The 72,089-nt window shown below is 41.5% G+C and overlaps 2 protein-coding genes across 4 annotated transcripts in view; both read right to left on the bottom strand.

Moving 5' to 3' along the window:
* cica (capicua transcriptional repressor a) overlaps window positions 1-18,731 on the bottom strand; it is a 37,547-nt gene extending 18,816 nt beyond the window's left edge. For 2 of the 3 annotated variants that reach the window (XM_023394820.2, XM_023394823.2), the window contains exons 1-5: window positions 18,548-18,731; window positions 11,316-15,016; window positions 10,243-10,510; window positions 3,418-3,549; window positions 2,101-2,254 (exon numbers count right to left, since the gene is read on the bottom strand). In XM_023394820.2, the coding sequence (XP_023250588.1) occupies window positions 2,101-2,254; window positions 3,418-3,549; window positions 10,243-10,510; window positions 11,316-14,813 (4,052 nt within the window). In that variant the 5' untranslated portion in view covers window positions 14,814-15,016; window positions 18,548-18,731. Of the gene's footprint in view, window positions 1-2,100; window positions 2,255-3,417; window positions 3,550-10,242; window positions 10,511-11,315; window positions 15,017-18,320; window positions 18,392-18,547 lie in introns of those variants that run through there. The other variant, XM_023394822.2, reaches the window with a different exon arrangement.
* Window positions 18,732-28,775: 10,044 nt separating this feature from the next.
* erf (Ets2 repressor factor) lies at window positions 28,776-68,614 on the bottom strand. Its single transcript, XM_023394830.2, has 5 exons — window positions 67,887-68,614; window positions 45,687-45,921; window positions 38,986-39,098; window positions 34,696-35,603; window positions 28,776-34,593 (listed from the first exon to the last, which is right to left on the bottom strand). The coding sequence occupies exons 1-5, from the start codon at window positions 67,906-67,908 to the stop codon at window positions 33,946-33,948; spliced, it is 1,926 nt and encodes a 641-aa protein (XP_023250598.1). The 5' UTR covers window positions 67,909-68,614; the 3' UTR covers window positions 28,776-33,945.
* Between the last annotated feature and the right edge of the window lie 3,475 nt (window positions 68,615-72,089).

The following is a 72,089-nucleotide window of genomic DNA, read 5'->3' as shown; positions in this document are numbered from 1 at the left end:
TGGCAGATTGTCTTTGTGCCATATGTCTTGGCTTTCCATCGCTCTGTTCTCCGCTTTGTTTCAATCCTGATCGTCTTTTGGACCTTGTCTGTGTTTTTTGGATTTTGCCTCAGCCCTTTCCCACTTTGTTTGCTTGCTTGGATTTTTGTATCCTTGTTTTATTTTTCTCTCTAAGTAAAGACTCTTTACTTATATATCTTCCTCCTGAGTCATGCTCTCGGGTCCCTTTTCTGAAAACCGTGACAAAAAGTCTTTTGAAACTGTGAGCCGGCAGACACAGAGTCTGAACCTCTCTGCTGTTGGAGACTGACCTCAGTGTCAAGCTGTGACTACATGAATATCGCGTTTTTTTTTTTTTTTTGCTTTACTGTCTAGTTCTGCTAAAGATTTTTTTATTATATACAGCAAACACATGACAAAGAAAAGATTTAATTAAAAAAAGGGCAAAGGAGTAACACACACATGCACGTACACATACACATACACATACACACACACACACACACACACACACACACACACACACACACACACACACACACACAGCGTCCATGAAGATGGAAATTAAGACAAGAGAAAAGAGACTATAGCGTCACAATCACCAGACGAGCAGAAGTTGTCAGGGAGACTGGAGCTACGTGAGGGTTTGGTTGGGGTAAGATCAGATGTGCTATTTGTGCACATGTTTATAGGCGTATGTGTGAACGTGGTCGTTTCAGTTTGTCAGGTTGTGTGTGTCAAAGAAGTGACACAGACTGAGAACGGACAGATGAGAGTGGGCAGATAAAAAACTCAAATTTAAAAATGTTTATATTATACTTCTTTTTTTTTTACATTTATATGTGTCTGTTTGCAGGCGTACACTGGGGGTGCACAGACGGGGGGGGGGGGCAGAGATAATAAATAAGGCTGAAATCTTGTTAAATTCGTGGACTTTGTTTCTAACACCATTAGTCTGTCCATTGAGATGCAGGCAGATAACAGGTGTTACCACTGCAACATTAAGAGACTGCTGAAGCATTTCTCTCGGCGATGGCGGCCTTTGTGAGCACAGTGACCCTGAAACATTCAAAACCACACTACAAGCCAGACAGCCACGCAGCCCGTCTGAGTCACTCTGAAAGAGCAATAACCCAGCCAGACGCAGAGACACAGCCTGAGACTGAGAGTGGAATGAGCAAGCACAGACTGTACAACTCTTGCCAGACTCACACACACACACACACACACACACACACACACACACACACACACACACACACACACAGATGCAGCTAGTAGAAAAGTTGTTTGTTTTTGTTTGTTTCTTGTGAATTTCTATTGTCAGCGGTGGATGGGAACCTGCTCTAAGTGTTTGTGTCCTTGACAGTTTTAAAGCTGGTGATTTTAATTACAGCAACAAACTGTGTCTAATATCTGCAGTTACTATCTGCTTTCTACTGACTCACACAGAGAGTTGCAGAAAGGAAACAAACACAAATGTATGAGGAGTTTGAGTAAAAGTGGCACCAAAACAAGTTACTGTTACAAGTGGATACTTTTCAAAGCACAGAAGGTTATCTGACAATACGTTTGTTTTATTGCTTCTTCATATTCATCTTAGAGATTATTTTCCAAAAAGGATGCATATCATTTTGGAGGAAAACAAGTCTTTAGAATAAAATACCACAAGCAGTAAATGAGGAGAAAGCAAAGAACAAATCAGGAATAACCGAGTGACATCTCACTCCAATAAGTCACTGAGTTTATATGTGAATAATAGAAATATATAAATTACCACCTTTTGTGTCAATAAAACCTAAACTACATCCTGTGCCACATCATCTGAATTTGAATTCAATCTTTTGTTTGAGCTTCTTCTTCTCTTTATTCCATTTGCCATCTGTAACCACAGCTGGACTTTGACAACCATCACAGAAAACTATTGCTGAGCAACTCACTGTTCTGCTCTGCTATATTAATTAAAATCTTTGATGAGCCAGAAATTAAATTGTCAGAAAACATCTCACAATTCAAAACATAAAGCTCTGCGGCCTTGACAAGGACCAGGAGAACGGGAAAGAAATGCAGCTCAAAAATAAAAAACACATTTGTACTTACGGGTCATCTGTATCGCTCTCTGTCTCGCTGTCAGCCCCGCCCCTATCTGTAGGAGGATTGTCATTGGTCGGGGGAGGGCATGATGGCGAGCCCCTTTCTAGGTCTGGAGGGCCAGTGCGACCGTCACTCACCAGGGCCACGCCGCAGCGAGGCTCTGAAAAAAAAAAAAAATGTGCCACTTAGTGAAAAGCTTTATGAAATGAAGTAACAGCACCATGTGTGTAAACGCAGGGCTGCCCTGCATGCAGCTTTCTGATGAGTAGGTCTGGCCAACTCACTGTGGGAGGTGTGACGAGCTCTGATTACATCTACTATATGTTATAACATGTTGCAGAAGTGAAACAAAAGCACTTCACATATACAGGAAATGTTCCCTCAGCGGTTTAGTCACTACATCTGCACATTACAGAAGTATTTTGCCATTAAATCTAGTAACTACAGGACTGAGTTGACACTGTTTTGTTTTTTTATACTGCAGTTGCCGTTTAGTGAGTTTGCTTCCTTTCACTGGGTTTATCCTCATCCTTATAACTTACAGGTTTTTTTTTTAAGCATTTATGCCGATGGGAAAATACTTAAAGGACTTTATACACACTGTGGTGTTTGATACAGCAATGAATGGGATCCTATCTGGCATCTATTTTGATAATCTCCATCTCCATTTATCCTTTCAGTCATTTTAAAAGCAAAGATGTCAACAATTCACTGTTTCTTTTGACTGTTGGCTGGGCAACACAAGCAATTTGAAAATATGATCTTAAACAATTAACCTTACAACAGTCTACACCTTGCAAAAATAAAGGAAAAATTACTTAAAGACCTAAAATAAGGCGTTGTGAAGGTCTACGGGAAAGAAACTGCAGTCCTCAGATTAGCTTTTAGATTACTGACTGTTCCCACCAGTCAAAATTAGTCCATGAATAAAATTTAGCACTTGAGTCAATAAACAGTGTTATCAACAATGTTACTGGAACTATATTGGTGTAAACACCAACTGTGCTGAATTGCAATTCAGTCGCAACTGTTTTGGGAAACACTGACTTGGCTGCTGGTTTGTCCAACCAACATTTGTACTTGAGTGTTTTGGCAGAGAAACACAGCTCTATGATTATTTTATCTATTCCGATTCACTTGAAAGGGAAAGTGGTCTCAGACTTTTGGACCCCACTATGTGTGTGTGTGTATATGTATATGTATACGTGTATGTATACGTATACATTCAGTTATATAAGCTGTAAAATCAGACTTCTGTGACTGTATTCTCGGTAAAAAGTCATGATGTCATGTCCAGAGAAAAGGAATGGGGTCATTTGCTACCTTTGCTCTGATTGACAAGCTGTTGGCCATCAGCAGGCTGGGCAGCCACTCCTGATTGGCTGGGCTCCAGGAAAGGGACGAGCGAATGCCAAGGGAACACTGGCACCGACCGAGGCTCCACGTTGGTCCAAACTGTGGGAACAAGCAGGGAGAGAGAAGAGAGGAGGGGAGGGGGAGAGAAAAAGTGAAATGTCATCATGTTTATCCATTTCAGCATCATGGATTGTAGACAGAAGGTAGCGCTCTGCCCTCTGGCACCATGTGAAATCCTATGTGATCGTCAGCCAGCGATGAGCTCAAGAGCTACTAAAAACTACACTTTCATAGAAACTGCCAGAGACCCAAGACCATGAATGGAGTTGTGTATTCAGTCGCCTACTCTGCCCCCCCTTTCCACCACCACCACACACACACAGAGACCATCCCCCAGGATAATGAGAGTTGAGGGGTCATGTGGTGTGTGATGTGATGAAGGAACCTGTTATTTTATCCACATAGATTCCAGACTCCAGACTTACTCGCCGTCTAGACTGCTGCCACACTGCTGCCTAGCTTCACACTCTGAACCCAACTGTCTCTGCAGTGAGAACATTTTAAGCCAAGAAAGAAAGACTACACAGTTCATATTCAATCTGTGCACAAATCTCTATCACTGCAGCTTAGGTATGAGTGTTATGGTTAAAAGAAATTATTTTTCCTGATACAGACGTATATCACAATATCATATTTAAAAGAGTTTAAGTGATTTTATCAGACAAAACTGTTGGTCAGCTGACCCACCACTGAAATATACACACAACACTGACACAACACCGAAACAGCTATCAGGTGGATTACCATGAAACTTTGTACAGACATTTATATCGCAGAGCATGAATCCCAGTGACTTTGGTGATCACTGGTTCATGGTCACCTCAGGATTACTGTAAAATAACTGGTGATCCCTTAACTTTTCATTCAGCATCATTATCAATCAATCAATCAATCAATCAATCAATCAATCAATCAATCAATCAATCAATCAATCAATCAATCAATCAAACTTTAATTATATAGCACTTTTTTTATACAGGTTAGTGCATTTCAAAAAGCTTCACAGACTGATGAGCTAAAAAGAAAAGGACAAATCAAGTGAGAAAGCTGACGACGAGATACAATAATAGATTTAAAAAGCTATAATAACATTAAAAAAATAACCCTAACATAAAATAGAATAGGATGCAGTAATAAAATAATAGGTAAAATAGAATAAAATACAGATAAATACAATTTAGATCATAATTATAATAAAATAGGTTAATAAAATAAAGTGACTAATGACTAAAAAAAAAAAATATATATATATATAAATATTTGATCCTCTTGTTAATATCATTGGGGGTTCAGGAAGTAACCAGCTAACCTTGTGAGCACTTTTTTACAAGCAGAAATCAAAATACCAAACATATATTTATCCAATCACCTTGTCTTGAAATCATTAAAAAAAATAGCCTAAAAAATAGCTTGGAAAATTGCAGATCAGTGTCAAATATGCTTTTTTTTGTACTTTGTGATTCTGTTAAGCTCTAATTAAAAATTCCACAGAATCATTAAAATATAATGATTCTATATTACATACATTTTACATTACGTAAAATGTTCATATCATCACAATACAATTACACTGAAAGCTCTATTACTGCTAACATTAATATGACAACCACAAATACTCATACTATTACAACTTCAACAAACACCAAAAGTGGTCAAACAACTTTAACCACAGCTGTTACTACCGATTCAATTGCTCCTGAATTTTTTTTAAATATTTTTTCTACTTTGGGAATCAGTGAAGGACTTCATGGTTTTATGTTACTTCAGCAGTGATTATTCGTTTCTGAGAGTGGACTAAACTAAAAACAGTTTCACCCTCCTCTCAGGCCTGGTGGAAATAAATTGGCTGTGAACTCTATGCTGCAGCACTGCAATGTCCAGTTTCCGTTTCCATGAATAATTTTATAATAAAGTATTAAAATGGTCTATATATAGCGAACCATTCACTTACTGTGGCTAATTTGAAACAGAGATCCAGATCCTGCTGAGTTAGACAACGAGGAAAATGTAAAAACATCCAGGACACTCTGCTGATGCTGTTGGTTGGTTACACCTACAACAAGTTCTCTTTTAAATGCTGATTCTGGTGTCACATGACTATGATCACTGCACTGTAACCTTTGCACTCCTCACTACTCACTGGCGGTTTATGCTGCTGTCTGCATGAGGAACTTCAGCAGAGGAAGTGAGGATTTTTCACGTTTTACACACTACAGGTCTTTAAGTGGGAAAGACCAGAAATAGTACTGGCATTTATTACTGTAAAACATATGTGTATATCTTCTTGCTGTCCTTCTTATTTTCAGGTAGGTCAGGGGTCAAATTCAGCTACACAGCAGCACCTCGTAAGGTTGTAGGGATTCAATGGTTTGCTCAAAAACACATCAGCAGTAAAGCTCAATAGATCCTGGATTTTTAAAGCTGTTTTTTTTTTTTTTTAAAGTTAACAATATATGAGATGAAAGTAATTCCCTTTTTTTTAATATAAATACATAACATAAACAAATAACCCTGATATTTTTTTTTTTTTTTTTGAAAGAATTGTGACTGAGATACAAACTGAGAATTGGAACAATCGACTTGTCAGTGCTCTCTGGTGAACAAATGATGCACCCAGAATTTCTTATTTATTTTGATGCAATTTCTTGTTCCTTATTGGCCAAATGTTGTAAATGTTGCAAAAGAAATGGCGATGATATGACTTAAAGTCACTCTGGTTAATCTTTAAATTGAGAAAACATGGTGGAATTATTAATAATAAAGCTTAACCGTATAAATATATATGTTTTCTCTTTTCTGATCTTTCTATTCAACAGTTTTTCATCTAATGAATAATGATTAATGTCTAATGGAAGGGAACCATGTAACTTAACTGTCCATTTAAATTGCTGAACCTTCCAAAATAAAAGGAGAAAAAGGAAAACTGGTTTGTCATTGAGTGGAACGGTTAATATCAACCAGTTTATAGGTGTAGGTTTAATCAGCAGTGTGAATACCAGCCAACTTCAGGGACTGAGCCCAGGTTGTTTAAAGTAATGTCTCCATTCTCATTAAACCTGAATGTTATCAGGAGGGTACATCAAACTCTGATGTAAACATTTTAATTAGTCTGTGTGGCCACATGTAATCAGAAGCAGGTTATCAGGAGATTTAAGACAAATTTAATACTTTTTTCAGACCTTCAGTCAATCTTGATTTGTATTTGAGACCAAATTAGTAATCTAAATAATGAAACTGGCAGCTGACAGAAACAGACTGTTTCCATCTGAATGTAGCTTATGACAGTTGTGGTACTAATCTGAATGAACAGTGCAACAGGAAATGTTTATATTGTCAATACTGTATTAACCCTGTCATGCAGCGTCAGAATGTGACCCACTGAAAGCGCGAAATCAACACTCTGCACTTCTTCCACCCACTGATGTGGTCAAATTTGATCTGCTTAACTTTCCAACTCAGTCTCAACTAAATGTCACTGTGTATGTAGGGGTTAAAACTAAGGAATTCAATTAAACCTGTAGTAGGTGATATTTTAGCAGCACCTCCAAAAGGATAAAGCTGCTGATCTTGTCTATTTTTCTTGTTGTCAACAAATCCCATGAACTTACTCCACTTAATCCTACTAACAAGTGTGTGTTTTGTGTAACCGAAACCGATGCATCTTTTTCCACACAAAAACACTCTTGCACTGAGTGACATTTTTCTTATCTGCGATGAACATGTTAATCCAACCTTATCACTCCTGTAGTTACCCACAGAAGTACCAAATGTGTATTAATGCACTGCTGAAAATAGTCAACATATGCACTTTTTACTCCTGTTTGAGTAATGTTTGCTAAACACTACAGTGCCCAGCTGGGCCTGGATATTACTGAGCCTGAGATTTTAAGAATGAAACTTTTCACTGGTGACAAAGTTTTGAAAAATGTACTTATGGGCTTGTGCACCAAAGACTGGGGGAAGTTGAAAAGAGAGATGCACTAACACACTGTTGGTTTTGGGCTTTTTATGGGATTTGCGGACTGTGAGAAAAATACAGAATAGCACCACCTCACCCTTTAAAGTGTTAAATAATAGGACTTTGAGATTCTTCAGACTTTTAAAAGGACCTGCTGACACCCAAAAGAGGCGAGGCATGAATATCCCAGCAACAGTGGTGAGTTGTGAAAAAATATCCAAAACAGAAACACTGCTCGGATATCCATCTGTCTCTATTGGTTTCCTTGAAGTGCTGACAGCGATGACATGACTAGCAAGTGCCAGCAGTGAAAAAGAAATACATCTGATGGAGTGAACAGCTGTCTTCGTGCTTTAAGGTGGGAAAATTATGCACCTGTCCTCTGACTACACATCACTACCACTGAGGAATTTTCCAAATAATTCCTCCTGCGGGTGCAAAAGCAATAATATAGTTCCTCAGCTGTGTAACAGTATGGAACCTCAGCACTTCTTCTTCACTGAAGGCTGCAGATGTACTCGAAGAGAACAGTAATGAAACTTGTGATGCTAATGCAGCTGCACTTGAGCTGGGCTATATTTAGGAGAGATCTCAGCCGTGGGGCCTCCACTGCCTTCTGCCTGTGTTTGTTTCTGGGCCCGCTGTGGCTCTAGGTGTTTTTAAAAATGTATGGCGGAGGAAACGTTACGCTACAGAGGCAGGTGGCTGTTAGCGGCAGTGCGAGGGATGTGAGAGGGAGAGGGAGAAATAAAAAAAGTGCACTTCGGTAATCAGCTCAGGCCTCAACGCTTTACTGCACTAATTCTACCGGTGGAAACAGTGTATCCATGACAACATGCCGGCAATACGATTACTCCTTTCTCTGTGATGAAACACATTCACATCACGCTGGACTTGCCCTTGATGCCCTGTCTGAGGTTGTTGATTGTCTGGAACACTGAGATGAGTGTGTGTGAGTGTGTGTGAGTGAGTGTGAGTGAGTGAGTGAGTGTGTGTGAGTGTGTGTGAGTGTGTGCGTGTGTGTGTGCGCGTGTACGTGTGTGCGTGTGTGTGTGTGTGTGTGTGTGGGGAGGAGGGGGTGTGAATCTCCTCGTTGCTCTCTGCACTCTCTGCTCTCAGTCTTACATGCCTAGACATGTTAATATTCTCAGTCTCCTTTCAAAGTTTCAGTAAAACACCCCCTTATCTCTGTCTCACACGCACACACATACATATATATAAAGAGGGTGACACCCCATGCATACGCACACACACTCAGCAACTACACACAATGAGTCACACATTACACACAATGAGCAGCAGATCTGGGTGGCTGCCTGAGCGACTCATATATTAAAGCTTTTCAGATCTTTCTAAAAAAAAAAATGGTTTCACTGAAGTCATCTTCATCATTTGAACTAAGTCCAGAAATTATCATTTAATCAGACGAGTTATGAAATATTAAATATTAAAATTAAGAAAGAAAAGATCCTCATGGTGTAAATATCTCACTTGTATTCAATGATAAAAACAAATCTTCTGCAGCTGCAACTATGCCAGTTTCCTGATGGCATATTAAGTGAAAGATGCACTGTATAGTTATTATCAAATATACTTTTTACATGACTACGTGTCAATATGAACTGTATATTGCTAATATTTCTCTGCACTAAGACAAATCCCTGTAAATTTATTACACTTTCAGTTTTCAGATTTAGAAAGTGATGCATCATAATGATACAAAATGAGACGTCAAGCCTTTTAAATGGAAACCATCTTCATATTCATATATTCAAAGTAACATTTCTCGAGTTTTGCCATACTGTAATATCGCAAGGTTGGCATGGAAACAAGCATACAGTATATGATGAATTTAAACACCTCTATTTCTCAGCGGCCAATTTTCTTACATCCAACAGTGTGCACACAAAGCTGACAAAATATTTTCACAACAGATTTTTTTTGCCTGAATAGATGCTTTAAAAGCAGATACACTGTGCTGATGATGGAAACATCACAGCTTTTCATCCTCTCTCAAACAACAGTGTGCTGCTTCTGTCTCTTCTCTATTTCAGAGAGTTAGCTGATGGTATGATTCAAGACGGCAATGATAACCAGGAAGCGATAAATATATTAAACAGTACAAAATCGACATGAAATGGACCAAAGCTTGGCTCACAATGCTCCTGAATGTTCATAAAAAAGTGCCAAAAAAGTAATCCACTGTATACTTTGTTTACCTGTAGCTTTTAATTGTCTTTTGCCAGTCGGTATAACATGCATGAATGCTATTACTTTCCCCCTGTGTCCACTGTGGCTGATTTTATGGGAGCCTTGGTAATTGTTTACTGTGGGCTACTGGCAAAAAATGCAGTATGCAGCCCAAAGCAGCAGAACATTGTACTTTATCTATCATGGCGTATTATAATTTAAAAATAAAAATAAATCTGATAAATATTAATTTATAACTCAATAAAAAGGGGTAAAAATGCCCTAAAATTGCAGATCAAGGGAGAAAAATGTCCTTTGGTTACTTTTCTCACACTGCAAGCAAACAATAGTACAATGTACATGAGTCATAACCATAGTACTCTGATGACACTCCTGGAACCTGAGAGAAATAATGAAAGCAAGACGCACAAGACCTGATACAGAGATACAGCCTGTACATCCCTTCCTGTTTTACAGTATGGCAGATGTACGGCTCGGCACTCACTTTGTATCTGACGGGAACAATGGTCAAGGCCACAAGGCCTTGATGATCTCCCAACCCATCTCCCCCCGTCCTTCCTTACCAGTCCCCGGGCGTCCCATGATGATTTGCTTGCGTGGGGCAGGGTGAGGTGACTCAGCTGGCAGTATGAGTGGCAGCAGGGCGGTCGGCGTCGGGTGACAGGCTACCGGCTGTGGCAGTGCGCCTCCAGAGGCGTCCTGGTGTCCCTCAGGTTTCCTCTCCCTCTCCCTGCCTCCAGAGCCAGAGGAGGACAGGACTGAGGTGGACATCGACCCGGGGGTGGAGGGGCTGGACAGGGATGTGTGGCTCATCGTGGTTGGGGTCAAGGACTGGGAGGAGATGTCAAAAATGTATGTTTTATATTTGCAGAGAAACTTACTTACAGCAATAATAACTAGATGTATATTTTCTATAACTAAAATGTTCTTTTAATCACACACAACATAGTTAATCATTCTACTTCAATGTCACCCTATTAACTTCAATGCAGGAGTGGTTTCAGGGCTCTCACTCCAGGTCTCCACTGGACTCCACTGCTAGTATTTCGTACTCAAAATCAAAATCGAGGTTTTCTCTGAAGTATTTTTGAACTCACTTTCATGGTGGAGTCAGTTTCTAAGTCTGTGACAAAAATATAGAATTTATACATTGACCAAAAACATTCTGAATCAGTAAGATGAACCTTTGATCAACAGCAAATGACCCCCCTTCCCATGAAAATGCATCATTCATAGACAAATGTCTTGATCTTGATCAGAAACAGAGTTGGTGAGTTAAAATGTGCCAAACAACTTCTATGTCACAATAATAAACAGGAAATCTATTTTCTTAATTTCTCAAATGCAGAGAGCAGAACTGATAACGTCAGTGCTTATCGATACTAGCTGCGGGGGCCCGTTTAATACTGGGTTTCGGGACCCATCCCTATACATGCCTCATATTCATGACATGAATATGTAATATCTTGTAATGCATGTTTTAAATTTTTTAGGGCCTAAGGTTCATGGAGGCCACTGGCTTGGAACAAAATGTGCTAAGGTTGGGTGATATGACGATATATACCATGAGCTAATAGATACTATATTCTGTACTGTACCATATATCATATAAAATAAGAAATTGTGTCTTTCTTACCGAGCTGGAGGTGACCAGGACAAGTGTTGATGTGGGGTTGCGCAGAAGAACTGCACCATTGGTGGTGGCCCCATTGATAGGGACGGGGGCCTGAAGGCCGGGGGGAGCAGTGTGTTGGGGCTGGCTGTGCTCCCTGGACCTGCTTCTCTCTCTCCTTCCTAATGGGCCATCAGAGAACTTGGCCAAGGGGACATCCGGGTTGCGTACGATGACCGGGGAATCACGGAGGGGCACGATGCGCCGTGGTGAGGGTTCCTGGGGTAGAGGGGAGGGAGGGGTGGGAGAGACCAGCATTGGTGGAGGCGTGGAAGCGGCTGATGATGGTGGCCTGCTGGTGGCGCTACGGGGCCGGGGAAAAGAGAGTGAGGAGGGAGTTGTCGGCTGACTCTGGGGGGAGAGGACTCTGAAGGCGGCAGGGCTGTGGCCCAGGGATGGCTCTCCCACCAACCCCCCACCTACACCCACAAGCTGTTGCTGCTCAGGTTTGGTCTGGTAGTCCTGAACTGTCGGCAGTGGAGGGGGTGGGTGGGTGTCGAGCTTCCTCTTGCTGGGGCTCATGGGAACAGTAAAAGTGAGGTTGGTCTGAAAAGTGGGCACAATCCCCGACAGGTGGCGTTCTCGCTCAGCACCTGGTGTGCCCATCTTAGTGCCGCTGAGCTGGCGATGGCGGCGTGGTGTAAGTGAGGCAGGAGCAGTGATGGGGCTGAAGTTGGCAGGGCGAAAGCCAAAGAGTGGAGAGGGTGAAGGCGACGGGGTGGGGGAGAAGGGCGACTGGTTGGAGATGGGGGAGAATGATGGCGTGCCTGAGCGGGAGCCCCCCAGGGAGACCAACATTGTTGCTGCCTCACACTCATCAAAGTCGAAACGAGAGAGGTCCTGGGGGAGCAGAGAGGGAAGGACAAGGCGGGGACGGGAGTCTCCTCCGCGGCTGCTGGCCTCACTGCTTTCCCGTGACGTCTCATCCCAGTCGAACTCTGAGCTGGCTCTCCCACCTCCCAGTCGGAGGTCAGAGGGCGTTAGGGTCCCTGTACTGCTGGCTCCGCCCCGCTCCCGGCCGCCTCCACTGGCCTCCATCTCCTTGGTCCTCATTGAGAGGTGTCTGGAGCAGTATCCCCGGCGCTGGGACTCTTTGGAGCAGCCCTCCCGAGAGCACAGTCTCCTCCACTGCTTCCCGTTGAACTTCTTCCGGATGCCTGTTGGCGTACACACCACATCTCCCTTCTTGTACTTCTGCTGGGCAGCTGTCAGCGGGGTGCGGGAACGTGAGGAAGAGGAGGAGGTCGAACCTGATCCGGATCCACCGCCACCTGCTCCTCCGCTGGAAGAACCTCCTCCTGAGGCCTTCTCTACTCTGGAGGAGGACGCAGTGGATGATGAGATGGGAGGGAGAGGAGGGAGCTGGGGGGTGGTGAGGACAGCACCAGCTGCTGCAGCTGCTGCGGTTGCTGGGTCAAGGCCTAACAGGACAGGTGAAGGAGGGGGATGGGGGTTCAAAGCCAAGTGGGCGGAGGGGATCCCGATGCCCCGCACCACAGACAGGTGGGGACTGAGGTAGCCAGGCGGGGGCTTAGAGACGATGTGGCGGTGTTGGGGAACTGCCATTGGTTTGGCCCCAGGTATGATCGCCCCCATTGGGACCATGTTAAAGTGGGACACCTCCATGTCTTCTTCAGGGGTAAGTGGCATGTACGGGTGGTGTTGCTGCTGCTGCTGATGTTTTACACTGTTCTCCCTTTCTCGCTCTCGTTCCCTCTCTCTTTCCTGTTTCCTCTGGAGGTCTCTCTCCCTCTCCAAGTCTTTCTCAATTTCCCACTCTCGGCCTGGAGCCAGGCTGAGGACTGACGCCGGAGTTACTGGGGAGGTAATACTGTGGCCCAATGTGGACGAAACAGGGACCATGCCTGGGTAGGGCATCCCTCTCCCCACTGAGCCCACTCCTGGAGCCATCCCCCGGCTCAGACGACACACCTCCTGCTCAACGTCCATCTCCTCCCTGTCCTCCCGCTCCCTCTCCTTTTCTCTGACCCCGTCTTCCCCTTCTCGTCCTCCTCCAGTCGGCAAATCCAGATCCCAAGGTGGCACCAGAAGCCGGAGTGTTTGTCGGGAGACCCACACCGCCTGAGTAGCACCAGCTGCCCCTCTGCCGTCTTCTTCCTCGTCCACAGAGTGAGCCCTCTCCTCAGACAGCAGGACACGGTAGCGGTTGGCCACTGCAGGGTGAGTGTCTACCTGAGTCACCACACCCTCTCGGTACCACTGCCACTGGCCCTCGCTGCACTCCTCATTGCCAAACGGTACACAGACACGGGTGCCAATAGGTATTGGATGGACACCAGGCGGCGGGGCATCTAGAATAATGTCCACCACCCCTGGGGGGCTGTCATGGCGATACGGATAACGACACAGCGTCTTCTCCCCATTCAGTTGCACCTCCAGGCTTCCATATTCGCCGCTGACCTTACGGACCACCCCAGCCCGGAACACCAGGTCTGAAATCCCTCCTTCATCCCTCCTTTCGCCTCCTCCTTCCTCGTCAATTCTCCTCCTGAGCTGGCGGGCGAGGACACGCTGATTCTTCAGCCCTTTGGCGAGGGCGTCTGACAGTGCGTCAGGGAGACTGGATGGTGCGTGTGCAGACATCTGTGTGAGGGCACGCGTGTCGCCAACTACCTCCAGATCAGCTGAGTGCTCGCTGGCGGTGTCGGTCGAGGAGCAGCGGGGGAGGGGGCTGGGCGACACTCGCTCTGCGTCTCTCACCCCTTCCCCTCCTCCAGGCCTTTCCCTCTCCACTCCCAGCGACAGGGTGGGGGGTCCTGGGGAGCTGTCCTGAGTCCCCTCCCTGCCAGTAGTCCTGACCTGGAAGTCGTCCATCAGGCTCCGACTCTGACCACCGCCATCAGGGTGTGAGATGCTGATGTCACTTCCTGAACCTGTTGACCCGTGGTTGAGGACCCCACTGCTCAGAGGAAGAGGAGGGGGCGTGCTGGAGGCAGGGTTGCTATGGTTACCAGCAGTGTTAGACAAGCAGTGTTCAGAGGTGTACTTCTTCTTGGGGACACGGGCCTTGAAGGTGGCGGTTTTTCGGCTGGAGGCGGGGTTCGGGCTGTTGTTGGCGCTCGGTGTACTGCTGTTACTACAGCTGCTGCCTCCGCTGTCACTGTGGCTCCCGCTGCTCACAGCTGACCTCCCTGATCTGTCATCCGAGGATGTCAACAACTTCTCAGAATCCATCACAAGCGACACCGTCGTCTCTGATAGCCCCTCCCTGTCTGAAGTGTCCCGCGCTCTGATTGGGTCGGCCTGGGAGGACTCTGAGTGTGAATTAGAGGAAAAAGAAGAGGAGGAAGTTTGGTTTTGTGGTGATCTGCTTCTGTCTCTGTTCTCATCTGAGTCTCTCTTCTCTCCTCCCTCTGGGGCGTCCCCCACTCCACGACGCTTTCCCCCTTTGGCCCGAGTGGAAGGAGGAGAGCGCCGGCCCTGCTTTTTAATCGGCTTCATCTTTTCATCTAGCTTGCCTTTTCTCCAAACAAGTCTTTTTATTTATTTATCCCAGAGATTCTCCTTGGCGTTCCCCTCTTGCTCTGCCTAGTTTTTTCTTCTTTCCCCTCCTTTTCCTCTTGCACTATTTTCCTCCTGTCTCTCTCATCCTGTCTTGTCTTCGTTGCGCGACTTCGGCACTTGCCCACCTTATTCCAGAGACTCTGAAAGAAAAGGAACAGGGAGTGTGGGTTACTCATGTGGCAAACATATTCAGACATGCACAAAGCCTATTCACCACACAGGATAGCTACTAGCTGCATGGCTTTGAAAGGAAAAGTGACTGACTGAATCAAAATCAAACATCTGTGAAAAGATTCGAGTGGCATCAAAGTAATTCAAAATAAAAGCACAGCAAAGTGGGACCTTGTGATTACAGGCGTCATACAAAACAACCGTAATAAACAGTTAAACGTTAATTTTAAGAAATGTATTCCCTGCTAAATGATGCACCATCGTACTAGAGTAGTAATGAACATGACTCATCTACAAATTCATTACACATTAATTCATTACATAACAGGTTCTACTCACATTACACAAGGCCTGCAGACATACCAGGTACATAATGAAAACAGGAGGCCATATTGTACGGTAAACACAATGTAAGCTTACAACACTGTATGGAAATAGTGAGGAGCACTTTGCAATTTGCCCAGACAAGCCTTTCTGCATGCACTCCTCTCACACACACACACTACTTCTTGGCCGGGGCAGTAGAGGCGGGGGAATTCCTTCTTCACTCGCATACTGAAACCCTCCCTTTTTCTCTCTCTCTCTCTCTCTTGCTCCCTCTCTCTCTTGGTGGCGACCTTTATCTATGTATTTCAAAGCAGAGTCAATCCGCCCCTACAAACTCCATTTCCTGTGGAAGACCATTACCTAACTTCCCGTTACTTTATTCCTCCCTCTCTCTCTTTGCTAGTATCACACGTTCATTCTTATCCCCTGCCTGCGTTCTCTCTCTCTCTCAAATATCGATTTTTACCTCTCATCTTTCTTTTTCTCTCCTCTCCTTCCACTTAGTCTCTATCCTCATTTTGTGCTGCAGTCATCCAGAAAAGCAAGAGTTGTTCCCAATAATTGTTATTCCACACCAGAGTCATTCAGTATCACTCTTCCTAGCCACGCCAGAGTCATTCAGAATATCTCCTATTCCACACCGGACTCATTCACACTTCTGCCTCAGTTTAGAAAAGTAAAACAGATTGATTTTGCTGACTTGTTGAACGGGGGGTGGGGGACTGTTGTCATTTAACTGGTTTGTTTGCTGTGCGGCTGATTCGCGTGGGACTCGCCTCAGGTCCTAACTGCTGTGTGCTCTGCCTCATTTCTTCCAATACAAGAGTCTCCACAGAGATACGATGTTAATAACAAGTGTATAAGAGGGAGAATCACCACCACCACCAATATGCCCCATCTTCTTTTTTGAAATTTCTCACTGCAGCTGTGATATCCACTGCCAAAGTGTTCCTGGACTGATGACTATCAACCACCACTAGGCTCGTCTACTTGTCAGAGACTGTTTCACTGACTGTTAACGCACATGTCTGTCCCTGTTTCTACATTCGTCCTCCCACCAGTCTTTTTCTCTCTGTCTGCCTGTCTCTTCTCCCTTTTGCTGCCTCCCCGCTCGTCTGTGAAAGCTTACATTCATTCAAGTCCTTTTAATATCTGCCACATCATATCGGCTGGAGAGAAATCCATTTTCAGAGATGAGTGCCGCCTGTCTCAAGGCCACACACACACAGCAAACATCTATGTGATGATAGTTGATAGTGCACACAGAGAGCTGGAGAGCTCACAGCCATCACTGTGTCCTATGTAAATCCCTATTTAGGACAGACGGCCGTAGAGCAGCCACCATAAAATAATTTGGCAGCCTGCCTTACTTGGTCACGATAGTGGTATGCTACGTGTGTTTACTCAGTAGTGCACTGTGTACAACAGCTGGTGTCAGAGTCATGGGCCTAATGATAACAGCTTAAAGACAAACTGATGCAACTCGCACACCCCTCCGTGAAATATGGAGCAAAGAAGCCCATATGGGAGCTATAGTGGGCCTGAGCCTCCTATGTTTCATGCTCAGTGATCAAAGCCGGGCGCTTTCTGCTTATTGGGTGTACAAACAGAGCAAGGTAATAAGTTCAGTCATATTTCAGCTGCAGAACAGTGTTTACCCTCTTCTATACACTGACATGAATACATAGTAAACATGACCGTAGGCAGCATCAAGCTGATTTAAGTCATGTGAGGTGAGCAAAAACATGAACTGCTGCATAATTTTGTTTAACTGAGCGATTGTCCAAGTTTAGGTCACACTTTAAATCCCTTTATCAACCACAACTGGGCTAAAACAAACTAATTATAACTTCAGTGACATGCAACTGATTATTATACCAAGTTTAGAGTGAGTTAACTTGATAATGTTTTACCTATGAACATACAGGCCTTGTGCATACAAAACTGTATAGGAGTTATACAAATGTTTGTCAACCGTGCCATAAATTCACTATAATAATCCCACAGTGGTTAACTTTTACAGTTCATTATGTCCTTACCTGCTAAATAATTTTTAGTTGTAGGCCTTTATTTCTGACCCACAGCAAACTGCTTTATATATAAAAGTTTTGCAGGGTTACTACGGTGCTTTATTATCTACAGGCCTGGGTGTATAAATATACTGACATAATCATAATCCAGAGTAGATAACAGCTGTTAACTTCATCTTGACCAGGTCTGAAGCACAAAATGCAAACTACAAGAGCTGATGTCGTCACCTCTGGTTTAGCTGGATAGTACCGTGTATGTGTCAAGCCCTCGTAGTACCGCGATTACTACCAGTTTTACTCCACAACACAGCAGCAGGCCGTGGCGTGCAGCGACCAGGCCTCAACTACTACACACAAGGCCGCTTGGAGATCTCCCTCTCGCTGTCACCGGGAAAATAACCGGTTTAACGGGCATATTGATCCTTAATACCATGTAATACGACCCATATTCCCCGTTGCTGCATGACAGGGTACAATGTCCCGCACAGATGAACACGTTAACTTTGTCAACCACACACACAGACACACACAGCAGACAAAAAGTCAGTCGTTTTGGCCCATCCGAAAGTGACAGTCGTCCTAACGCACACATAAAGCTGTCCGGACAACTTTGTATTGACCACCCGTCGTCATTTGCATTAGTGCAACCGACGATACAAGAGGGAGAAAAGTGTCAGTATGTTGCCACAAACTAGGCCCTAAAGACACATTAATTCAAAGAGCCACGTTGATTCATGAAAAAGAGGAAGAAAATGTCAATGTGAGAGACGGAGAGAGAGAGAGAGGAGGAGGAGGAATGACAAGCGAGGAGTTTCCGAGGTTTTTGTACAACGCAGGAAAAATAACAGTTGTTCTCGGAAGTCCAGCGGCAGTTATGGCGTTGAATTTATTTCTAGTGGAAAAGTTTCAAGCTCACTATGTCTAGCCGCACCGCTCCCTTTTTTTTCGCAGAAGACACCCAATCCGCCCTCTGCTCCTCTCCGTAGGCCGCCCAGATATATCGGAAAATATGCTGATCAGCTCAACTGCTTACACTGTTTATAGCCACGGTGAACGTGAACAACGTTAGCAGCTCGAGAAAAAGCACAACAAGCCTCCACTGCAGTGCTGCAGGAGAAAGATTTGTGGGCAGCTTATACTCACCACAGCTAATATATAGTACCCCGGTGTGTTTCTCTGTTGAGTCCGCCGGGTAAAATAGGGCAGGGTGGCCAGTCGTCCGCAGCTGCCAATTAGCGGCCGTTCATGTTTCTCCGGCAAAGCAACTTAAAAGGAGGAAAAACTACTGCCCTGTATATTCTACACTACAGTCGCAAAATGGTGAATGAAGCCCCAAAGCCTTGACAACCAGCCCGGGCGGCCAATCGCGGAACACGAACGGGTACAGTAGCCAATAGGATGCGGAAGAAGGAGAGCAGGGGCGGAGCCACGCGTCAAAGTAAATTTGATCGACGGCGCACCGTGGCCAATCACAGTGTGGGAAAACACAGAACAGCTGTTGGGAGAGCGAGGCTGCGGCGGCCAATCGGGCTCCGCTGTGGGTATGTCCGTGACTTATACAGGCACGCAGGACAGCAATGAAACCTCTCTTTCTATCTTCTTCTTTTGCTTCTTGTCATCCCTCGTTCATTTGTCTACAAACCTGAAAACGGGAGAGATTGAGGAGGGGAGGACTGTGTTTTCAGAACACGTTAGACTTCCTTTGCTGGACTAAAAAGCTCTGACATGACATTATCAAATTTAATAGAGATCAAGATGTCACATCCCGAGCTGTCTCATGTTTTACACCAGCAACTCACACTTATAAATCAGCTTTAATCGCACTAGTTAACTTTCTATGTGATATTCATGCATCTATACTGTATGTATTCTACACTCTGATCCATACAAGCCACAGGTTGAGTGTAGTTTCAACAGGAGCCACAAAGAACACCAACTCCCAAATACGTATGCTTTTTCTCTCTCTCTCATCCCAGCTAATCAGAGGTGCTCTAACCAGCAGAGCATCCCTTAGTCCCGCCTCCCCGGCCAATCAGGACAGCTGCTGGAGACTATACGTCACCAGAGCAGCGCACGATTGGCTGAGAGGCTTGGGGTCTGCAGGCCAATGACCGAGTGCTGTGGTGAGGTCATTATGCTTGTTGCCATCAGCTTGGCCAAACAGGAAGAGTGAAACCCCAGTGAGTAAGTTGAGTCCAAACTGTGGGATTATGGTTCCTAAGAGAGTGACCCATATACACAGTGGGCCTCCCTGCACACACACAGACACAAACACACGCGAATGTGTAAGAGCAGGTACAGGCTGTAATAAACGGCAGAGTGCAAGCCAACATGCAAACAGGCTAAAAAAAAAACACACACACACAGTTTAACATGCGTGAGTGCACAAACACACATACACTGACAGATAGAGGCGTGTACATCACACACACACACACACACACACACACACACACACACAACACAGTGGCATCCTGCTGCGATTTCATAAGACACAAATGGTGTGCGGATTGCTGTGTAGCAGTGCGACACGCTGTTTCTATAGCTTACAGGCACAGATGGCGAGTTTGGTCAATGATGATACAGAGCTAGCTGGTTGCGGCATTGCAGTCTGTCTGGCACACACACACACACACACACACACACACATGCACACAGGCAAACGGGTACACTAACCACAGCTACACACAACTGGGCGCACACATACAAGCAAGCACCTACACACACACACACAGCAGGCACAGTGGAGTTATAACATGCCTGTGCGTTACATAAGATGTGCTGGAGCACACATATACTGTGCCCAGACACACACATATATACACTTTTGTGTACACTGTGCAGACTCTACAGGCAACCCCTCCACACACACACACACACACACACACACACACACACACGCATGCAAAAATCTATGTATTTAGCGTACACATTTTATCAGGCATAACATGTACAACTTGTGAGTCATAAATCTGTAAAAATGCACCATACACACTCACACGTTAAGTGCAGAGTGAGTGGGATCTCCAGACATCTTCCACATCCCTGATAGTGAAGCACTGCAGTCTCTGTCTCTCCCTAACTGACTGCTCATTCACCACAGACGAGTGTGTATTCAGAAATGTAGGGCGAGTAGAGAGAGAAGGCAACTTTGAGGGGCGGCTGGTTTCATAAGGCGCCGTCGAGAGACATTAGAGAGAGGGAGGGAAATGAGACCCCAGATTTAAGAAAAGCTTTAGAATGAAGCTGGAAATGATGATGTGAAGGAGACTTTTAAGAGTGAGATAGACAGTGAAGTGAATTGTGAAAGACAGGTTGTTGCACTGAGAGAAATCGAGACATGAATCGTGAAAACGACAGAGGCGGCGAGGAAGAGGGAGATAAAGACGGAGAGAAATGGCCAGAGAGGTAGTGTCAGAAACTGAGAGTGACTCTTTGCCGCAGAAGAAGTCGAGCTGTTCGTGAATGAGCACCATAAATCCGGCTGGTATTAGCACCTCTGAGCACTTTCTAAGAATGAGGCGGAGAGCTGCGGCTAAGCCCCCCAATCCCAGTCACTTTACACTAAATGCATTACGGCCACTTAACTGCTAAACAGCTCCAGGGACCCTGCACTGTGCCTGACCCAACACTCTAACACTCTCTAATTCAAGTGTGTGTGTGTTTTTAAAAAAAGAACAAAGCGAGAGCGAGAGATGGACCAGATGAGACCAGCTCCACTCCACTCCATCCCGGCCAACGTTTTGAGGTTGAGTAGATGTACAGTAGATTTAACAGCCTACACCTGCTGTGAATGATGAAACCTGAGATGAGTGTGCAGCCGCTGTCTGTGTAATTATCTCTCTAACACCTAAGCCAAAGGAAGTGGACTAATTTAATTATTATTGTTTATTATTTATTATTAACTATTATTATTATTATTACTACTAATGAGCTTTTGGACACCTGAATTTCCCCTAGGGGATAAATAAAGTAAGTCTATATCTATACAAGGTCAGTAAATTAACTGTCAAGTTCAACTGTCAAGTCAAGGTTCTAAAGGTGCTCAGAATCATGGGAAATTTCATGGTGACTGAGCAAACTCAATCTGCAGATGAAGACTGTGGTGGTGAAGAGCTCCAGCAGATCTGAGCAGTGGTGGAAGAAGAACTAAGATTGATTAACAGTAGTAATAAGACACTGCAAATTAAATTTACTTACAGCATCAAAAATCAAAGTGCTCATAATGCAGGATGACCCCGCCCCCTTCAGAGGGTTATGATATAAAGATTTCATCAACTTCATAACTATATGTCACAAGGACTTTGTGATTCAGTCAAAAGCAACAGAAAAATCGAATAAGTGGACCTTGAGTTTAGATTGCGTTGCTGTTTCAAAGGTCAGGAATGAACTGTCAAGTTCAACTATTAGGTCAAGGTCTTAGAGGTGCTCAGAATCATGAGAAATTTCATGGTAACTCAGTCTGTTGATGAAGACTGTGTGATGTGGTCGAGAGCTCCAGAACAACTGAGCAGAAGTGGAAGAAAAACTAAGATTAACAGTAGTAATAAAACACTGTAAAAATATTATATTACAAGTACAGTATTAAATTTACTTACAGCATCAAAAGTCAAAGTGCTAATTATGCAGAATGACCCTGTCCCTTCAGAGGGTTATAATATTATACTGTATGTGTTATATCCATTCTGTTACATTATTGTATTAATATTAGAGGTGTTCCAACGACTAAGAAACATTTTTTTCCAAAGTATGTTTATTGAGTTTTGTTTTTTTAAAAATCAAAATGGTGAAGAAGTGATGAAAAAAAATAGCAATAATGTAAAAACATTGATACAACACAAAAAAACACAAACACAAAAAAAGATCAAGTGACAAATTCAGCATTATAAACAGCATGCAACAAGTGGGGTCCATAATTAGTCTAGAAAGCGTTGAGGCCACTGTAAAGTTCGAAAAATTCAGATATGGAGTCCATCATAAGTAGCATTTTATATGAAGCTGGTTAATGTGGAGTTAATTCTGATTAGTTTATATACAACTGAGTAGTTTAATTTGTAAATATGTATTTATGGGTCATTTGTTTTCTGTGTTAAATCTTACTCTGCAAAGTAAGTAGTGCCTGTTCCTGTCAGATAAATGCAGTGGAGTAAAACTGAACTGTATTGAAGCAGATGAAATAGCATAAAATGGAAACACTCAAACTTGTACTTAAATGCTGTACTTGTCTTGTTTAATTTCATGCTCATGGTGAGTAAAGGCAAGCTTTCCGTTTGGATTATTTATTTGAAGACAAAGACGTCTGGATTCAGGTCTAAACTACTGAATCACACTCTGCTCTACATCTGAACTGAAAATTATGCCACTCAAAGTAATTATACAAGGACCTCATGTAATAACAACAATATAGTTACAAAGACATCATTTAGCTCCAATAAAAGGCTAGATGATGCTCTAAAGAAGGAGTGTGATCTCAAATCTAGTCTACAATACAAGAATTCGCTCCAGCCACAGAACTGTGGGTAAAAAGGTGGATTAATTGGAGAATCTGTATCGTCAATGTAAATTGATCTTTGAAGGAATTCCTGAATCTGGCCGAGAGACGTGGTCTGACTCGTCTGACCCTGAGAGAAAGATGGAGTCCAGTAAAGGAGAAAAACAACGGCCAATAGTAATAAAACTCCTTGCTTGCTGTTCTGGAGAGAGTAATGAACCTTAATGGCACCAAGAGTTTTCTAATGAGATGTGATAACATATATGATGGATTAGTTTGTTTTTGGTTTCTCATCACTGCTTTGCTCCGAAGAAGGAGATTAGAGATTAGAGATTTTTCTTCCACTTGTTGCGTTAGGGTCCGTCTACAAACTAAGAGACCAGGTAATGGATTCTGATTTTGAAGATACAAAACACTCAATGCTATAGTTAGAAATAATTTGTTTTTCCATGTATCTATTGGTAATCACCTGCAAAAAAAACCAAACCAATGCTTACTTCCTGTGCAGCAGTGAACCGAGCGAAAAAAAAGAACAACCTGATATTATCTTTCTACTGTAGCTAGCTTTCAAATCAAGTGATAAGATCAAAGTTTTTACTTCTCTTGAATACACTTACTCCGTTGTTTTCACTCGTATTAACTGTCGTCCTTCTGTCAGAAGCCTCTTACGAATTGTTTAAAAGATTTAAATTGATATGAATGATATTTGTATTTGTTTGGATGAACGCTGAACGCGCTCCACCTGCTGCACATCATGTTCTTATTTACTTCCCTGTTCCTGATGCCACCTGACATCACCTCTGTAGCTTAGCTTTTTACTACAGTGTTGAAAGACTGTTATTTAATTTTTATCGAACATTTTACCTCATTGTTTTATTGCCTTTTTTCTAGTGCACTTTTTATTGTTTTTCATCCAATGGTTATCAGTTTTATTATTTTACTTTTGTCATTTGTATTTTTCTTCTGTATTAGTTTTGACCCTTTATTATTTATATTTGTCTTATTGTCTTATTATCAGCATGTCACTCATTCAGAATTGCACTAATAACCTGTATCAAAGATGCTATAGAAATAAAGTTTTATTGCTTGATTTAGAACAAGCCTGAAATCCCATAATCACCAATGTCTTCCGTTCTCAATATTGGTTATTTGAAGTGAAACAAACAACAAAGAGATGTGAAGACTGTTGAGAGGGTTGTGTGGAAAAATGGCGACAGTGGTGACACTTTTCTTATCTTTCTGGCTGCTGTTTCACTTTTATTCTCCTCTTCAGAATCTGCAGCAGTTACTGCTATTGCTCAGTAGATGGCGCTGTCTACTCTGTGTAAAACGCACCCACCTAAAAGCAAGATGTGTGGATGTTCCTGATTTTTGTTGGCTGTGTGATATTGTCATCAACCTTGGAATTATTGGAAACTGTGAAGGTACAGCAGATACCATAGATATATTTGTCATATTCACAGATAATTTACGCCAGGTCTGTACTGGACCCTCAGGTTGAGAACAGTTGGATGAGAACTATCTGCTGATCCAAGCCACAGCTCATGTACGTTCTTTTCTTATGACTCTCACAGATAATGAATCCTTATTAATGAGGATGCTGCTGAGTCACAGAGACAATCTGCCTCCAGAAATACACTCACAGACCTGCTGCTGCACAGGTACACAACTGTCAGCATGTAATCCCCCCCCCCCCCCCCCCCCCCACTCACACACACACACACACACTGACTGACTGACTGACTGCTCAAAATCTATGTCAACTAGTCCTCAGTGAGCTCAGTGAGATAAAACTGTGTCATCTTAACGTCATTGATAGTTCCTTTCATAACAGTTGTAGATGTAATAGTTCACACTCCAATCATACAGAGAAAGTAATCAAGCAAAGGAAAAGGAAGGTACAAAATAAGTGGTTTGTCTTTAATAGGTAAACCTAAATATCCTCTATAATCTCACATATTTAGTGAAGAAATCCAAAGCAGTGGTACAAAAACTAATTTATTTTTTAAACTAAACAATTATACATGTTGTTTATTTTATCTAATTTAGTCTGAATGTATCAAAAGTTGCATATTCTTTCCAAATGATCTGCTTAAATCTACTGTATATATTTTTAATTAACAGATTATTATATAATTCCAAATGATTCTCATCAAACATGATTTTAAATTACATAAAATCAACATTTAATATAATTTATTTGAAATATTTTGCTATTCGGAATCTGATACCTTTTTTTTTTTCATAATCTCAGTGCCTGTCTTTATTTTTAGGCAAATTACATGAAGGCTAATCTATTCTCTTTTATGTCACTCCATCCAACTCACAGTGTAGGCACAAGCACATAAAGTCAGTTTATAACTTATATAATTAGAAATATGTTAATAATCATGTGTCTCACCAGGTTTTAAATGTTGGAGGTCCAAAGTTTTCGCAGTGACCTGGTGGTGAAAGTGAAGGCGGAGTCCCAGCAGGAGCCCTGCAACAATGCATGATAATTAGCCTTCTGTTGTGATCTGGCTTCTGTCTCCAGCTCTCTGGACTGTGACCTCTGACCTCATCCCTCAGCCAGACAACAATCCCTCTCCGCTGGAGGCCAAACAGCCCGTCAGTCAACCTCCTTTTAATGCGACCCGTCGCCTGTTGAGATCAACTTCAAAACAGATAGCAGGGGAGAAGAAGAAGCGATGGAGAGGAGGATGAGTGCTGGGGGTGAGACAAACAATGAAATGATTAACAGGATTTTAAAACTTAGGACAAAAACTGTAAATGTGAGGAAAGTGAGTAAAATTAGATTGTGTAGTTACGGAGAGGTGGTTTGGGTCAGATAGCTGCTACATGACCTTCAGTATGACAGTCAACCACGTGAAAGTAACTGAAATTCAATTTTGTGTACATCTTACCTGGCACAGAAAACATTGTCTTTGTGGTTTGTTTTCACATGAGTTAAAGGAATAGTTTGATCTTTTAGGAAATACAAACTTGGTTGCCCCCGTTTACTCAATAACATTTGGGTCATTTGATTCATTATGAATTGGTTAGATATAAATAACGAAACTGCCATGTATGGGTCAACAGAGGCCACACAACAACCCCAAGTTTTTAGATCACAACTGAAATATGTTTATTTTGCAGATTCAACTGTCCAACAATAGCAGTTAGGTACTTAATTATATTATATTATATAATAATCAAAATATATTCAATTTACTTTTGATAATTGAAGCACATTTTCCTGACCTCACCTTTGAATGCTTTTGAATACAGGACTTTTAGGCTACTTGTATTGGAGTATTTTTCACAGTGTTGTTTTGTTACTAGTGAAGTATCTGTTTTACGTTTTGGTTTTTTAGTGATAAAATATTAAAACGTTACGTTAATTAGTGAGTTGTAGAGGTGCTGGTAGGTTTTGTGACCTGAGACCAGAGCCAGGCTACTAATCTCCCTCTGTTTCAAGTCTTTAAACTACGCTAAACTAACCTAAATTAACCTAAACTAACCTAAGCTAACCGTAGCCTAGCTAATTTGAACCGTTTTTACTCGACAAAACCAATCAAATGCTGAATAATATAACTTTACCTATACAATATTATGTACAATATAATAGTTTGTAAAATATATGAAATTACTGAGTTATTTTTCTTTCCCAATTAAAAACAATATAAGATAATTTGACCTGCCAATGCAAAAAATATGAAGAATATGAATTTACAGTGATTACACAGCAAACGTGCCACTGAAATGGTTAAAAAAAAACTATTACGAAACTTATATTTTCAATTTAATACCTTCCAAAATGTTGACTGTTCCTTCTGTACAAGTTTCCTGACGGGGAACCTGATGAGTCTGGACATGAATATGTGCTCACATTTTTTTATGTAAACTATCTCCAGATTAAACACGCAATTGAAAAGCCGGTCACGATTCTCGGGTCAAGTCTCGCGAGAGCTGGTAAAGCAGATTCCAAAAGGAGGGAGGCTGGAGCTGTAGGAGTAGTACTGAAAGCTGACAACAGGGGGAACCAGAGTCTGGGGGAAAAGATGTTGTAAAATGATCATTAAAGGGGAAATCAGCTCCTCAGGGTGTGTTTGTTTTAATGAGCCTCATATTTACAAATAAAGAGACCTTGTCCAAGTGATACAGTTAGAAAAGTTCCAAAACTTGTACATGTGATTTCTTAAGTATGAGGGAGAGCTAATGTACTGTGTTATTAGATTTACACTCTCATGTCTAAGCCTTGCAGTCTAAGAGCCCTCTGAGGAGAATTTGTGTGAAAATAACAGAAATAATTTTGTTTTAGTGGAGAAATCCAGAGTCTAAAAATAAAAATTGAATTCATTTTGATTTTATGCTGCGAAAACACCTTGGTCTCTGAGAACTATTTTCTGACTTATTATAGATCAATTAGTGGCTTAATTAAAAAAAATAAAAACTTTTGGCCAACTATTTGATAATGAAATTACTTGCAGCACTAGTTTTGCTTAAAAAATGAGAATTTCAATATTAGCCTCAAAAACACAAACTACAGCCAAATACTGACTTTCTTATAAAACCCAAAGGGGGCACAAACATTACTCTGACTCAAATCATGAAACAAAGCAGATGACAAAGTCACATCGTGTATGAGAGGTTTGCCAGTCTAGTGAGTAATTAAAACGTCCACATCGGCTGAAGTGAAAAAAAAAAGACACGTAGTGGCACGAGGTGTCATCTGGGACACAATTAGCATCAGAATTATTCAAGTTTGCAGGGATTTTGTTGGGGCACTCATTTTTCATGCCGGTGATTTAAGAAGTAAAGCATATTATTCAACAGCTATTACTATTAAGATTCATTTCTATATCTAATATATCAACCAACATCTTTCAGTGGACTAAAACCATAAAGCAGACAGTGCTGGTGCGAGAGAATCATATAAAAAACATTCCTCTCATCTGAACATAGACACAGCATAAGGCAAAAATAACTACACGACGACTCTGTATGTTTAAGACAAAAAAAAATCTCTTCCTAATATTTCTCTGCACCTGAGCAGAAAATAAAGTCAGTCTCCCTGTTGAAGGTTGACACAAGCATCTCTCCTTCTTCCTGAGTCATTTCCATTGTCATAACCAAATCCCTCCCATCAAGGTCTTTTTTGTTGCAGCTGTCTCTCAGACGGGCACAAAAAAAAAAGAAAGAAAAAAAAGAAAATCCATCACAGACCTATTGTGAGGAGAAGAGAGAATACTTATCCCTGGATGGCTTTTCTTTTCATTAAATGTGCCAGGACTTTGATGAATATGAAGCACTTGACTTGCTGTTGACACAACCTGAGAAACGAGGTGTTCGGAGAGGAGGGATGGGCTGGTACGACTGCTGATACTGCTTCAATACAAATTTACCAACACCAAAGAAGAGATCTGACTCAGTGATACAGTTTGGCAGAAGTCAGCCAGTAAGTTTTTATTTTCTTCAGACAATGGCTAATCAGGGCTTCAGCTAACATTTATTTTCATTATCAACTCACCTGCTGATTATTTTTCAGATTGATTGCTGAGTTGATAAATCTTGAAATTTCTTGCTGGTTTGGCCTACAGACCATTTTATAACATAAGACAAAGAAAAACAGCAAAGTTCTAAGAAATGAGAGACTAGAGCAGTGGAATATTTGGCATTTTATCTTAAAATTGCCAGTTTTCCATTGATTAATTGATTTTAACTCTATGCCTAACAATTCTATTTCTGTTACAGTGATGCAACTTAAAACAAGCAACATCCAGAAGTAAAACTAAGTTATTCACAATGTTATTCTTGATTCTTGACTTTTTGTCAATTAAATGTAAATGAAGAAAAAAAAAAAAAAGGTGATTAAATGAAAGAAAAACTCAGAAACTGACATCAATTTTTTACCTTTTTTAATGAACCCTGATTATTGTTTAATTACAAATGAAGATGAACAGATAGAAGAGAAACAGAAGTACAGGTGGTTCCTCCATGATAAAAACTAAAGTCTCTGTCCCTGCTCTGGAGTGACAGCTCACCACCGAGGTGGACATGAGAGGAGGGACAGAGACGACCAGAGAGAGGGCAGGGGGATGCATTTCAAATAATACAATGGCTAAACAGTACAATGCTCTTTTTTTCTTACAGAATCCTCCAAAATGGAAAAAAAATATATACACAACATCAAAAAATGAAAACAATTGTTTCTTTCTCCCACTGTATATCATGTGGGGTTTATGTGACCCTCCTCTTGTCCATGGTAACATGGTTATAAAATCCGTGTGAGTGAAAAAAAAGATTTAAAAAAAAAAGAAAAGAAAACATTAACAGAAAAGACTGCACTGAAGTTGAATAGTTATAGTTTATGGAGACGAGTGCAAACTGGAACAAAAACTCACAGAAAACCAGGAATTCATGGAGAAGAGGCTGGGCCATGGCAAGAGGGTACAAAATAATCAAAAATAGTCATGTTAATAATATAATAATTACAAGAGTAACAGTAATACGTCTGAAAACATACAGAAGAAAATGATAAGAACAGCATCAATGAAATCGAGGGGTGCAAATATCGGTGGGCAAATAGTTAAAACTATCCTGTGTTTTGTTTTTGAAGCCACGTTGGGTAAGGCAGCGCGGGTGTAACAGTTCACGTACAGCTCTGTGTTTTTAAATCTTTCTTCACCAGACACTTGTCAACTGCTACTTCTGTCCTTAAACTTCACTGAAATATTACTGCTGGCACTTTTAGAAATCTCCACCTAAAGTAAGTGGGAGGTTTGACCCCGTTTTTAAGAAAGGAGGAATGCTGATAATGTTAACAAGTATGTAGAAGGACAGACGTACAAGTTTCTTTGTGCCTGGGAAGAAAAATCAATTGGAAATGACAATGTGAGTCTTGAAGATTCAGATGTGAGACTGCAGCTGGTTCCACAATCTGGACACGATAGCTGGGACTAAATAACCCAGGGCCGAGACTCTTTGTAGGCTGCATTGAATAGCTTTGTGTGTGTGTGTGTGTGTGTTGATGGCATAACCATAGAAACCACTCATTCTCTCTCTCTCACTCACTCACTCACACACACACACAGGGCAGAGTGGGCGAGTCAGATTATGGGAAGTCCCTCTCTCTCCACTCCACTCTGAGGTTTTGTGATGCCATTTCCTCTGTGTGTGTGTGCGTGTGTGTGTAAATGTGTGTAAGAGTGTGTGTAGTTTGTATGGTTATGCCGTCTACTCTCTAGAGAGAGAGAGACTGCAGGGGCGTCTGATGTCACATCTGATGTCATGTTTCCCTTTATTTTAGCCACAGTAAAGCCATGTCTCTAGCCAGGACTGTGTGTGTGCGTTTGTGTGGGTGTATATGGGCAGGGTTCAGACCAGCCCATACACATGTGGTTCACACACAAAGCAGCTTGAGTCCACAGTCCACACTCAAACCAAAGTCTGGTCATATCATCTGTGTCGTCCAATCAGAATCAGAATCCAATCAGAAGCAGTCTGCTCTGAACACATGAGTCTGTCACTCGCTCCCCGTTACAACCCGCACCTCCGTGGGTTTTGATCAGATCTGGGTCAAACAGTGGCTGCAAATAATTCAGGAGTTTTAGTCCAAGGTGGGTGGGATTTACTAGGTGGGACAAAAATGAGGAGAGTCAAAATGTTTTACCTAACAATGAGTTTAAATTTACCTTTGTGTCCTGACTAGGCAAACCCCACCTGAGCTGCTACTCCAGGGATGTTAAAACAAACACACCCACTAAGAAGGTAAACATAATTTGACCTAGGCCTGGTTAAATGTTCTTGCTTGCTCATTTATCCTTGTCCCATCACACCCTCCGTCCCCTGAATACACAAAACTGTTTTTTATTTTAACAATATAAATATAAAACTCTGATGCCGGCGGCCTTTTGTCACTGCAGCTCAACGGTCAAGAGAAGGCAAGGGTGAGAAGGCAAAGGCTGAATTATACTGGTAATAATATGCCATTAGAATATATACATATCTTTACCATTAAAAATAGTAGGATTTTCCTGATTTGTATCAAATGACCATATTGAAATATAATATTTGAATTCAATATATATTTGAATAAAATATATATGTGTAGATTTACTTATTCTGTATCTCTCTTTTACAAAAGAAGAAGGCATGGTGGTACTGTACTGTGTGTGTGTGTGTGTGTGCGTGCGCGTGTGTGTGTGTGTGTGTGTGTGTGTGTGTGTGTGTGTGTGTGTGTGATAAAATATTTTGCTGGGGGTACTTGATAAAACTCACGTTGGCTTAAAAAAGGCACACTCTTATTTGGAATTGTTTGTTCATTAAAATGGGTCTTTTTCTTTTTTTAAACTATTTGAATAAAACGTCATAAAAATAAGTTGTTTCTCAATATCTCAGTGAAGGTTTTGCCTGAGTTAACCTTGATGCTCGACATTCATGACATGGTTCCCGTTCTGCTCTCGACAGATTCGAAATCGTCGCTTCTCAAAAAACATCACATGAACAGATTCGGCTATTATCTCCAAAAATACAGAAAGCCCTCAGATCACTGCAAATGCCCTAAAATACTGTCCGTGCCCTCGGGAGGCACAAGCGTACTCTGACAGAAAGAATACAGTCTTTAAAAAATAAACGGGGGGAATGCAGAAGAGAGCTGTTGATCTGAAAACTCCAAACACCTCCAGGATTGTGCGAAGTCACACAGGAAACAAGAAAAGCGCTGACACCCTCTGTATCCTTGAGACTCTGGGTCCACGCACACATTCAGAAACAAGTGTGTCTTTAATTACAGCCTTTGCTTGTAGCTGCTTCCTCATTTCCTCCACAAATGAAGAACAAGAGACAGAAAGATCAGACGCTTTCTTTCCTCTCATGGTTTTTTCTGTACAGTGGGAACCGCGTCCATTCGCTGGCTAACAAACGTCTTAATGATGATGCTGTCTGTCCCTGTGACAGGTCAGAGGTCGAGAGGTCAAAGTCGGTTCATCAAAAATGCGCCTCTCCTCCTCAGGCTTTAGTTTGTCTGCCCTCAAGATGTACAAGTCTGTCCTCATTTCATGTCTTTATACACTGTAGTGAATGAGCGGGGGATGAAGAGACCACTCAGTCCGGCCACACTGAAGTCTGACAGCGTCCGAGCCGTTTCCTGGAGAACAGACTGTGATTGCAGAGTTCTTTCTAATCACCTCTTGAAAGGGAGAAAACCCTCTTTAGTCTGTAAGATCCATCGGTGCAAGGTCTCAGTTTTTTTTTAATAGTTTTTTTTTTTTTTTTTTGTCTTGCTCACTGCCCTCCACCTTGTAAACGACTGCATGGTGATGGGTGCAGACAGAGGCACTTCTGTAATCTCTATCAGGGCTGTTAAAAGTGTTTTTTTTTAGTAACATCAGGATCTGTTCGTCTGTTATGGTGAACACAAAAGGAGGGAAAAGGAAGAGAGGGAAGTTACGAAAAGGGGCTCAGCATCTTCAAATGAGCCAGACATGAGTGAAAAATTCATTCTATCTACTGCTGTACAATTCAGGCTGCCTCACTACTCTGTGAAAGAGGAGGATGTGATTCGTTTCACTGCACCAGACAAACAAATAGACCCATTAAATCCCATTAAAGACATAATCTGGGCACAGGTGTGATCCCTGACAGACTTACTGGCATAACTGGCACTATGAGGGCAAGGAGGCATGGAGAAGGCAGTGTGCAATTCCTAAGAGATATTAAAGAATAGGCTCCCTCTCTGTAGGGTGCTAAGTTTGAAACAGGACAGAAGTCAATATACAGACTAAAGTTTGGTTATCTCTTAGTGTTGTAAGTCACATCAGAAACTCTGCTGTGTTCTTGTCTTGATAAGGTACCAGGGACACAGAGGTGTCTTGCCTTGCAGTACATCAGAGGCTACACAGGCCATCTATGTTTTATGGTTTCACACAGATCATAACGCCCAGCAGCTACTTGCTAACAGCTCTGACGCATCAAAGCTACAGATCCTGCAAAAGCAGTGACAAAACCTGAAAGGTTAATAGATCAACACATTCATCTCGTTTTTTACTACCTTTCTAGGAAAAGATTGTGTCTCTGTTAAGTAATTTAAGGAGGCTGTGGGGCAGTGAGGTCAGTAAAAAGTGCCGAACAACTCCTTTAAAGTGATGGTTGTGGTTATTTGACGTGGGGTTGTGTGAGGTAGTCATACATAGTCAGTGTGTTACCTGCAGTAGATTCAGATCAGCACGCTGCCTGTTAGGAGAGACGGCAGGAAACACTGGGACACTAGCAGAGCCATGTGTTGCTGTGGGCGGGGCCAGCAGAAAAAACATGTTTTAGACACACCCACCCACCGGAACAATTCAATATCCATTTAAATGTGTGCTTCATATAGAATATTGTCAGTGCTTTATCTTTGCGGGAAAACAGCATTGGTTTTGTACTGTATTATGTTACAGCCGCATGTCACCTGCGTGAATCAGAAAGCAGCTTGATATAGTGCGTGCTGTAGGTGCGTTTGTGTGTAGGAATACAGTCATTTTCACGGGAAGATAAAGCACTGAAAATATTCACACATCTAAAAGGATATTGGATTGTTTCAGTGGGCGTCTTTTACAAGTGTCAGAAACATGTTTTTTTCAGGTGGCCCCTCCCACAGCAGCACATGGCTCTGCTAGTGTACCGTGTTCCCTGCTGCTCCTCCTAACAGGCAGCGCGCTGATCTGAATCTACTCCAGGTTATATACCGACTATGCATGACTACCTCACACAACCACACGTCAAGTAACCCCGACTATAACTTTAATTATTGCACAAAAAACTGTTTCCTACATAGGATGAAAGTAAATTTTCAAATTTACACTGAAGAAAATGAACATGTGTTTATGTCAGAACCTTTCGGTTTTGTCTCCATGTTTGTGCTCGGTCAAGAACCCACGAGGCATCATGGTCTACATGAAACTATTACACTTGTTAACAAGACTCCCAAAGGTGTGTGTTTTGTATCTAAGCAGGATCCCCTGTGTGTGTGTGTGTGTGTGTGTGTGTGTGTGTGTGTGTGTGTGTGTGTGTGTGTATGTGTGTGTGTGGCTCAGCAGCCAGTGTTTTCCAGAGACAGCTGCGCCGTGGCCCGCTGCAGCTCTGAGCTCGCTCTACGCTGGGTAGGAGGTGGTGGCAGCATCAACCCCAAAATAACACCTCCTCTTCCTCCCCCATTCTCCACCTCCCCTACTCTCCTCCCTGCCTCCTCTGTCTTCCCCTCCACCTCCTCCTCTCCCTCAGCCCTCACTTTTTTGTCCTCTGCCTCGTCCCTCTCTCCATCTGCCTCCATCTTCTGGTCTTCGCTCCAGCGGCGTTTGAAGCGGAGTTTGAGCGGGATGCAGCGCGTGCCTCCGGGGCTGATGGGAGCTGCCTGACCCGGCTCGCTCTTCAGGCTGATCAGAGGAAAGGCCAGGCCGGCACTGCCAATGGGAGGAGTGGCGGGAGTTTTGAAGACCTCCTCATCGTCTTCAGGATCATCGTCATGGTTACTGTGTGGAGGAAGAGCAGCAGAGGGGCTGCTGCCGTTCCCATTAGCCTGGTGATGGTTGTTGAGCTGATGATGATGATGGTGATGACGAGCTGCCGGGGTGAAGATGTCACCTCTAGCATCCTCGTCGTTGTGATTCAGCTCATCTTCCTCACTGATGTCAGTCACCTCCACTTCTTCTTCTGACTCGATGTCTGATATTGGCTCCACCTGGAGAGGAAGAATATCATTCATGACACATGCTTCTCATGCTCACAGGGTTTGAATCATACCTTAGTGGAAACACCACATCCTGTGCGGCGGCAGTCTTACCTTGATCTTTGGAGCCCCAGCAGCCAGGACAGAGTTGCTTGTCTGCCCAGACCCTGTGAATGAGGAGGACAGGCTGGAGGATGAGGAGGAAGCAGAAGCGGCCAATGAGCTTCCTGATTCCCTTTGCTTGCGCCCGAGTGGAGGAGGTTGCAGCTTGAACTTGAACGGAGACGGGTGCTGTTGGCCCTCCTCCCCTGCTCCTGCATGCTGGCTGAGCGAATGAGAGAGCGGCAGGGGCGGAGCGTGGAGGTGATGGGTGGCCGGTTTCTCCAGGGTGGGGCGGTGGGGCTGAGGGATGACGATGTTGGGGTAGTGGAGGAAAGCTCGGGGGCTGAGGTGGTAGTTGTACACAGACTGGGTGTGGGCCTGCAGGTAGTGCTTCATATCCTCTGGGTTGAAGGAAAAGTGGGAGCCCATCATTGGAGAGGACAGGGAGGGGGAGGGAGTGTAGGGCAGGTGGGGGGTGGGGGTCATGGACAGGGCTGGGGATAGAGTTGGGGCCAGAAGACCTCCGGGACCAGGCAGAGGGGAGACGGGGAATGGGGACAGAGACTCAGGGTGGACCCTGGGGGCAGGTCTGGGTAGCCCTGCTGGGTTCGGGGCCCCACCGTAGACCCTGAAGAGGGAATCATGAGGCAGGCGGGGAGGAAGCAGACCCCTGAAGGCCCTGTCAGGCCCCACGCCTCGCTCATCGGCCCCCACAGCCTCCTCCAGCTCTGAGTTGGTGGAGGTGCCATCACTGCAGTCGCTGACGGAGCCTCGGGCCATGCGCCGGGCCACGCTACTGAACATGCCTGGACTGCGCAGCTCCTCGCTGGATGAGAGGACCTCTGATGGCGTGGAGGGGGGGAAACGGAAGTGGGTGCCTCCGGTCGGCACTGGAGGGGCACTTTGAGGGACTCCTCGACCTGTGAGGAAGAAAAGTCAAAGTCAGAATCACAATCAGATTTATTTGTCACTACCATAAGGGTGCAGGTCACATTTAAAAAAACAGAAGACACATTATATGTGTGACATGACACAAGAGAGAAGCGTTTAAAACTTTGATAAGAGATTTAAAAAACATTTTTTAAATGATGTAATAGGTGTCCTTAATAAAGAGACAGTCATTAGACACTTAAAGTGCTTGTGCATTTATTTTTTTCAGTCAAAATCAAAAACATGAAGTTTAAATGGTCTGACCAAAGATGAGACAATGATGATATGGACATGATGATATGACAATGGATAGACCTAAAATCTTAAATGAACATTTCACCTGAAAAAAACCCCCAAAAACACTTTCCTCTAGTGGCATCTCTACCTGCAGATAGTTTTGTTTTATCTTATCAATCTAATCAGGTTCTGAGATTTCTGCCTCCAATGTAGACCAATACAGGCTCAATAGATCGGTTTTTGTGTCCTCAAAAATAACATTTAAAATATTCAATAGCAACATCTTTTGTTCAGAATCAGTGTCCTTGCTACTCTGGATTATCCACACAACGTGCTGTTAACTATTTTTACAGGGACAATTTTTTCAGCCTGTGAATTAAGCAGAATAACAGGGCCATTGTTTCTGTGAGGGGCATCTTTCTGTTCAGTTTTGTTTAGTCGGTTTTAAATGCTCCAAAGAAGTATGGACAAACCCACGGACAACATGAAATCATAATGCTGTCGCCAGCGCGGAGACATAAAAACTAACTACATGACTTGATACCACCCAAGCTAAGTGAGAAAATATGTTAGCTGTTTTTTTATTTGTAAATCTGGATGAACTAGGCCTATAAACTGAAGAGAAAGGGAAAAGTAACTAATGAGAGTAGGTCACATGTCTCCCATAACAAACTATTTTATCCAGAGGGTCACAGGCACACAGAAAGAAAACACTGGGTTACACAAAGCCACAAGTTCCCTTCTCTTTCAACCCCTCCCCCACCTCTCTCTCTCCTGCCAGGGAGACTGTGGCACTGCAATAAATTCTTGGCATCCATGCACGTGCCAGAATTAAATATTGGAAAAGTCGCTCCTACTGCCATCACAAACATGGGTTGGGTTCCTCTGTTTTTTCCAGCGCTGACGAGTGTGTGTGTGTGAGTATGTGTGTGTGTGTGTGTGTGGTTGTGTATGTCTCTCTCTCTCTCTTTTTAAAAAAAGCACACATCTCACAACCATGTGTGTCAAAGACAACGAGAGAGAGAAAAACTGTGTGTGTGTTTATGTAGTGTGTCTGTTGGTGAGTGTCTCTGCTTGCGCATAAATCCAGATTGACGTGGGCATGTGTGTGTGTGTAAAACCATCACATGAAACCATCATATCACAACATGTCAGTGTGTGGGCCACATCACACAGAGGCTATAATTAAAGTTTCGTGCTGCACTTATGTCACTCGTATCCAACGCTCCATATGGGCTGTGTTTACACTGGGTGGCCGGGACCAGAAAGAGAGACGACTTCAGAGGAGGGAGGAGAGGGATAAACTGGGACGTGGCACACTGATGTCTTAGAAAACACACACGTGCGCGCGCACGCACGCACACACAACCAAACCAGATACATGCACAAGCACCCCACCCACATTCTATTGGTACATATGATTATACTTCTATTAATGATATTTTTCACAAAAATTGAGATGAACTTGCAAATATGAGTTGATTACACTTAATGTACTATTTCGACTCAGACTCAGTTTGGCCACGAAACTGCTCCCCGTCTTTACCTATAGCATTTGTCTTTGGCAAGTGAATTAGTCACCCACCACACTGACTGGAAACCTTCTCAGACAATAACATTTGAACATTTCAGCAACACTTTTGTCTGCTCCAAAAGACAACAGAGAGTTCCCCAAGTTTAATTTAATACTTTTATAGACACTTTAATACCACACAGAATGGAATTTAGAACCTGTTTCCATAGTAAGTACATCTGCAATTTATTGACATGGTATGTGCCCAACCAAGAACTGAGATGTGCAGAAGGAGGCCTGTTGGTCACCCCTAGGTCAAGGTTTGTGACTAAAGGTGACCAGGTGTTTGCTATTAGAAACCCCACACTCTGAAATCAGACATTTTAACTTCCTTTAAATCTCTTGTTAAATGCATTTCTTTGTCTTAGACTTTGGTCATGTTTGATACGTGTTGTATTTATTTTATTCCTAATTATTGTTTTTACATATTTTATTGACTCTTTACTGTCAGAACCTTTTGCATGATGATCTATGTTTTTATTTTTCTGTGAAGCACTTTGTAACTTTGTCAAGAAAAGTGCTATGCAAATAAAATGATCATTGTTATTATTATTATTATTATTATTATTATTGTAATTATTATAGTATGAAAGATATCAATGAAAACCGGTAGGGATGCATGCATGGACTTCCCAACAGGCTAGAACAATAACTCCTAAGAATATCCTCAAATACAGCCTGGATAAGCAGCTCTCTTATTATATTTCTTTAAAAAAAAAAAAAAAACTGACTAACTAATTAACTTTCAAATTTAACATAAAGTCAGAGGTTTAGGGCAACTATTGCCTTCAGCAGGCTAGAGCAACCTCTAAGACCTTTGTGAAACTTTTACAACATAAATGTACACTTTTTTATTTCATTTAAAAGGGCTTTTTCAAGGAAACAGAAATCATTGGTTTTTAAGCCTAAAACTTATGACTGGCTGCCTGTAATGCTACATAAAGTAAGTGTAGTGGCATCTAAACCTCTGTTCTTGGCTAACAAGTAAACAACATCAAAATGACAATAGGAACCTCTACACCAGTTGTATTTACAAGTTATTTTGTCTGATTTAAATTATGCTTCACAGGTAATTTTTGTTACAGTTTTTAGAAGTCAGCAGCTGAACTACAAATTCAAGAAATTTAAAGACTGCACATACGAGCACCTAAATCTCAGACAGCTGAAGGACAATGTTTTTTTTGTCTGTCCCAGAGACAAAACGCTCCTCAAACATGGCCTTGCTGTCGAGTGCAATTCTGTTCTTTTCATCAGAAATAACTACAAGACAAGGGATGTCATTGAGGCAGAAAAAGAAATAAACGGGTCAGACACAAGCTTAAAACTCCTATTTCCACAACTGGTGCTACACTCACAATTTCTGCTTTTAGAAATTTAAAAAACCCGGTTAAGTGTTTTATAAACTGTCACAACTCCATGTGAATTATAAAGTCCTCTTAAGACTCCTGACCTCTTCATTGTCTACAGACATCTTGAGGATGTTTCAAATTGGCATGTTGCCAGGGCACTTGGAAGGATTTAATCAAGTAAGTGTAACAAAAGAAACAGGCACGCCTACGTACCAGAGCCCATGTCGATGAAGGGGTAGTTGACCAGCACTAGTTTGTTAAAGTTGAACTTGTAAGTGAATCTCTTCCCTTTGGTCTTATGGAGGATCCTCTTGTTGTAGTAGTATCTGAAAGAGAGCAGGACGTGGAGAGTGTTATTTACCCTTTTTAATACTCAGCACATCATTGGCAACACATGGTAAACCTCTGATTTTGTTTTAGCAGAACATTTTAAGGGTAAAACTATGGACAAATACACTTACTGTGAACATTTTACCAGTAGATTTTTCCGACATGCCATGGAAATGACTCACAGTTGCACAGCCAGTCAGTGATTATTCACAGTGCAACCAAAGTGATCAACAAATCACCATTACCTGTGGACCTGAATGAACTGCCAAATCTGGCTCATATGTGGAGATTTAGTAATCTTACTGACTGTCACAGCTTTTAGGGTCGTTGACATCAACAGCCGATCAAATCTGCACATTCTTGCAGCCCTATTGATGTAAAGTGATTACTATATGTGAACAGTTCTGCATTGCATAAGATGTAGATGAAATGAGAAGACAATCAAAAACATTAGAGGGTCAACGGTCTTGAACACACGGACGACAGCTGTGTTCAACACCTGGATTACCACCACTGACCTCACCAAGATTATTATGTTCAATGTTAGTGTATTAGTGTTTGCTAGAGACCTATCCCATATCAAAGCAGCAAAACAACTGGTACCTATAACTAGTTTAGTAATTGGCTTGTTAACACTTTATAAATCATTTATAAGCCGTTATAACACATTACATAGACAGGACACCAGTGATCTGGTGCCTGCTAAATAGTGAGCCCAGATGTCTCTGTACTGTTCAGCCTCATATCTTACTTGTTACTGAGCTTTCTTTGTTTTCTCCATCATCAGCATTTGTACCTGCTGCTTCATCATGTTTGTTCAGTTACTAACAATGAACCAGCATAAGCATTTTAATGGTCAAAATGTTTCATCTGTCAGATCAAATTATGGCAGAGCACATGATTATATCAAATGATCAGACTCATCCTCTAAGGCCTTCCTCTCAGCAGCCGTCCTTCAATTCTCAGCTTGTTCTGCACAGTGGAGATTAACATGGAGATGCTTTCTGCTGGTTGGTCTCTTCTTTAGGACTTTCCAGGTAGAACACAGGTGGGAACCTTCCTTTACCTGGTGAACTGCTCACCAATTCTTTGTCCCACTTTTTTTTTTATTTTTACTTTTATTGTAAAGTGTGAAAAACACCATTTATTAATGAGTTACGATAAGGCTCCTTTTACCAGTTATAAATGTTAACAGAATCAATAACTTAATCATAAACCATTTATTAATCCTTTGAGGGTAGTCTTATTGTAAAGTGGTACCAAACAATGTGACATTGCAAAGACAAAAGTGAAACTTTAGAGACCACAATGTGGTTGTTCAACACTAACCCAGTGTACAGCACAAAATTAAACAAGCTGTGCACAATGTGAACACACAGTTAGATTCAAACTCTCACTGTGATTACTTATGGAAGTGAGGCAGCCACTCTGACTTAGCCTTACCCAGACGGCTCCATTAGTACGAGTGCATTAGTCATCGTCAATACACAGAGAGATGTGGAAGAGTGAATAGGGAGCCGCTGACAGCTCATCTAAAAAGATGATAAAATGGCTCCTGGTGACTCACCGATAGCCTCAGGACCAAAACCACATTCATATTTCCTCACACAAAAACTTCTACATCAGTGTCTCTCATTCAATTGTCAGTGGCCACTTCATTCTGGGAAATGTAATGCGTTATTCATCATTCCCTGTAGAATTGAGAAAAGAGGAGCTCAGTGGATGAATTTCTACATAAAAAAATTTTCTTGAATAAAAAGTTGCATACAGCTCTTCTATTGTTAAGTTTTAATTGAGCTGCTCTCCAGCAGAATAAAAGGCTGAAGGTTAAAATCAGAGCAGGAATACAGAGTTTTTCAGTTTCTTCCATCGATCAATTTTTCTTTATACATCTATCCATCTAACAACATTAACAGTTTCATTTTGGCAACTTATTATTATATATTACTAATGTGCTGGTGAAACTTCAGAGATAAAAAAGTAATAATGAACAGCATTACATAACTGTGAGGTGACCAATGTTTAAACAAACACAATAACCCTGTATTAAAACCTACTATTTTTCCTCCAAGTGGAATAAAACCAATTTTAGGAACTATTTGCAAAATGCTATTTAACTCTTTGCTTTTCCTCCCAGCTCCAAAATGATGCATGAAAATAGGAAACTCTGACCACAAAACTTAGAATTTTGTGCACCACTACAGCCCTGGACCATATTCAAGGTATAAATATAAAAATATTCTTTTCCTAAAAACCAGTAAAACCAGAAGTGATGGTTAAAAAACACTATAATCATGGATAAAATATTAGTCACAATGACAAAGCTGTATCCGTGCTCCAGTATGAACTGAGCATTAGTCACTGGGGTTTGGTATAATAGAGAACAAAGTAGAGCAGGAGTGTGTGAACCAGGAGCTCATCCAAGCCCTAAATGACTCAATGAGTGAACGGCCTCTTCTGACTGGGCCAACTACTACGCACACCCACACCCACACCCACACCCACACCCACAGTAGGAGCAGGCAGGTATACTGCACGCACACAGGCCCTGACATACAATGCAGAACATATGCAAGTAATAACTACAATCATCTCCTCGCAGTTGTATGACTATGGTAACGATTTCTTCTTCTTACATTTTATCCTGTAAGACGTTTGTTTAAAATGTGTGATAATTAGCGTATGAATTCTTAAGTCATAGCCAAGATATGTTTTATGTGGTGACAGTGACCTTTCATCTTTGACCACCATATTCTAATCAGTTCCTCCTTGAGTCCCTCTTGAATATTTAGAGCTGCGGCGACAAATTGATTAGTTAAATTGACTGAAAATTTCTATTTGAAAATTGATCACCACCCACGATATCAGTGCAGGTATTCTTATCACCTTGTGAGTCTGTGTGCGTGTCATTATGGTAAAATGTGATCCTGGAAATACCTAATGTAGCGGGAACTACCACTGAGGTGGTTTTGAGGTTTTGGCAGGTGTTAATCTGTCTGTCTGTGGACACATTGTGTCACCTGACAACCTGCAAGATACAGTCATGAAAGTTCACAGGTGTGTGGCTGACATGAATAGTCAACATGTTGACAGGTGTGGTGGCTGGCCCTTCGCAAGATGCTCTCTAGTTAATTGTTTTTAGCACTATTCCCAAGTTCCAGTTTATGATTTGTGAGGATTTTATTCTTTTCTGTCTTATATCAATGTAAACCAAATGTTTTGTTTTGTCCAAAAAATAGTCCAAAACATGATATTTAAAACGTCGTCATTGATTTCATTTTTCACTATTTCTGACATTATATAAACTAAAAAAATAATCAGCAGATTGATTGATAATGAAAATAACTTTTAAACACAGTCCAATTTCAGAATGTGAAATTATTAAGGTCTTAACCTGTAAGAAGTACTTGAATTTTTGAGATAGTCTTAACTAATACACGCACTAACAAGTGAACAGTTAAAACTCTAACAATGCTCTTTTTTTAAAAGTTGTACTGTGTATTACATCTAAACCCTTAATATGCAGTAAGATAAAGCAAAGGTCTGAGAGCTGCTTTAAAAGAAAATGATTTCCCTCTGAAATGTAGTTGACTTGAAGTATGAAAAACTCAAGCAAACAGTAGACACTTAAACTACACTTGAGAAGTTAGGAGAGATAAACATGATCAAGTACAGTTAATCTGGCATGCAAAAACAACAGAGAAATAAAAACATCACATATGACACACGCACACACACAATCCCTGTTCAGACGTGTGGCTGGATGGATGGTACGTGATGTGGGAAAAGACCACGCACATACATGTGAAAGGAACACACACACGTTCAAACAGTGGTGAAGTCAATGTATGACAGACAGTCTCACACACTGGGCCCAGGCTTCCTCGTGGCCTCCTGCTCTTTGAAGACCATTTGAACTTTCTTCAAATAAACTAGAAAGGACTTTGACTGTATAGACTCAACCTCTGTGTATTGAACACACACATAGATGTACGGGAAACACAAACTCACATACACACATACATGTCTCTACACACATGTACTGTATATGGATGAATGAACACACATGTGCACCAACGCACGTTCACTTCAAAGACGCTAAGAAGCATCAATCAAAGACTTCACATCTAACAGAGACAGAACTTCCCTCCAAAGACTTCACACTTAGTTAACAGCCCTTCAGTCCAATAAAAGGTTAAAAAACCACAGTAAAGTTTCACAATAAAGTTTGGCTCCAGCTGGTCCTTGATGTGAAACGCTCACTGTGACCAGAGAGAAAGCAACTGCTTCTGTAGCAACATCCACACTGATATAATTTAGTTTTAAAACACATCACACCTGGAGTCCATGCTACTCTAGTGTCAACCTCGTCATCTCTGGTCTAACTTTCTGCTGTTAACCATTCGTAGTATTTTCTGCTTCCTGTTCACACTGCCTCATACATGCCCAGTGAACATGAATGGTCATACGATAAGGGTTGTGCTGATCATCAGAATGATCGTCGATTGTTCATGCCTTTGCAAATGTCACGACAATATTTGACTTGTTTTCTCATTAATATAGTAACTTATTGTTATTCGTAGTATTTAATTAGTATTAAATCTAATTCGCCCTGTGACAGTTTCACGTATATATAACCGCATATAACTATGGATACGATATGCATTTGAAATAAATCAGTTTGACTGCAAATTAGCTTCTATTTCTACCTGTGAAACTGTGTGTATCTTTATTGTTAAGTAAACTAGCAACTAAATAAAGAATGCCACAAAACCAATGTTTTACTTCAGATTTATAAATAACACTTTAAATTCACAATTACATGGATCAGAATGTAATTGTGAAGGGGTGTTCAAATATATTCCAATACATGTTCAGAGAAGGATTGGTGTCTGTAAATATGCAGTCATATGATGCTAAGTTGAAAACAAAAAAAGGTTTAAGCAACAAACAAGACACAGATGGGCTGGAGGAGGGCTGACATATACCAAGGTGTTAAGTATGTGAGTGTGTACGTGGGTGTGTGTGTGTGCGTGCATGTGTGTGTGTGGAGATGAGGCAGTACAAGTACTCATCGCCGTGGCAAACTATAACCCACACCAACCTACAACACAGGAGGTGACATTGATGACTAGCTGTGTGTGCATGTGTGTGTTTGTGTACATGACGATGGGAGAACAGACTGGCAGCTAAATAAAACTCTGCAGCGTCCCACATGTGCTCTGCGGAGGGTGGAGGTGTGCGTTTCTAAATCTACTGGAGTTTTAACATGAGGCAGAAATGCACGATTCACAACTAAACACCAGTGGGGTTGGGCGGAGACAAACAAAACGCCATAAGATGATGTCAGCAGTGAGACATGGTGAAAAAAGGTTCAAATTAGGAATGATTAGGAATTTAAGGTATTTAAAACATGCTTTCACTGGGTGGTGAATAGTGTGATTAAATAAGCCGTTTTTCAATGAGTAAATCTGGCACAAAGAGCTATTTCAATAACTAGAACAAACCCATGCTTCATTTTTTCATTGTCTGGCTGACACTTCTTCAAATACATGCAGTTCATCTGGAGTTCAAAACAAACAGGATTCTAGTGCCTGAAACTTAAGATTGACATGATGAACCCATCTGGGCTCTTTGCCATGATCTGATTCCTCTGATGTTGACACCTATTAGGAACACATGAACTGAATATGAAGCTGAATAGTAGACTAGCCTTACTAAGCACAGATAATACCTTTTAGACTGAGGAAAGAAAGGATGAAGAAAACCCCAGTGTTTGCTGCCAGTGTTAATATATCAAGTGTTATCCAACCAGGCTTTGTGGTCCTGTCCCAGACATGGGTTAAAATCAGGTCTAACATGGCTTGGCTTCGGTAGGAAAGGCATAACAACTTATATTGTGTATAAGTTGAAAAACTATTCTTAAGTTTATAAAAAGGTTCAATAAAGGCATGGTGTCAATGAGTGATCATGTTAAATAATCATGATCAAAATAATCGTGATTATTATTTTTGCAAGCAGCCCAAGTTGGGGGTATGAATATGTTTTGCAGTCATCCATGCTGACCCTTTCAGACTTGGGAAGATAATAAAATTGAAAATTAATTCATACCTTAAAATGATTGCAGTGAAATTTGTACTGCATTTACTCTTTAAAAAACATAAAATATCCTAGGAGACATCAGCCACCATGTGTTATCAACACTAGGTGTGAGACTAAGGTTTAGACCCATGTCAAGTTGGAAGTTTTGGCTGGACACGTGTTCAGTCTGCTGTGTCAGGGTTTTAGCTTCTAAGACACAAACCATTAACTTTCAGATATAAACATTTGTGTTAAGTGACATTGTTCTTATGGAGCAAATAACGAAGAATGTTTAAGGGGCAGATATAGTAAAAAAAAAAAGAGAAAAGATGTGAACGTCGTTCTGTTTAAACTACGTCAGGTGTCTGCTACCTTGTTTGTTGACACACAGTCTGCAGAGATTTATGTCACTCTGACCGTTGCAACCTCATGAATTCGAAGAGTATAATATGGGCTTATTAGGTTTTGTTTCTTTCATTCTTCTTTCACCCTCTTTGTCTCACCTTAGTGCTCGGCTGAGCTTGTCGTAATTCATCTGTGGTTTACACTTCCTGGCCCCCCATAAGCGGGCCACCTCGTCAGGGTCCTTGATGACAAACTCTCCATAGTCTCCCTGCCAGGCAATGACGTCGTGGTATTCCTCTTTCCTCAGCAGCTCCAGGATGAAGTGCCACAGCTGGATCTGCCTGGAGCCCGGGCTCGACTCGGGCTTGTAAGCCCACTCCGGGAAAGCAAACCCTGTGGGAGGAGAGTGGTGTTCAGGTGGTGTTGAATTCAAAGAAAGGAAGGACACGACGAGAAAAAAGGTTGTTTTTTGTGTCTCCGGTGAAATTAAGCAAAAAATGTATGGAAAGAACAACGTGAGTGAAGAAGTACAGAAACAATAGTGACTTTGTGGAGAGAAGCATTTTTGCAAGAATACGCGAAGACATGAAATTGCTGGAAGCCACAGAATCAGGGGTGAAACTGGATGAAATAGGTACATTGAAATTCAAAAACACATTTGGATCTATAGCTTTCCCTCAAAGTGGATCTATTGGTTCCAGGAAAGCTGATGATGAGCATTTCAGCTAAATCTGTTCCCACAGACCGAAGTCATATCAAAACCTGCTATCAGCATCAAAAGCTGGAAAATCAGCACTGTTATAACAGATTAACAGGCTTTGAGATATGAGCAGACAAAATATAAGCTATGGTTTTATAACCACCATCAGAGCACACATTCACACAGGCACACACACCATTATCCAACAGTTAAAAGTATAGGCTTTGTGTTGTAAAGCAGTGGGTGGCAGTAAAAGACTCAACACCACTTCAACACAAGGCCAGGCTGCATAGCAAAGGCATAGTGACACACACACACACACACACACACACACACACACACACACACACACACACACACACACACACACACACCTCATTAGGACCAGATGTGTCTTGGCAATCAGGCTGAGAAAGCTGAGGATGGGAAACATATGGGCACAATATAACAATGCAGAATTTTGTGTGTGTACGTGTGTGTGTTTATGTAACTGTAAAAGACACACTATCCTAACTACCAAGGTTACAATCAGTTTCCCACACTCCATAAAGCCTGTCATATCTATATAGCAGTAGCAGTGAACTGTTAACAATATGTTCAAGGCTGACTGACTGTAACACTGGTGTGATGTGAGATCGATTACACTGCACCACACAATCATGCATAATATTAAAGCCATTGCATCATACTGTAAGTGATCAAGGTCTAGCAATACAAAAATACACACATCTAATGTATACGCAACCAATAGTCTGTCATATTAAACATGGAATTGTTTATTTTTTCAGTATTGTTGCCTCGTCAATGTTTGATAGGAAACTGCTTTGGGGAAACTCCATAATGGCAGAGAACCACACATAAGAACAACCACACAAAAGAACATAAGGCCGGACGAAAGACAGATAAGACAAAGAAAAAAAGGAGTTGTAAAAGAGCTGGGGAGAAAAGAGGACACACCTGGCAACTAAATTCCAGAAGTAAACTGTATATGGATATAGTGCCCAGATGGTGATTAAATCAATTATGACTTTTCCATTTACACAGTATGTACTTACTGGGATTAGAGTCATTTATGAAGACATTGGGAAACAGTAAAGTAAACTGAACAAAAATGGCAGGTGTGAGTTTATTTAAAATTATTCAGTTTACCTGATACTTACTTTTCAACACAGTGAGATGGATTTTCTTACTTTCTAGTTTTTTTGTAGCTGCTTTCAGTGACTGTTTCACTGTGGATCAGTTAAAGGAGCAACAACTGGTGAAAACAGATCGTGCTCGAGTCTTTTTGTGAAGCTGAGTGGACCACAAGCTCCTCTGTGAGTCACGACATTCCTGCCCACATGGGCGGTTCTTTCTCAAAAAAAAAAAAAAAAAAAAAGACCTGCATTTACAAATAGCTGACTCTGCTGATATCAATCGCAATGCCCTGATATGTTCGATCAAATCCTGACCAGAAAGACGTGTGTGTTTACAACCTGCCTAGAAATTGGCATGTGTTTCCTCTTATCCAGATACAGATCACATTTTAATAGCAGGTGTAAATGGAGTCAAAGTGAGTCATGGAAAAATGAACCATGTACACACCATGAACACGGCGAAACCAAAGTCCACCATTAGGTGTGCAGCTGTGTCTGCAATTGTCATTAATACATAGTAGTCGTAGTAGTAGTAGTAGTAGTAGTAGTAGTAGAGGAAGTAGAGGCAGAAGCAGCAGTAGATGTGGTAGTAATACATAACTGACTAGAAGTGGAAAAGTCTGACCACAACAAATGACACTTTGGAAACTAAGACCTATGAGAAGAAGCCACAAATATTCACTTTGAAATGCTTCCACACTACAAGTGACTAAGCACTGATTTTGTTTAGTGCATGAAAAACTGTCCATACTGCCACTGGAGTGTAACTCCAAGTATTTCACAGGCACGTTGCCTCTGATATTGCTGCAAGCTCCCTTGTGATCAATGTCTGGCTAAATAAAGGAGACACTCACAAGTTGAGTAACTGTAGCAGTAATCTGCTTTCCCCTTTAGGATACATTTAAGAGCTTCAAGCTGTGATGTTTTGTTGTCCAACAGACACCAGATTTTGCAAGAATTCTGGTGGGGCAGAGTTGCATCCTTTCTGTCCTCAACCTTCTTTCCTTTTGTTTCAAATAATGATCCCTTCATTCATTTTGTGCCTTGTAATTCATGCAAATACTTCAAAGATATTCCCTTATTTAAAGGGGTTCAACTTATATCAAACCATAAATGTGGAGTGTCCTAATTCTAACGTAACTCTTGATACAAGAACATAACGTAGCTAAATATACTTTAACATAATTTATCCATTTGTACACATAGGTGCATCTCTGCTGAGAAATATGTCTTGTGGTGAGCCTGAAATAGAGGCATTGTGCTTGTTTACACATCGGAATATCTATATCCGTCTTTGCTGTGTTTTAAAAGTATCCGTGACCCTGGGAGATTATCAGAAACAGACTAAACACTGATAATTCAAAATATAAGAAAGTGATGTGAGATGCTCACTCTCCAAATTACAACAGTTTCACAGACTAGCACTTCACTTTTTCTGAAGGCGGCAGCTAGCACATGCAAAAAATATCTTACAAAAGCCATATTAAGGAAGAGAAAAAAATATCCCAAAAACAAGAGTTGCTCCTGGTGACTAATAAACCACATGCTGCTATCTGATCTCCTATGGTGCTTGGAGATCGAGCAAACACACAGACAAGCTGGCTGTGACAGTTGATAATGGCCATTTGAAGGCAGATTACTAATGGGCATATGATTCATAGACATGACAATAAGGCTCTTGTCACTGGGGACAGGTTAGGCGTTGTGACCGAGACACAACGCACAGCTGTATAATGGGGTACACTGGTGATTGCTGCAGAAAAATACTCATGTGCACATGCAGTACACACATGCACAGACACGCACTGAGACACACAACACACAGAAGGAGTGTATTAACTCAAAGTGGGCGAGCTAATATCTCTCTCACACAGGAAGTACACAGACACACAACACAGGTTAGTGGGGAGAGGTAAGTGGGTTCATGCGTGGGTGCACAGAGCACACAGACAAAGAACACAGGAATAGCAACCATGCCCACCGCATGTGTGTGTTGCAGATGTCCCTGCTGACTCATATCTCGTTCATTTGTCGTTCAGCTTTCACAGATTCCGCCTTTCTCCCCCTCAACACCACTGCCATCGATGTCTTGCTTTCTTTTCTCTTTCATTCTGTCCCTCCCTCGCTCAGCCTCTCCTAAGACACAGTCTCCTAGCAACAAAAGCTTTTAGCTCTAAAAATAAATGGCCGAGTCACGACAAACAAGACAAAATATGATTCAATAACAGAAACTGGCCAAAAGAGTTTGGAGATAGGGCGCAGATCCAGGGACCTGCGATGTGAGTGTGTGATCTGTCTAACCAGCGGAGACCTCTCAGCTCACCGTCAGCTTCGCTGTCACACAGAGTTTACAATGGAAAAGGACTTTCCGATCCCTAGAGCACCGAAGCACCACGTTTCACTTCCACTAAAGTCAATTCAAGCTTAAAATACTGTACATTAATAACATTTTGTCTCTGAACACAGACGAAGCACATTCATTCACATTCAGGGTCCTGAATCAGAGACGCCACCTTGATAGCAAGACAGACGGGTACAGAAAGTCCGACAGCACAGCTGATCAGCTGATCGTGTGGCATTCTGGCAGACTGAGGGTCCAGTTGGAGGTGCATCTGTTACAGCTGGTGGTTAATGTAATGTGAGTAAAAACAGAGATTAACAGATAGTGGATGGCACAGGCAGAGCACTAGAGAGAGAGAGAGAGAGTGACAATGACAGTAAAGGACCAGGGGATGGTTGCACAAAACACCTGAAGTTAAGATTATCCTTAAAGCCTGAGTTACGGTCTCCTTAAAATAAAAACAGTTACACAAAACAACCTTAAGTCCTCTCCTTAAATTTTTCCTTAAAATCTTCACTAAAGTATTTTAGGTTTTCTCCTTACCTTAGCCTTAAACCTTTAGAATCACTTAAAATAAATTGTTGCACAAAGGACCTTAGCGACCAACTTCACCATGATGAAGTTCCTGTCAAAACAACATGAGGATGAGCTAACAGGTATCAAGAAGTGCTAATGGCAGCAAATCAACAATCTCCATGGAAATTTTACAGCTGTAAAATCTCTTTCACTGCTGTAAATTTCTTTACTTTTGAAGACATTTTGTGCAACACCCTTAAGTAACTCCCTCAACTAAGGAGAAATTAAACCTTGAGTGTCATACTTACAAACAGGAATTTAACATGGCATGGGAAGTAATTCAGTAACTATAGCCAATCTTTGTTAACCAAACTAAGACACAAGTGGCCTAAATTCACTTTCAGGTAAAAGTCCTCCAGTATTGATGATTAGCCCACTTTTGATATGTTCATCTCTTTTTTTGGAAAACAACTTTCATTTTTACTAACACATGCGTGCAAGCTATAGGAACTTCACTAGTCGTGGCTGCTGTTCATTGTATACCTCTTAGACCCCCTTTTTACTCAATATGCCCAGTGAAGTGAACCTGAGATGCCCGGTTACATTATTATCTAATAACTGCAGGGACCAGCTGTGTAAACAATGGCAGTCTGTGACTGACAGAGTGACTGAGTCACTACTTCCTGTGGAGTTTGCTTTTTTCCTGCAGCCAACCAACCAATCAAAACTTAGTCAACTAACATTTGGTCAACCATTAGGGCGAATCCCTACACTTGAACTGTATAGAAAGCGTTACTGGGTTGTAAATAAGCTGTTTTCCTAAGCAGTTTTTGGGGTCCTTTTTGACCAACGTTCTACAGCTTCGTCAAATCAGTCTATGGTACTGACAGCACACAAGGTCTGAATGCAGAGCTTCAAGTTAGTGAAAACTTAAGTACACGAACGAACCCAAAGGCCTTCGTACTATCTGGCAAGCTCTACTCCAGACAGGAAGAATTTCTGATTGTTAGGCGGAGGTGAAACGCACAATTTCAGGCCTCACTGGATTCTATATATAGCCATGTACAAGGTAGAAAACTCATTTACTATTAGCCTGCGGTCCCAAGCCACCTGCATTCTCCTTTCCAAGAGAAACACAGGATCTGCGCAGCAGCAATCAGTGGGTGAGGGGGTTTTAACGCACAGCTCTGCTTTACTTAGGGACTCTGACGTCACCACAGTTGGAATAGTGCTCATAATAACCGATAGCCATCATTGGGGTATTGTCCAGAAAGCCTGCAGCCGCTGAGACTAAACACAAACCACCCCCTCCTCTCTTGCTCTCCCCCAGCAAGTTTCTTTAACATGCTGTTCCATCTATTCCCCCGTTTATTTTTCCCTCCCTTCCTCCTATTCTTTGGTGGGTCTATATTTAGCCGCTGGAAAGGTCGGTCTGTGTCTGTCTGCAGGGTAATGATTCAGGGGCACGGAGAGCGACGCGTAGAGGTAAGAGGCCAGGCTAAAAGACCGGGGGCTTGATGGCTTCTGAGATCTGGATGGGGTTTTATCATGAATGGGATCAGGACAACACAAAAAGGCAGGAAATAAATGGGCACAGATTAGGAAATGGGGAATCGCTGTTGGGCGTAAACAGACCTGACATGTGCATAAAGTAAAATTCTAGAGAAAAACACACAAATAAAAAAAGAAAAAGAAAAAAACTGAGAAGCTTCCCGCCTCGTTTGAACATTTAAAGTGCAAAACTTAAAATTAAAATTCTTACTCATGATTTTGTCATGAATTCCTGCAATCTACTTAAAATGTAAGGTCATTTTTAAATCAACCAAGTTTAAGATGATGAACAATGAACTGTGGGTTTCCATTTTTGCCTTGCTTTATAAAAGTACCCGCCTACAATGCTGGGATCACAACAGGCAATCTAACCCTGCTTTATTGAGGAGTCCTGAGCCTCAAACTACTGTTTAAAAACCCTCTGCTCCTCATTGAGGTGATCTCATAATTACCCTTAAAGGATGGAGTTGAGATTCAAGGAGCCAGTGGCTTAAAGCCAGGGAGGAGTCAGAGAGACAGACGGGATGAGGAGGAAATCAGGTGGAAAGGTAGAGTGGAGGAGGAAGAAGAAAAATGGAAGAGAAGGCAGAAGGAGAGAAAGAAACACAAATCCAGCAGAGATCAAAGGGAGAGGAGGATGGCCATCCACAGGTGCACCGCATAAACCTTCACCTCGGTTCTCACATGATGCCTCCATTACATAAGGCTTATAGAGAGACAGACGGGTGAACAGACTGACATGACAGACCAGGAGAGGAAGGACTGGAGACAGGGTCAGTGTCAGGGAAGAGGGAAGAGATATAAACAGACAAAGACAGAACAAGTGCATTGCTAAAAAAAACCAAAAAGAGAGAAAAAAAAACCAAAGAATATTTTTAAACTGGAGAAGATGTGTGTAGATGTGTATCTGTATGCTGAAATGTGTGTTTGCATAATAATGCCAAAGGATGGACCTGAATGTACATACAACACAAAATTAAAAACATTCGTGATATAGTCTGATTTAAGGATTCTTGGATACACAGAATTGGTTGCTAGTGACATGCAGACTCTGCATGCCAAGTGAACAACCAATCACAATAATTTCTGATCAATTTATCAGATGACCATAACAGGCTCTGTCCCCACTAGTCATCAACCACAACCTGAAAATACCCTGAGGGACAGGATAAAAACAGAAAGGGAAGATTTGTTTGCAAAAAGAAAATCTACTTCACTTGTGTGTAATTATTTCAGCTACAGAGAAGATGATGTAACCTATTCACGTTAACTGGTATAAATTCCTGTATTTCTTGATATCACAATATCCCAGATATCCCAGAAAAACAAAAATAGTAATGTCAGGTTTTTTCCAGTATTGTGCAGCCCTACTTGATGGAAAGAGAAATAATTACAGAGAATACAGGAAATGAGAGGTAAGGGTGTGAATGAGTATTTTCAACACAGGAACTGAGAATTGTATAAGGATACAGAAGGGACAAAAGAAAAGTCACCTGAATACCAACAGTAGATAAAGGCTAAAGAAAGACTTTGAGTCTTATACTTAGTTTAAAGTCTGAATCTCAAAATATCTGATAATTATTGGCTGTTATTAATTAATTTAATTTGTTGTTGTTGAGTTATGCTTTGTTGGCAGATATGGGAACACTGCTGGAGCCTTACATAACTATCAATGAAGTAGCATTGCATGGCTTAAATCAGCTGATGCTGCTTTCTATCTCAGTGCTGAGAAATCCATCTTTATAATACTATAGCTCATGCTGTGAACGAAGCTTCCCTTACACTAAACTAAGCAAAGTTTCACCATTTGGAATGAAACGTTTAGAACACAGAGAGCTGCAATGCTGTGTATTCAAGCACGCAGAAAGACACAGCAGAAAGTAAAGAGTTTGACTGTTTGCCACAGCATTAAAGCCATGGACTGAAAACTGAAGCCTGTAAGTCTATAAACCATCTCTGCTACAAGTGAGACAGCTAAGACACTCTAATCTGTGGCACAGCGGCCGCCTAAACCCCGCCAGACAGAAACCTGTCGCGTCCTGGAGAACTCCACAGCACCTTAGAGGCAGCCAAGGCTGTGATTAAGCCAGCCGGTTTGGTGTGAGTATCTGTGTGTGTGTGTGTGTGTGTGTGTGTGTGTGTGTGTGTGTGTGTGATTTCAAGAATCAGTTATTATAATCAGATATGGGTCACACAGAAGTTTTAAATATGTTAAATAATCATGTCACTGTGGTCATTTGCTCGTATCATTTAATAGATGCACCTTTCAATCTAGTCTAGACGTATAATTTAAGCACCAATGGGAAGGAGAAAAAAAAACGCTGAATATACTAAGTGCAGGGAAGAAGTTGTAATCAACAGTGAAGCAGTGGATAATCTTCACAAGAAAGATTATCACTGTTGTGTTAATGAAAAACAAAATCATAAGCAGTCATATCACCTTAGAGCACAAACTTCTCTCTCCTAATCTGCAGCGCCTGAGCCAAGGTTGGAGACAGAGCCGTGTCAGGCCTAAAGTCCCAGAGAGGATGAACACTTACATGCGTATACACATGCTTTAAAACTCGTCTGAGCATGCTTTCCTCTCAGCAAATAACAAACCTTTAAAACATTCAGCTCTAATGTGCTCCTAGCTACCTGCCTGCCTCACTGAGATCTCAAGCTTACTTCCTACAGTTGGGTTTGGTTGTGAATAATAGTGAGTGAGAGACGGAATAAGAGACGGACAGACATATATAAAGACAGGGGAGAGAGATATACAACTACTGTCTCCATGCAGAGATGCAGTGAGGCAGAACAGACTTGGTTTATCTGTTGCACAGCAACACACACTGTTGTGCACATACATGTGTGCACAGAAATACACACGAATTGTGCATGTTTATGATACATTGTCTGCAGGAAATAAGGCAGGCTGACACCCTGCAGAGTGAAGTCAACCAAAGTTAAGCTCAACAAACCAGCCATCTCCACACTCGGGCAGTCCCTTCACTGTTTAATAACATCAAACTGAGCAGCCGGCTGGCAGGACGAACAAGGAGACCACCCTTCAACCGGAAGGATTTGGTTAAATCACTGCAAGATGAAGCATTATTTTTCCCGAGGCTACAGCCACACTACTACGTTTTCATTTTAAAACATTTGTCAGCATTTTCAAACCAAAACAATCTCCGGTGACCGTTTTAGCTCCGTATCAGAGACAATCTCCATCCATACTATCACATCTGAAAACACATACATACATGATCACTCAAGTACACTGGGCATTCATGATGTAAATAGGAAGCAGATTGTCTACTCTGCTTGATTGCAAAAAAATACTAAAAATACTAATAACGAGGAACAGCAAAGACAGTTGTAGCATAAAAATACAGAACTGAACTGAACAACAGCTGCTATCAAAAACAAGAGGGTCAGTAACACTTGTAATTCATTATCGTGTTGTATTCACCACTGGTAGTCGAGGCTGATGAGACCCAATCAGGGAGCGGCAGGTCCCAGTTTTAGCCTGTCCAGACTACAACACAACCCCAGAGTTTTCAAACTAAAACGGGTCCAGCAGCATTTACAAAACCCTCTTGTTTGGGTCTTGAAAACTCCAGAGTTGTGTGGACGAGAGGCGCAAACGTAACAAAAGAGATGAGTTTTAAAATGAAAATGTAGTAGTGTGGACGTAGCCTGAAGTACAATCAAGCCAGATGTGGAAGGGCTTGTTTCTGGAAGGAGGGAAAGACCAGTGTATATGGGTAAGAGGGAATGTAACCATGAACAAAAAAGTGAATCCTGAAACTGTCGTAAACTGACAGACGCCACAATGGAGCAGAGCGGTGGTGATGTACAGGAGCCGACTTCAGAGCAAGAGAGAGAGAAGATAAATATCTGCATTTAAATCTGGTTTCTGTGTTGTGGTTTGGTCGCCAGACTACTTTCATTTTCCTCCAACACACACACACACACACACACACACACACACACACACACACACACACACACACACACACACACACACGTCTTTCTATACTGACATAATGCATTGCCCCTAACCTCAGCCTAATTCTAACCTTAATCCCAAAACCAAGTCTTAACCCTCAAAGGAAAGTTAAAATGTCCAAACAACCAACATTTGCCCGCACAACCATAGACAGACATGTATAAACACATACGCACACAATGATGAAAATTTGGTGACTTCAGCTGTTGGACTGAGCCATGTGAACACTGGTGTGCATGTGTACACACGTACACACACAAGTGTACACACACACACGTACACACACACAACCCAATACATACACGTGTCACCACAACCCAGAATAGGCCTGTAGCTCCATATCCAAGGAGCTGGATGAGTGACTCATTCTTGTACTCCACGCCAATCAAATTTCATCTCCTCCTTTCCCATAATGCTGCTTTCATTTTCAGCATCTTTCCACAGAGACAAAGAGGCTCCACTGTTGATTACAACTAGTAGGAAGGACAATCAGCTTGACATTACAAAAAGCTTCAGTTCAGGGATGTGACAGATAAATATTCTTGAAGTCATAAAACTTAAGGAGCAGAGGAACCATACAGAAGTTTTTATGACGAGTGGGTGTCAGAACAAATATCAGTCAGGAATGTGCATATTTGTGCGCTGATTAACACCTGGATTCCAAGCATCTAAAAGTGTCTTCTACAGTGCTTTTTCTACTGGATAAAGTTTCACTAAACTCTTGGCTATGAGAAGTTAAATCAATCTTAAAGCCAAAATCACATTCTACACATCATATGACACCCTCTGTCCTTAAAGGCTTGATGTGGATGAGGAAAATAAACTCTACTAAAAAGCAGAAGAGGAAAACCTTTTTAAGACAGACTTACAATAGGTGTCTTGTACACAGATTAGACAGAATTAGCAGTAGCTAAGTAACAATATGAGGTAACAAAGTAAGGTAAGGTACAAACATGGGCTGCACCAATCAAACCTTTTCCCTCCCGATACTGATTCTGATAGCTGAAGTCAGGATATCTGCCAATACGAGGACCAATGTAATATCAGTGCATTCATTCTTTTGTGCCAGTTATAAAATCTGCCTGATCTACCATGGAAAAATTGGTTTGCTGTGGCAATAAAACCCCAGTTAGCAGCCTGTTGTGACTGAATGACGGCAACTCATAGTGGAAACATTGAATTTTAAATATTGACAACATAAATTGCATTAAATGCGAATTAGTCACTTTACCCAGTATGCCTGATAATTAATCTGCTATTTTGATAATTGAATGATTGTTGAATTCAACATTTCCTGGGTCTAGAATCTTATGCTTTTCTTTGTCAGACATAAAAATAAACAGTCTTTGGACTGTTGGTTGGATAAAACAAGTCAGACTAATTTTAACTGGAATTTTTCACCTTTTTTGAAATGTTATAGACAAAACAGTCGATTTATCAATAAGAAAATAACCAGATTAATTGATAATGAAAATAATCATTAGTTGCAGCAATGTCAGGAAAAACTGTTCATTGGTGGGCTATGTGCTCTTCAATAGTCAAGATAATTGAAGTGGAAATATTATTAATCATGTCTGATACTTAACTCAAGCCTGAATGACGACCTGTTCACTCTGGGGGAATTATTGTTGATTAGATGTAAAGAATCAAACTGGACCATCAAGGACACCTTGTATGAAGTTGTCACTGAATAAAAAGAAACCTTTTCTAAATTTTTTTCTCAACATATACTTCTTTTTATTACAGCCAGAACTCTGATTCTAAGCTGCCACTCTTCAGTATTGGCTCATAATATTGTTGATTTACTGCTTGTAGCTCAGAGTGCAATCACAGTGACAGTAATTCGCTCAGCATGAGTGTGTCCGTGAAATTCTTAAAATGTAAAACAGCCAGCGAGGGACTTTCTACATGTGTGATGTCTGGGCGCGTTAGTCAGCCTTTCCTCATTGGCAGAGCCACCGCAGTCTTAATTCTGCCGTCTATTGCATTAAAGCTGGATCTTGCAGTCTCTAGACTGAGTGGCTCGCTCTCTGTGTAAAAACATTAAAGACAGAGGCACGACGGCGTCACCACAGGGAGATGGCAGCCCAAATGAGCAAGCCATGTTCACTAGCTGCAGTGAGAAAATTAAAAGAGTGTGTCTGTGTGTGTGTGTTTTAATGCAAGACAGACATCACCCATTTTCATAGCATGTGGGGGGTCCGGGCCCCCTAATATAGTACGCATGTTGGGAGTAGGCGAGATGACTGAGTGTCTGAGGGACTAACTGACTTTCACGTTTCAATAAAACAGAGACACGACTCATTCATCACTGCCATCGGCCTGGGGCCTTTCAAACAGCCAACAGGGACAACAAATGGGTGACAAATCTACTTCTTATGAGTTCACAAATGAACAGGGACAGATCTTTGAACTTAATAAATTCATCAGGTTAAATCATACTGATGTTTAATGGTTAACGATTTAGCATTCTTTCTCAATTAGATCATTTGCTTCAATTAGCTCATTCATCAAGTCATCTAAGCAAGTATACACAAGCCTTTTATATTGGCAAGAGTTTTAAGTTGATGTTAGCATGTTAGCAGAGTGTGAGTGCTGCAGGTCGTGAAGGACAGACGGGGAGAAATAGCGAGCTGAACTTTATGTCCTGACCTGACTAAATGGTGCCGTTCTTATCATTAATATAATTTATGGCCTACCTTTGAAGCAGCTAACAAGACAAGGCCAAACTCTGCATTGGCTTTTATAGTTTCTACAGTTTTAGGTGAGTCTCAATGCCAGAAGTGTGAAATGATTTGAACAAAGGCCAAGATTGGTTTTCAATCACATGACAGTTTATCATAATTATGTAGAGCAACAAAGCAGATGTACATCAGTGCTCCCTTCTGTTTGCATGTTTTTAGATTAATATTAAACAGGGGTGATGTTAGATAACAGTGTAGTAGGACTGCAACCAATGATTATTACCGATAACTGAATGATGTGTAATTATTTTCTTGAGTAATGGATTAATTATTTGGTCTGCCAAAATGTCAGAAATTTGTGACAAGTGTGACACATTTTTTTAAATGGTTAATTGTTTCATCTTTACAATGTACAAATACAACTGGGCACAAATAAAATTTCATTTGTGAGGCATGGCCAGTTAAAATGGTGCATTCAAGAGAAAAATGTTGTATTTAGCTTTTGACCAGCTAAACCCCTCAAAAGATTTTGTACAACTTTGTTAATGGTCACTAAACACACAGTTACATGCAATTGCTCAACAATAGCTGGTTGAAACTGAGTAGGTATCCGGTAAAAAAATCTTTAGGCTGTTTGTGTTACAGCTTCTCCTCCTCATTGACCTGCCCCTTTTTTGATCTGCCTAGAGGTGAGATAAGTACTGTAGGCTGTCAGGTGTACACTGTGTGTGTGAGCTTGAGATGGAGAAATTGTGAAAGTGTCCCTATTTGTTACGGGGAGTAAAGTTTCACTGTACTCTTATCTGAATGTGGGTGTGTGGGAGGGTGAAGGTTGGTGTTATGCTGCCTGGATGCAATTGTGTGAAAACTAAAAAAAGTTTATACAATTAGCATTTAACACAAACTTCCTATATTTTAGGTTTCAAACGCTGACACACACAGAGTCACATCAGTCAACACACCACACACAGAAAGTCCTAGGACAAGTAGCGATGGCCATGAGAGAGATAGAGGGAGAGAGAAAAAAAACACAGAGTTCCCAATAGACCGATGACTGAAGCAAACACAACGGCCAAGAAAGACCGTGCTCTGCTGAATTCATCTTTCTCTTACTCCATCTTTTCCCTTGCAGACCCCGACAGGTTTTATTAACTCCCAGACAAGACAGAAAACCTTCCCCAGCTCTCTTGGACTTTATTCAATGAAAACAACACATCGTTTACTTTTATATTATTTTCATTCAAAGTCATTTAAAGTAGAGCGGTGCTTGCAAGAAACTCAAAGTGAGCATGCAGCATCTCATTGTGACACTGCATGAATTGAATCAAGGATTTAACATGCTACTGAAAGGCCAAAGACTTCCATGCTGCTTTAACAACATTAAGCTATACTATGTCACCACAGCAGGGAAAAATGTAAGAGGAAATTTCACATAATTATATATATTTATTATTATTTATATTATTATATAGTTTGGTGGGTAGCTCAAAAATGGCTGCAGAGCTGGCAAAATAAAAATCAGATGCCTGTGTCTGAAGACATCCATAGTTAATGATGTTAACAGCTCAACAGTCTTTCCACAATATACCTGCTATGCCAACACACAGGTAAGGTGCTGCTGCCTCTCCTCATGGCTAGAAAGTGTGCGTTCAGGGTAACTCCTGAAGATTAAAGGAGTTCCATCTCTTTCTGTTGTGTGTAGAAATGAATAAAACTCAGCTGGAGGAAACTGTCGCTTTCATATTTAAAAAATATGCCTGTCAGACAGACACTTGTAACAAGAGACCAGATGTGTCTTGGTTTTGGATTTAATTTCTTTGGACACAAGAACAGCACTGCAACCATTGATCTTTCCCCTGGGCCTACAGACTGCTGCAACAATGATACTTGAGCCTTTTTGTTGTGCACATGCATCATTTTGGATGAAATCCTTTAAAAACTCTAAATAACTCTTAGTCATTTTGTTGACATATTTAGGAAAAGGGGCAACTGCAGAAAGCATGTGAATTTAAATATACTTGGGGTACCAGCAAGAGACCACAAATGTTGTATAGTGGGGACAAAGGATATGCTATAGTAAAATGTGTATGGTTACTGCTACTGTCACAAACCTCTGAGGCTACTTCCACACTACTACGTTTTCATTTTAAAACGGCATTTTCAAACAAAACAATCTCCGTCGAGGCTATACATACATGAGCATTCACATACACTGGGCATGTGCAACAGCAAAGACAGTTGTAGCATTAAAATACGGAATTGAACTGAACAACGGCTGCTAGCAAAAATAACAAGGTCAGTAACACTTGTATTTCATTATCAGTAGTTGAGGCTGATAAGACTCAGTCAGGGAGAGACCCTGGGTGTCTATGTCATCATTTCCAAAGGGCTCCATCTTCGCCAATCCAGGCTACAACACAACCCGAAAAATTCTGTAATCAGTGCTCAAAAATTCAGGAGCCCTGGGACAGGAGGCGAAAAAGTGGCAACAGACACGGACCTCCCCGACCAAGCCTACTGTTTGGATGTCAGAGGTTGTATTTCCAGACATCACTTTTCCTAGTCACAGCTGCCATGGTGGACATAACGCTACCTGAGTCGAACTAACTGAGCCAAAAACAACATGTGTGCAGGTGCGCGAGTAGGGAAACGCTACTCGAATAATGACGTCAACAAGTACTCGAGTACCCATCATTAGTGTGGACGTAGCCTCGGTGTGGCACCGTCAAATAAAATTCACAATGTTACAGCCCCTGAGTCCTTACTACTGAAACACCACACAGAACAGACACACACCAACACGCTTGTCCTGAATGTCTATTTGGGTTTACAAGCTATATATTCAAACTGTTTGGTTTCAATTGTGCTCCTAGCTTGACTATCCCCTCCTTGACTTTTTTATGGAAGTTTAGCTGGCAGCATATCCAACCGAGTGCTGTTTGTAGAAATTTATATTTTGAAGAGTATTATAGTTCGTGTTTATGTGATTATGAATTATTTCACAAAGCTGGACATCTCATATTTTCAGTCAAGCAAGTGAGGGGGTAAAAGTGCAGGTGTAAGGCCAACAAGTGTACGGGCAGGAAAAGTCTGGGTTGGATCAACCCTGTCCAAACAACCACAAAACCAAACTCTTTTTCCTCTCTGTAACCTGTTGGCATGAGGGGGGTTTTCCCTCAGTGACTCTTGAGGTGGCCCCTTTTTGACAAAACGCACCCAATTTATTTTGCATCGTTTTACAAATGGTTTCTGAATTAGCCGGGTTTTTTTTTCTAGCTAAAGACTTTCCACTCGTGCTCTGCCAATGAATGTCACAGTTGACTTCAGTGTGTGTCAAAGTTCCCATTTCATAAAAAAAAAAAAGAAAAAAAAAAGACATTATAACCTAGTTGTTGCCACCTACTGCAGGATATAACCTGGCAGGCTAACCACTCCGCTTAGCTAAAACAGACTCCGTAAAACATATGGGCTTTGGTAGATATTTCTGTCTGACAGCAGCTTGGTTGTAACTACTTTAGCCCTGGCAGTGGCAGTGTGGGCAGTATTATACAGGACCACACCTAGTCTGTACCCTTATTCTTTTTTTTATACAGTCTGTAGAAGTCAGACCCACATGTTGGTAGAGCCCTACCTCAATCTTTCTGGCCATAAAGGACGCCAAACCAACCTGGGCTCCCCCACCCCCACCTCTCTCCGTGTCATTCTCCACGAACCACAGATGTTAGCCATAACACACAACACAACTCTCCACACTGCTTTCAGTTAGAATGACTCCAGTCAAAACAGCCAGAGACAAAGCACAGACCTACCTCTACACCTTCTGTACTCTCAGCCTTGGTTGGATTCAAAAACTTACAAACGCAAATCAAGGGCAACTGATGTGAAAAGACTGTCCGTCTAGATTTTCTGATGAACAAGGGCTTGTGAAGCTCCACTGAGAATGCTTACTTTTTGTATATTTACAATAGAAAATCTATCTGGATTTTGTATAACCTGTAACTTTATGCAAAAGGGATTTATAAGTGTGTTACTGAACAGTATCCTGTCAGGTGTTTTAGCGAGATGTGTCCTGCTGCAGAAGCCTTCCTTATCTGCTCGGTGAAGTGAGTTGCTGGTTTCACTTGACCTACTCTGTCCTTTCATCTGCCCTGCTGGAGGTCAACTGCCACAGAGCCAACGCAGATCCACTCAGTCATAAATACTTACAGATACTACTAAGCAAACAGGCCGGCTGACAAAGAACATTAAACTCATGAGCACATTCTTTGGAGTAAAAAAAAAAACGGGACTGTCCGTACTTAACAAATGACAGTGCATAGATAAAGAAGCAAGCTGCACTTTGTCTAAGGCGGGTCTGTATTTTGAGAGCTCGGAAAGTTAATTCATCAAAGCAAAATTACATGGCGAGATATTGCTCAGGAGCACCTAGGCTTCACAGTGTTCTCACACCAGATTTCCCACACTTGGAAAAAGGAAGAAGTTACATTTCACATGAGAAAAGTGGCTTAAAACTGCCAGAAAAACAGCCATTTCTTTTTGATAGTATATTCTTTATTATTACTCTGAATAACTGTCCAAATGTAGACACGTGGTACCACAATAAAATCTATTTCAACTATCAAAAATATCACCGTAAACGACGCTTTAGTGTCAACCTCTAATATCCCAGAGCACAAGTTTCTTTGCTTTATACAGATGTTCAACAACCTTGCAAACAGAAATTCATCACTGAAGAGGCAGAGAGAACATTTGTTTCTCCGTCAGTAGCCTCAAAAGATACATACAGTACAGCCCCAGGATGTATTCCAATTAGAGCAACAGGTGCAACGCTCATTTATTCTCCACCGGAAAAAAAGCGCTCTTGTTGTTATTGCTTTTCCACCTGCATGTACAGCCCACAGCTGAATTTTACAAGTTTAAGCACGGTGTATGGAGGCTGTTAAAAGTCATCCTGGGGACTGTAGGAGATCACTAATTGCAGTAGGAACGGATGAGGCATGTAGATATAAAGTATGTGCAAAAAAGACAATTACCACAATTGATCAAAAATAACTACTGTATTGCAACATTACTACTTTTAATATCTGGCCTGATACAGAACAACCACCCTGAGGTAAGGCACTTCAAATCACCAAATCCCAATGGGTGCCTACAGAAATAAAATGTCTGTTTAGTAAGAGGAGGAGTAAACTGGTCATGTACAATAACAAATTGATTAAGGTTGCTCCATCTTTTCCCTGAGATGTAATGTAACTACTTCTGAAACACTGGTGTCTAAAGAATTTTGTGTATCATATATTCACCAGAATAGACAGGAAATCCTGACTAAAAACACCCTAACGGATAAAAATAAACTGTAAGATAAAAATGTGGAAGGTGTGAAGCTCAAAAGATTTCCAGTGCCTCTAAATAAAACATTTCATCTCACACATTATCAGCGTGTGACAGTTTAATTCCAAAATTAGATATCCAGAGCATCACCTCAGAGAGATCTACAATCACACAATGATGAAAAGCACTACTTTAAATGTGGAACTGTAACTTTTTATTTGATATAATTACACCTTTAAAAATGGATCCTCTAAATTTAAAAAAAAAAGTGAATAAATGTGCAGGCATAGATGTCTATCAACGTTCATCTCACCGGCTGATTGTGAGGCTTTCCTGTGCGTGAGGCCCTGGTGTTTGTTTGGCCTGCATGTCCCAGCTCGCATAACCTGTTGTCTATTCTCTTAGCTTCGCATGGGTCACCAAAGCCACCGTACATACACACTTCCAGGAAAAGAGGCTCGCCGTAACATCAAGAGATGATCATAGCAACACTGACCTGGGCCGCCACTTGACAACACACCAGAGAAATGCTGACGTCACTCTGCTGCAGTTTTTCCAGGGTCTGCTTGCCCGGACTTTGCTCAGTAGTAATCAGGAATGTGATCAGGTCAACCTTTGCGTTGACCTGATCAGTCATAGTAACCACATAATGGGAGGGAAACCAGGGAAAGGGTACATCCTGTGAGGAACACTGGAATTAAGGGATTTTTTTTTGGTTATGGCATTTTCCTCCCAAATGGATTCTGTCATGATTTAGTATGTGTTAGAAAGGTGAAACTGAGACCTGAACCCAGCAATTACCCTCATGTTTACAGCCTGACCCGACTGAGCCTGACTGGTCCTGCCAAAAATAAGACCCAAGACCTGATTGTAGTCGTCTCTTTTAAAAAAGATAAAGATATACACTTGCTTTTAAAAAAACAAAAGCTTTGTCACAAAAAAAACTCCACAAAGCACAAGTAACTTAATATAGCAAATTATTTTCTTTAATGTTTAGTGACATACACACGACATAAATTGCAGCCAACTAGAAGCACATGACACTACAACATCTCCAATAAATCACACAGACACAGGGTGTCCTAAAACACGGCGACTGCGAAAACCACATCGTCAGTCACCAGCACCTCTTCTCAAACTTTCCCTGAGACAAACAACTTGGCCTCGACTTGTTGTGTAATTGTGCCGTCTCTGCTGCTGGTGCCAACAGCATAATTCAGTATAGTGGTGAGACAGTAACACAACAAAGTCCTTCCCAAAGGAAACTAACAGCGTCATTTTTTTAACAACCCGAGCCCTTGGTTCATTAGCGTTGGTCAAACCAGTGTTATTAGAGCTATTTGAATCTACATAAAGACGTCTAGTTGCTCTTCCTGTAATTACAATAGGCTGAGTCAACTGCCTGCAACCAAATGGGTCTTCCTAGAGGGCAATTTGGTCTCGCTGGTAAAAGCCAAACACTCACTTTATTGTGACCACATCAATGTCAGGTAGAGCAGCACTGTGGCAGACATATGGGTGCACACACATACACCTGCATTTGTGCACAAACACACACATTTGTGCTCACAAACGCATAAATACATTCAGTCGTAAACAGCAGCTCAGCCCTCGCCAGACTTAACACCAGCTAATTGTTAATGTATGGCTCCTTTCATTCCACACACACACAACACATAACACACACACGCTTACATACAGAGTGCAACAAAGCGTGCTAGTTCGCTGGCCCCGGCCGTCTACAGCTGTGACGTTTTACATGTGGTGCATTGTTGATACAAGGAGTAACACAAGTGGAAAATTGAAGCTGGTGGGGCCAGACTGCTGACTTCCTGATAGGAAGAGAGTGGAGGTTGACCTATATATATAGTATATATATTTTAAGTAGTCACCAGGCTCTAACACTACAGGAAATACACACAAAGGGCCTGTGTAGCTGTGTGCATAAAGTAATGTGGATACAGTTCATGGGTTACTCAATGAGATCCTTTAATATCAACACGGCTCTCCTGACAGAAAACTACATCATACTGATGTCACTTTGCAAGCTACACAGCCTCATTTAGAGTTATGACTCACCAGTGAAAAAAAAGTCTAATTTTAATCCCTAGAAGCTATGGGAAGTTGGTATGAATCACACAATAAATGCTGAAAAATGGGAACTAACCAAGTTAGCTTTCATTTTAGACCTACCAACAAACAACGTGAACTCCTTTAAGATGAATGTAGACCTAACAGCAGAAGATTATTTATATATAAGCTGTGTGGCATATGGTAAAACAAGGTGGTCTACTTTTAAAACAAAAAAGAAGAGCAGCAAAACCTGGCTAATCTGATTTTCTCAAGAATTTTTTTAACCGTGTATGACAGATAAAACTATTTTCAGTCTGTAAATCAAGTATATATAATTGCCTGCAAAGTATTTTCTGCATGATAAGCTCTCTGGTCAAGATCAAAAAAGGATGCTTCATGGGTCATAGCTCAGTACTGCTCAGCTCTCAAGTACTTTGGGCCTATGCTACACATAAGCACATTGAAAATAAAAATAATACACCAGCAAAAACTTTTTTTCAGCATTTTATTTCCACAAAGTATTAGATGCTGTATTTGCACATCAATGTGGCGACAGAGCCTTTGACAAAAAAATCCCACTGTGTAAAAAGTGGCTTGTATTTTAAGTTTTCTCACAATTTTTGGGGGATATGAAAGGTTATTTGAGGCAGCAGAGAAATCTAGAAGTCATATTTCTAATTATGACGTTGTGTTGTGGTGTGGCATTCCCCTCTTAAACATCCATTATGGGAACTGGATCTTTGCCTGCCCAAGATTACCACACAACACTCCTGACTTAACTGAGTTTCAAAGCACCTAAATGCACAATGGAGTAGAAATAATAACCTATGGAAGGAAAATCATAATAATTTAAAAGTTTCTGAAAAATGTGTGGAATTCTAAAAAGCAGAATCTGAGATTTCTGAGCTGAAATCTATTTAAATTCATAGAGTAGATTAGCTTTGGTAAAACATTCCAAGAATCAAACACATTTACTCACAAATGCAAATGTATGAATAAAAGGGGCATAACATGTTTCTCACACCAACAATGAAATGAGCCTGTTATCCAGGAAAGTTTAACTACCTCAGCCACCCACCACTATATCACCAAACTGATCAAATGCATAGCAGTCAAGTTCAGGATCCAATCATGCAGTCACTTTCCACCATTCACTGCAGACTGTTTTGTTGTGATAAATGGAAAAGTGTGTTGGCTGAGACCTCCCACTAAGAATAATCAAAATGCAAAAAAAAAAAAGACACCAAATCCTGTTGCTTTTTCTGTCATAATATGTCAGCAGCTAGATAAGCTATATATCCAACTGTATCTGCTCTGTGCTACATCCTTCACAGACTTGTAATCTTCTCTTCTCTTATCAACTTTACTAGTTTCACACATTTTCTCTTAGAGAACCATTCTTCTGTGCATTTCCTGCAAGATAATGTAAATTCCTTATAGTTATCTCTTCTAACTCACACACCTCGTTTTTCTTCTTCTGATTAGGGGCCACAGGACTAGTGCGGGTGCATTGCTATCAAAGATCGTATAGTTTCATTCACTTCTTCCTCTTTTTCCCCACTAAACTGAGGTCGTTTTATAATGAGGCATTAATTAAATCTCAAACACAAAGCTACTGCACTCAGGGTCAGTGCACTCTGGCCCTGACCCTGACTCCTTACCACTGATCCGGGAAATTAAAGCTAACTCTACAGTTGCCCTCGTTGACTATAAATCGCTCAGCACAGAAGCTGAGCGATTTACGTTTAAAGTTAAATGTAAATGGAATTAAGTTTATAAAACAGTAGTTCAACTTCCCTTGATTTATTGCAGTTGAAAACAAAGTGGTGCTGAGCAGTACGGACCCTCTGCGTTTGTTGAAACAACAACAAGCGACTCGGATGGATCCACTCTAGCGCCATAATTTTGTCACACTTTCCCTGGAGTTTGTTAGCGTGCTAACCAGCTAGCCGCCAAAGCTACAGGCGCTGTTGTTTTCTTTTTGAGGAACATGAAAAAAGAAAAGTATATTTAATGTGTGTGCCCGTCAACTCACCCGTGTCTGCCGGGGTTTTCATCTTGGTTGCCGTCGTCGGTGTGCTGCTTCAGTCACTTTCCCTGTCGGGTGGTAACTTTAGACGTTAGTTAGCTAGCCTTTAGCCAAGTTAGCAGTGACACCCCACTCCTTCCTCCGGTGTTGTTCTCACAAGAGGCTCGTTAGAAAGAACCTGCCCCGATTACAAGCTCGGCTCTGAAGTTGAGTAAAAAAAATCTCCGCTAACTTCGCATGAGGTTCTGCTTTTTATCTCGACTCATCGACGTTTACTCAAAAAACTTTTGTGGCAGAGTATTTGTTTTTCAGCACGGGGGCTTCTGATGCGAAAAGTTGCCCCGAGTCTCAGGGGGGAGAAATCCAGTCGCCCTGGTCTGAATGGCGCAGGTCGAAGTTTGGAGGAGTCGTGCCGCCGTTGGTCGGTGCTGGAGCAACGGAATGCGACGAGTCTAAATTTTCATCCCGTTTGTTGCAACGATGTCGCATGGTCGATTCCTCCTCCACACTACCATCATCATCATCATCCTCACCGACAGTCAAACAGCGGCGCTTCTGAAAGGAACAAAAGTACCAAAGCCAACTCTCTTCTTTCTCTGCCCCTCTTCTTTCTCCGGCTCAGACTTTTTCTTTTTCCACTCACTCACTTCGTGTTCTCTCAACCCCCCCTTCCTCTGTCGGGGTGTCGTGTTTCGCTCTCCTCCTGCCACACGGGGCCGCCCACGCTGACCTACGGAGGGAGGGAGGGAGGGAGGGAGGGAGGGAGGAACTGAACGCCCACTTGTTGCCAAAGATCGTCTATGTTTTCGGGAGATTACTTTTCATTCCACTCCAGCAGTGAGCTGGAAGGGCATTTTAGGACTTGTGGACACTAAAACTAAATCAGGGAGTGTACAAAGGTGCACTGTTAAAAAAAAAAAAAAAATCAACAAAATAAAATGAGGTTAAAAACATTAAAGCTGCAATGCCTATGCCTCTCCTGATGCCTTATCTTGAACAGGATCCCTGAGTCGAAATCTGGTGGTGAGATCTTAGTAATTACCTGTTACAAATTCCTAACATATATAGCAAATTTGGGTCCATGTTGAAAGTTCGGGAAACAGTGTTTTTTAGGGGTGCAAGCAGCTCATTTTAGGTCAGTGGCCCCCACTGTTAGGGTTAGTTTTTTTCCCTGTAAAATCTATTCAGAAACATTGGAGTGAAGTATACCCATATCAGAATCAATTTAAAATCAGTGATTTTTGTTTTGTTTGTAGGCCTTCAGCTTATTTTCCTGGTAGTATATATATATATATATACTTAGATTATTATTAATTTACAAGCCATGCCACACTGGGTGACATTTCCAGTAACAAAGCATTCAAGCTACCACATGAAAAAAACAATGCCACTATGAGGCTACTTTTCTTAAATTAGCCTCATAGTGGCAATTACAAGCTAAACATGCAACCAATTATTATTCATTATCGATAAATCTGCAGATTATTTTTTAATAAATTAAGATAATTGTTTGGTTTCTTAAATGAGACATTTCATCAAGTCTACATTTTATTTTATTTTGTTTTATTTTTATTCGAGTGGCTCATCTTCTAAGTAGACGATCTTCGACGAGGACTCGTCGCTTGCTGCTGCCCGGAGCTGCCACCGCTGCCTCCAGTTTGTCGCCCCGCTCGCTCCCGTTTGGCGCGTCACGGCGTTGCTGTGGAGACCCGTTACCGCCGCGGGTGATGAGAGGCGCCGTGTTTACCTGTAAACTGCGACAGCGAGGCAGCCAGGGAGCCGCCATCCGTCATTTATACACGGAGACGGAAAGGAAAGGCCAATCAACAGGTGTTTAGTCCCGCAGGAATAGATGGAGATGGAGGCCGGGTGAGACACTGAAATTTACATAGACTATAATTATAAGAGGACATCGCCTGTAGCCTATCAGGCGCTTATTAGCATTATGGGCTCAGTATACACACACACACTCACACACACACACACACACACACACACACACACACACACACACACACACTCTTTCTCCCACACTCCTTTCTTCCTCTCTAATGAAGGGCCCTTCAGCACTTACATCAGCTCTGAGGAGGCAGCAGAGAGAGAGGGAGTTGAAAGAAAGGAGCAGTAATTACTCAAGAGCGTGAACTGGAGAGCAGGGAGCAGACTGAGCTCAAGAGCGGATGGACGGAAATGAAGTGGAGAGAATAAGTGTGCGGATTGTGGGTAGTGGTCCTTTTCTTTCTCCTTCTTTCATCCCAATCATCATCCCACTGATTTCTCCATCCAACCGTCCATCCATCCATCACTCCGCTCTGCTCATTTACTTTGAGTGGCAGGCAGCGTGTGGGAAGTGAAGGCCAGTCAGTGGGTGAAGCATTTCATGCGACTGTCACACTGTCACACACACACACACACACACACACACACACACACACACACACATACACTCAACAATACCACAGAAAACATGTCATCACTGAAAACTGCTTCACCTCCAGCCTCTCTGCTGTCACACTTCCTCCCTCTCCTCCTCCTCTGTCCTTTGCATCCTCATGTGCCCCTTTATATTCAGTGGTACAAAGTAACTAAGTACATTTACTGAAACACTAGACAACTTGAGGTACTTGTACTTTAACAGGAAGTGACCCCTGATCACCATTTGATTTACATGAAATTTTTATGGTGGTCCACACTAGATATACAGAAACATAATACATGTTGGCTGTGTCAACCCATACAGAAATGTAATATATGACATATGTCACCTATATGATGATATATGTTATCATATATATACATCGTGGATAGATGAAGATATACGTTTATAACTTATATGAAATATCCATAGTACAATTTGTATATATTAAAATACATATGATTAATTTCTATATGGTATAACATGTTGCAACCATATACTGTATGTTAACGATATATATTTAATTTATATGTGCAGGTTTATTAAAACAATATACATATAAAGATTTTATATGTTTATATATGTTATCTTATTCATTTCTCATTAATTTTTCATTCCGTGAAGCTTGTCTCAGACATTTGGACCATACTGTTTATGATATCATCATATACTGACAGGCTTTGGGATGGATATAAATTTATATAACATATGTCTCCAATATAAGCATACATACATAAACATTCATATATACGTCAATATATGGAATTGTTGCACTTTCTATTAGGTTTCATATATAATTTTTACATTTATGTTTTTATTTAATATGAACATATATTTCATATATTGAAATGGAATATAAGTACATATATTACATTTGTGTATGGGAAGTCGCCTCCGCCCAGCACTCCTGAGCTCAACGCTACTTCCAGCTTTAATATTATATTCATTTCCCCTTTAAACCTCTCATCTTGTTTAATTTAAATCACTGAATCTTTCACAAAAATAGAAAAAGGTAAAAAAAAAAATCATCACCTCACAACCCCTCAGGTCTATCTTGCAGTCCTTGGAACCAATAAACTAAACATACCTAACCGTACATTAAGTAGTTAAAACCAGCTCCAACTACAGCAGTGAAACAGTATTTCTACACTAGTTTCCTGGTACTTTTACCTGTTTATATTACACTCCTACTCCTCTTCCACTCCTCTGCTCTGCCCTTCATCCTCCTCACTACTGTAACTTCATCTCCCACTATCTGTTCGCCTACACCCCACCTCCTTCATGCCTCCTCCTCTCCTCTAAGAGCTCTCCACTTCCTCTAAAGGAACTTCTTAAAGTTTTTTCTTACTCTTCGCCCACCCACTGTCCTCCGGTCTTTACCTGAGGTCTTGTCCTCCTTCTCCTCTTCATTACACCTTCACCAAAACACTCTACAGTCATGTGTGAGGAGCTGCAGCTAACAGTTGTTTTCATGACTGATTCATCTGCTTAGATTAAAAGGTATTTCTACAGTTTGGGAAATATTAATATTCATATTACATCCTGTGCTTGTGGTGGTACAGATTATATTCGACCTTTGGACACAGCCAGGCTAGTCATTTTCACTTGTTTCCAGTCTTTTTGCTAAGATAAGCTAACCAGCTGCTGGCTCTATCTTAATTTTGAACAAACAAATACAGTACGTGAGTGGCATCAATCTTCTCATCTCAGTCTTGGCAAGAAAGCTTGTAAATGTGTTTCCCAAAATGCCAAACTGTTCCTTTAATTGTTTGAATATAAGAGCATAATAATAT

The sequence above is a fragment of the Seriola lalandi genome, unplaced genomic scaffold (genome assembly GCF_002814215.2).
Source record: "Seriola lalandi dorsalis isolate HSWRI2012SDOR001 ecotype SW California unplaced genomic scaffold, Sedor1 jcf7180002054954, whole genome shotgun sequence".
In the NCBI taxonomy this organism is placed as follows: Eukaryota; Metazoa; Chordata; class Actinopteri; order Carangiformes; family Carangidae; genus Seriola; species Seriola lalandi.
This window is presented reverse-complemented; position numbering and strand designations above follow the sequence as displayed.

What these genes read in the sequence shown, in the direction of transcription:
- erf (XM_023394830.2), bottom strand. Translation starts at nt 67,908, where the DNA reads ATGAAAACCCCGGCAGACACGG. An exon ending in AAGCTCAGCCGAGCACTAAG is followed by an intron (nt 39,099 to 45,686) that starts GTGAGACAAAGA and finishes GCTCTCTTTCAG; the next exon opens with ATACTACTACAACAAGAGGA. An exon ending in CTTCATCGACATGGGCTCTG is followed by an intron (nt 35,604 to 38,985) that starts GTACGTAGGCGT and finishes TCTTCCTCACAG; the next exon opens with GTCGAGGAGTCCCTCAAAGT.